Source organism: Triticum aestivum, chromosome 6D (genome assembly GCF_018294505.1).
Source record: "Triticum aestivum cultivar Chinese Spring chromosome 6D, IWGSC CS RefSeq v2.1, whole genome shotgun sequence".
In the NCBI taxonomy this organism is placed as follows: domain Eukaryota; kingdom Viridiplantae; phylum Streptophyta; class Magnoliopsida; order Poales; family Poaceae; genus Triticum; species Triticum aestivum.
In genome coordinates, this window is record NC_057811.1 from 238,791,988 (window position 1) to 238,864,076 (window position 72,089).

Consider the following 72,089-nt stretch of genomic DNA (forward strand, 5'->3'; position numbering starts at 1 on the left):
AGCTCTATGAATATCATCTTTCAAAATGGAATCCGGAGTCATAGGAAGCAAAGTAATATTTGTATCCTTATGAACAAGAGTATACTGATTGTTTCTACCATGGCGTACCGAATTTTTATCAAATTGCCATGGTCTACCAAGTATTAAGGAACATGCTTGCATAGGTACCACATCACAATCAACATATTCAGCATATGTAGAGATACTAAAATGCACCCGAACAGTTTACCTTAACCTTGCCACTGTTGTTGAACCATTGGATGTAGTAAGGATGTGGATGTGGTCTTGTGGTGAGAGATAGCTTCTCCACCATCTCCATGCTAGCCAAGTTGTTGCAACTCCCTCCATCTATGATGACGCGAATAGAACGTTCCTTCACAACTCCCTTTGTATGGAACAAATTATGCCTCTGATTTTGCTCAGCTTGTGTAACCTGCACACTCAAAACACGTTGAGCAACTAAACATTCATACATGTCAGCATCTTCAGCAGCCATGTATTGCGTCTCATGATCAGAATCATCTCCACCGTGTTCTTCATGTGTAATAAGAGCCAAAGTCTCCTCATCATAGTCACTAGCGGACTCATACCCACCATCCTCAGTAGCAATCATCACACGCTGAGATTTGCATTCTCTCGCAAAATGTCCTCTTCCCTTACAACGACGACAAATAATATCACTTGTGTGCCCTGTTGATGCCATGGAAGAAGAAGAGCTCTGTGCAGGCCCGGCAGGTGTGCTCTTGGCAGATAGTGGTGGTTGTGCCTGCTTTCTTGTATCACGGTTGGAGGTGGCACCTGAAGGAGGTGATGGTGCAGTGGAAGTAGATGATGCACGTGGTGTCCATGATGAAGGTTGACCTGCAGAAAAGTTAGTTCGCGCCAATGCCTGTCGATCCTGCACTTCACGTTCAGCTTTACAAGCAAGATGGAATAAACGAGTGATATTATTATAATCCTTATACTCTAGAATGGTCTGAATCTCTCTATTTAATCCACCCATAAAACATGCAAGCATAGCTTCATTCTCCTCAACAATACCACATCTAATCAAGCTAGTCTGTAATTCCTGATAATATTCTTCTACAAAATTCTTTCCTTGTCTTAAGCGTTGCAATTTTTGAAGTAATTCACGTTGATATTATGGTGGAACCCAACGAGTACGCATAGCAGTTTTCAAAGCAGCCCAAGTAGCTGGAACAGGATATAATCTAGAATGTTCAGACCACCAAACACATGCAAAACTAGTGAAAGCACAAACAGCAGCAGGAACACGTCTCTCCTCAGGATATTGTAAACATGTAAATCATTGTTCAGTTTCTAACTCCAAAGTAAGATATATATCAGGAACATATCTACACTCAAATGGTGGAATATTCAATTTCAGTTTAGGGAGATGGTCATGATCTCGTACCTGAGGGGGAGCCCTAACATTGCCATTATTTGCATGTGGACGACCTGGTGGTTGTGGTGCTGGTGGTTGCACGTAGTTCTGATTTTGATCAACCTCATCCTCCTAATCTCCCGCATAATCATCCTCCTCCAAATCAGCAGCAGGAGCCACAGAAGTATCGACAGCAGCACCAGCAGTTTGGCCAAGCTGAAGAGGGACACGGCTCGCTCGGCGGAGGGCTGTTTCCCGACGTGGAGGTAGTCGTCGTCGTTGTTGTTGTTGTTGTTGTTGTTGTTGTTGTTGTTGTTGTTGTTGTTGTTGTTGTTGTTGTTGTTGTTGTTGTTGTTGTTGCAGAGGTGCAGCTGGTGGTGGAAGACGCGCAAGCAGTTCCTTAAATCTGTTATCAAGCTTTGTTTCGAACGTCCTCTCAAGGCCAGTGATCTTCTCCATGCCCTCTTCAAAATTGTTCAGCACATCTTGCACCTGTTCAGTCATCATTTGCTGAAACTTATCATGAAGCTCCTTGTTCGTTAAGTTCTCCCAATCAGTCTCATCGGCTTGTGATCCTGACATGGTTAGCAGCAATAGAAACACACGAGAATATGATCCTATAGACTACTAGGAAGTGGTGGTGATGGTGGTGTGTCACAAATCCTTCAAGCGAATCTCAAATTTCTTACCAGTTCTTACCCAACAGCAGGCGGTGATCAGCAACCGTTGTAGTCAAAACTCTCAAAGCTTGGATAGAGCGATTACCAGGGAGAGTCAAACGCATGACGTAGATGTATGTGGAGCTGGGAAGGCTTATAATATGGTAGCAAAAAGGGTCAGCAATAATCAATTCAGAGATGCAAAGTTGAATAAACGCTCAACGACGGTACTGCGCTGGTCCTAGGCTAGACCGTGCTAGAGACGCGAGCCTAGAACACTAACAAAATCACGGCGCTGCACGTAAACAAGGGAGGAGCACGCTCTGTTTTTTTTTCTCTTTTTTCAGATTTTTTTGCACTTTTTTTTGCTCCGCAACAAATTTTTTTCGAAAAAGCCTACAAATGGCCTAAAAACTGCCTAGCCAGAATTTTCCAGACTTAATTTTTTTTGAAACTGGAACTATTTTTCTACTGCGGGTAACACGGAAGTTTGGGAGTCCTTCTCTGTCACGACTCGGAGTATGGCGTGATCTGGAAATCCAAAACAGAGTAACAAAATACTGGACTCGGACTAGGACTGGTGGCGGAGATAAATCTGGTGGAACTCAGACTGGTGGCGGAGATGAATCTGGTGGAACTCGGACTGGTGGCGGATATATGTTGCAGGTGGACTCGGATTGGTGGGATGGCGGCGGAAATGTGGTGGCGTAGATGGACTCGGATTGGCGGTGAATATGTGGTGGTGGTATATGGCAGCGGCGATGAAGTTGGTGCGGTGGTGGTATATGGTAGCAGCTATGATGATGACGCGGTGGTGATATATGGCAGCGGCGACGTGACAACCTGTGAACAGAACTCGAAACTCTAAAGGACTAGACGCTAAGACCAGCAACTTGACACGACGATGCAACCGCAAAGTGAACAAAGCAAATACAGAAAAGATTATGCAAAGGCTCAGATTGGTTCGGATAGGATGAACTAACCCTAATTTTTTTGGCTTTTTAGTGGACTATAGGTATGAAGAACAGACTCGATCTAAACTACGAAAAACTGTAAAATCTCACCGAGCAACCTGGAAATCTGATACCACTTGATAGAGGCAAAGGTGTCCCGTCTTTCGATGAGATGGTGGCTATCGTTTTGGAGGAAGTCGACTTTGACGATCCGACTACGAACGTGCGAGGACGTCGCGCCTTAGCAATCGCTAAACCAACTCCGAGAGGTTATTGACCACGCCGGAGCACGATCAACCTGACCACGAAGGTCTGTTTCCTGCAGGAAAACAAAGAACAAGCAAGAAACTAAGATTGCAATCTGGATATTGCGAATATAAGAGGAAAGCTTTATTGATCAAGGTGGGGTTCTGTGACGCCTTTGTCTGGTCGTTGAACACAAACGAAGTACGCGAAGTTGCAGCTATGGCGAACTTTTAATCTAAACAAAACCCAAAGTCTAAACGGTGCCCCAAGGGCTGTATATATGGAGGAAGAGGGGGGGAATTTCGTGGCGCTTGGGGAAGGGGTCCGAAGCCAACCCTATCTCTTATTTCCCCACACATACGGACTCTAAAAACAGCCTATACTTATGTATTTCGAAATTACATGGGCCTGGCCCAATAATAAGTTGACGCAGCACCTAGAATAGCCTCTGGACGAAATTTATGTAGTGGCATCTTGTATATTTCGTCCAAGGCTTCATTCACTCCTTATGGTGGCTTCAAAGTCCTGAAATCATCACTTGTAACTCCGTTCTTGTTCCCCTTGCGCATGCCATCAACTCCATGCTTGTTCTTGCTCCAATGTTCATCCTTCTCCAAGCTAGGTCCTTCATTTGTAAGCAAAACAAAAGTATCCAATTTAGGCAGCATCATATTCTCATGAACATTAGAATCATTACCAAGAAACGAAAGTACCTGGTAATTTAATTGGCGTGCGCGAGCTCTAGTAATTGGTCCATTATATGTAACAGTAGGGGCTGTGGGTGTAACAATGGTATTGATGTCCTCATCACATCCTCTTTACACAGTCATCATATTTTGAAGTATGTCATTCTATCATGTTTAGTTAGCCATCATACATGTGAAATTGTGTCGTGCTATCCTGTTTAATTAGCCATCATATATGTGAAATTATGTCATGCTATTCTATTTGGTTAGACAACATAAATGTGAATTATTTCATGCCATGTTTTCTTCCCTACTATCCATTGCACATGTCTATCTTACAATGTCTATACATTCAATTACTTTTCTTGTTTACCAGCCATTTGAATTGGAGGGGGTGATGGCAGTACCTATGGGAGTAAAAACACGGTCTTTAGAAAAGATCGTGCTACGTGTCGATGCAGATAGAACCACGGTTGTACTTGCCCAAGAACCAGCCCCACCACGCATAACCCAGACACATGCAGATTGTACCCCTACCCAGTTGGACAGAGAACCACCTACACACCTTCTAACCCCAACCCCAGCAGATAGTAACCCAGTTCCAGTTGACACAACACCGTCTCGACCACAGAGCACCCAAACATGAGCGTTTAGTAAGGCAACTGCAGTGCCCAAAGCACGAGGACCACCACTCTAAACCCCAAGTCAACGCTTAAAGCAGAAGAAGAATTGTTCTCAGGTCAGGTTCCGTAGCTATGGTTCATACTCCTTTGCTCTTGCATCACTATATTTACTCATACCAACTAATTTCAAATTTGAAGGATGCAACTGAAACTCCAATGGGGCAACAGGTATGTTTTAAACCTGTTTCTTTAACGTGTTTGTTGTTGTAACTTGCTCCATATTGATTTTAGTTTCAATTGAATAAACAGTTATGTTCTCATGCCATGCACATTACAAGTGTTGTTATTGTTGTATAGTTTCCCACACTTATATTATGTCTATGCTTCTTTGTCTTAAATAGATATGATTTGAACTGTCTCTATCTTGATTTGGCAACATAAACTAGAATGATATAGACCATACAGTGACCATACTACATAGATATATGTTTTTTTCATGCTGTTATCCTGTCCACCTTACTACTGAACTGGTTTACCAAAATGAGTTTCATATACAACATGGTAAACCTGTGATGTGTCTGTTTGTTTCTCTTTTAGAATGCGGATAAAATGTTGGAGAAGAGTACCCCATTATGCAATGGTAAAGGAAGTAATGCAGATAAGGTTCAAGATAGTGAGACATCCCTGTTGGTCTCGAAGAAACCTGATAAAAACTATATTGAAGACACTGAGACAACCCCAAATTCCCGTCTTGATGTAGTGTTCGAGTTACTGGCCACTACTGCTGGCACCAGCTCTTCGAACTCGCTGCCTGAATCAGTTCGGCTTCTTGAGTCTCAACTTCAAGTTGAAAGACATCGATCAGATGTTCTGCGATAGGAAGCCAAAGGACTGAGGAAGTCTCTGCAGAATTCAGATGCATACTTTCTAGTGCAACAGCAAGCGCTAGAGGATTTAAGCGCCAAACAAGAGAAAGTTAATAAGCTTGCTAAGCATCTTGCCAGCATTATGGGGACCTAGGATATTGTTTCTTGAGCTCTTCTGAAGTGGTTTCAGTTCTAGACTTGTTTGGTGCGGCTTTTATTTGCACTGGTTTCCAACTTTGACAACCAGTGTATGTGATATGTTGCTTTGTAAACTATATTTGCACTGGTGGCGAACTTTGATGCCTAGTGGCTGTAATATGTGTAATAGCCGTGATAGCCTAGCGTAAGTTGCTTGCTTATTTATTTCCTTGTTGTCTTGTTTATTTGTTTGCTTGTAGTCAGTGTAGCTCTTTTTCCGCGGTTTGCTAGTGGCCGCAATAACCTATTTTTTAAAACTAGGCCACAATAACCATGGGCCACATATTTACTGTAGTGACCCTGGGACTCTTACAGGCCGTAGAAACAATGGGCCTTCTACGGGGCGTAGCATCAATGGGCCTTCTACGGGCCGTATGATTGATTGGCCAAACATGGGTCAATAATGGACCGCATTATGGGCCGTAAACAGGGTAGAGTTGGAATCGTCCGTTCATGGGCAGACCATAACGGGTCGTCGTTAATGGCCGTATTTGATGATGCTATGAAAATGGCCCAACGGATTAACGGGCCGACTGTAACCACGGGCTGAATTTGGCCCACAAGCAGAAAAGGCCAGTAACGGGTCGTATGTAACCGAATGCTGGAAATGAGCCCAAGAATAAATGGGCCCTGAGAAGGTCGAAAGATAACATGGGCTGGAAACGGCCCAACGGAATAATGGGTTGTTAATGGGTATAAAGCGATACACTGTTCATTACGAGCCAGTTTCACCACGGGCTGTTAATGGGCCAAGAGTTACAAAGGGCCTCATATGGGCCGAAAGACGTCATGGGCCATACATGGGCCGGAAGTTACAATGGGCTGGAATCATATTGGACGGCCCAGATGACGCTACTGGGCCTAATTCGGGTAGGCCGTAACAGGCCCTGGGTTACCGGGCTGTAAATGGGCTATATGCGAATAGGCCGTAAACAGGCTTTCTGTGGGCCGGCCCGCTACCTTTTGACCAAGTCAAACAGGCCGGCCTTTTCACAGGAATGGGCCTCTGTTGGGCCGTGCCACTTGTCGACATATCATACGCGCCTTCGGTCCAATGAGTGGATGACATTTGTCCCAACGGTGAGCCGACACATGTTTAATCCAGCCAATGATGATTTTACAGGTGGAAAATCCCCATTGGTCCGGGCTGTTAACGGGTTATCGGATCCAAACCGGAAACCGATAGCTTAAAGGTGACCCGTTACGGTGGATGCCATGTGTCGGTTACCCTTGACGAAAGCACTTCCATGACGTCCCATTTATCGTCATGGAAGTGGACACTTCCATGATGGTAATTCTGGTATTTTCATGGAACACTTCTACGACAACACATGTATGACTATCTTGATTCTATCATAAAATTGTCATGGATGTACATGCATGACAAAAAACGTGACCTACTGTGACAAACACGTATCATCACGGAAGTGTATGTTTTTTGTAGTGCATGTCACGCGGTGCCGTCTATAAATATCGTGTACACGTACGTACAGCCACGTTGCAAGAAAAAAATGCTGCTACTTACATACATAAGGGCGGTGATACGACTCAAATATCTTTGAGACGATTTTATGGGTTGTCCCTGATCTTTCACTGGCGCAAAGAGCTACCAGATTAGAATTGATCGGAAGCAGATGAATTAAAACGGACCAGATAAGATGTGTACGTGTGGAAGTACTGGACTAGATGAATGGAAGTAGTAGACGTGCTAGACGGATGGATTATGCTAATGTTTATCAGCGGCGGCAGCGGCAGAGTAATTAGCAGATGGAGATTAGGAACCAGTACAAATATATGGAAAAGAAAAAGAGACGGGATCGATCCTTGAAGATCAAGAACCGAACTAAACTCGTGCCCTAGCAATCAAGTCGCCGGAGCACAAGCAATTACGAACCTCAGGGAACGCAGGGACACAAATATGCGTCAATCATCAGATGACTTTTTTGAGTATTTTTCTTGAACAAAACGTAAAACCTCCCCACAATGGCCAAAGCCTCCCCGTTATATAGGGCGACCAGGGTTACCGACTAAAAGAAAATGTATATAAACTTGACTACTATGATCACAATGATCCCATTATTTTGTTCCTATATCTTCTACCAAAAAGTCTCCCACTAAAATAGGATATCTACGTGTTTATTGGTACACGTGATTTCCTTTACAAAAACTCATGTTTCCTTAATTAAGCTCTCCAGCCATATGACACCATAGACAGAGAATACTTTGATGCTGCCCTAGACGGTATAAGCCTCGTATTACATGGAGTTCTAAAGCAAGGCTCCACTTCATCTGAAGGAATTAGCTTAATAGGCATCTCACTAATACTTGGATCCCTTAATAAAATGTCTGGCTTTTGACTTTCTTGGATATTACGTGAGCAAGGCATGGATCCTAATATGCATCTTTGATGTGTTGAATGCGACATCTTCCTTTGACGTAAAGCAGGCACAATATATTTTGATGTACTTTCCTCACTATTAGTGACTCGTTTCGAAGGTATCTTATTTGGCACCAATGGTGGAGCAACAATATTACCTAGGGTGGTCGCATCATCCACTCCCCCTTCAAGCGAAACCGTCCTCGGTTTCGGGACAGTCTTCAAAGGCTCCTTGTGTACACCAAGCACATGATCAATCTTGATAGCATTGTTACCCATAGGTTGCAGCACATGTTTCATGCCAACATCTCGAACACATAAGTGTTAGACCTTCCCTCATGTATAGCATTGGGATCATATTGCCACGGACGACCCAATAGCAACTGACACACATCCATTGGCACAACATCACAAATTACCTCATCATAATATGTGCCAATATTGAACTTTACGCGTACCTTGTGAGTCACCTTTAGACGTCCAGAGTTGTATTGCCACTCAATGCAATGTGGTTGCGGATGTGGCCATGCCTTTAGTCCTAAAGTATCCACCACATGCTTCCTTATGATGTTGGTGTAGCTCCCTCCTTCAATAATCAACTTGCAACACTTGTTTTTGATTCGGCATTGTGACTGAAAAATTTTCCACCGCTGTCCTGCGCTTGGAATTTGATCCTCTTTAGCTCGCTGCACCATGATGCATGGCAGATCATAATCCAAAGAATAGCACTTGATAGGATTAGCTTCACTTTCCCCTTCCTTGGGCTCATCAGACTCTGAGTCAGTTTTGTCTTCAGAAACATATCCATCATTAACAAGGAGCACTCTCTTCTTGTTCGGACAATCAATGCGTTTGTGTCCCCTACCTCCACATGTGTAACACACAATCTCACTAGTATGCATAACAGACTGCGCACTTGAATAAGCCCTTGAAGCCACTTTGCTCGTGGCCATAGGTTCTTTGCTCAACTCCTTGTGATCGGTGGCAGCTAACCTATATGATGAAACTAGCTTGACATTATCATCGTTATGCGAATAGGAACACCGGCCCATGCTGAAATTAGTGTGGCCTTTGCAAACTTGCTTTGCTTTGACCCATTGTTCGGCATGCTCTGCTTGATCAAGAAGCTCTTGCATATTATTATACTGCATCAAATCAACAAGGTTGCGTATGTCTTCATTCAGCCCCTCAAATAAACGTGTCATCGTTGCATCATCAGTCTCATGCACATTAGTTCTGGTCATCAAAACTGGCATCTGTTGGTAATACTCATCCACCGCCATGGCTCCTTGAACAAGACGCTGAAGCTTTGTGTGTTGCTCCTTCTAAAAATAAGCTGGCACAAAGCGAGCACACATTGTACGCTTCATCTCATGCCATGACTCTAGTCGTGCGTCATTGCGGTTGAGCTGATCCCACCAAATTAATGCATAACCTGAAAATTCAAGGGAAGCAAAACGAATCTTCCACTCCTCGGAGTAACGGTTGTTATCAAAAATCTGCTCCACACGCATCTCCCACTCAAGATACTCCTCAGGACCGGCCTTGCCTGTGAACGAAGGTATAGTATTTTTTTTATTCTACCAATACCTCCATCCTCGTCCTCATCGCGGCGCCGCCTTGGTCCATCATCACAAGGACGAGCATCATGTCGTGGTCGGTGAGGCAAGTCACCGCGAGCATCAAACCATCCTCGGCCTCAGCATCATTGTCGTCGTTGGCAACGTCCGCGTCATGGACATGTAGAGGTGCTCGCTGCTGCAGGGCATGTTGTGCCCTTGCTGGAGCAGCTGCGCCGGTTGCCCTTGCGTCTAGGCAACGGAGGGCTGCCTGCATGGCCTGGAACCTGTCGCTCACCATCTCGTCAAGGGCCTTCATGCGGTTGTCGAAGTGCTGGTATATAGCCTTGAACATAGCACAGACACCTGGATCCAGATCGGGACCATATTGCAGCGGCCCGTCATCCTCCCGCACCTCATCCTCGTCACACTTGCTTGCGGTTGACATCACGCGCAGTGATAAACCTGGCGCTCTCTGATACCAGCTGATACGGCTCAAATAGCTTTGAGTCAATTTAATGGGGTGTCCCTGATCTTTCACCGGCGCAAAGAGCTATCAAATTAGAATTGATCAGAAGTAGATGAATTAAAGCAGACCAGATAAGATGTGTACATGCGGAAGTACTGGACTAGATGGATGGAAGTAGTAGACGTGGTAGATGGATGGATTATGCTAATGTTGATCAGCGGCAGCGGCGGCGGCGGAGTAATTAGCACATGGAGATTAGGAACCAATACAAATATATGGAAAAGAAAAGGAGACGGTATCGATCCTTGAAGATCAAGAACCAAACTAAACTCATGCCCTAGCAATCAAGTCGCCAGAGCACATACAATTACGAACCTCAGGGAATCCAAGGACACAGATATGCGTCAATCATCAGATGACTTTTCTGAGTATTTTTCTTGACCAAAACATAAAACCTCCTCACAATGGCCCAAGACTCCTTGCTATATAGGGTGACCTGGCTTACCGACTAAAAGAAAACGTATATAAACTTGACTACTATGATCACAACGATCCCATTATTTTATTCTGATATCTTCTACCAAAAAAACTCCCACTAAATTGGATATCTACGTGTTTATTGGTACACGTGATTTCCTTTACAAAAACTCATATTTCCTTAATTAAGCTCTCTAGCCATATGACACCGTAGATAGAGAATACTTTGATGTTGCCCTAGACGGTATAAGCCTCGTATTACATGGAGTTCTAAAGCAAGGCTCCACTTCACCTGAAAGAATTAGCTCAATAGGCATCTCACCAATACTTGGATCCCTAAATAAAATGTATGGTTTTTGACTTCCTTGGGTATTACGTGGGCAAGGCATGGAGCCTAATATGCCTCTTTGATGTGTTGAATGCGACACCTTCCTTTGATGTAAATCGGGCACATTATATTTTGATGTACTTTCCTCACTATTAGTGACTCGTTTCGAAGGTATCTTATTTGGCACTAATGGTGGAGCAACAATATTACCTGGAGTGACCTCATCAGGCGGGGTCTCGAATGCAAACTCACGCATATGTACGGCCAGGGCTCGTGTACATGGAGAGCCAACGGACAGCAGTGACGTTGTCCTGTTCACCAGCAGCTAAACGGGATAGTCTGAATGGAGGAAACAACATCGTGTTCACCGGGAGCTAAGTGGTTGGGTCAGAACGCGTCCTCTTCATCGGGAGCCAACCGGCTTGGACGGAACAGCCAGAACGGGGTCTGTCTTACTCGAAAACGGCCTTCTCTTCGACCGCATACGGTCGAAACAGGGTCCTGTTCATCAGGAAGGGTCTGGCATACCGCTAAACGGAGGAAACGACCATCTGTTCGAATTCCTACGATCAAAACGGGGTGCTGTTGATCGGGAGGGTTGTGGTGTACCGTAAAACGGAGGAACCCGACTTGTGTTGGAGCACCTACGGTCGAAACGGGGTCCTGTTCGTCGGGAGGGGTGTGGCGTACTGCAAAACGGGACACCATGCGCTACTTTTCATCGACCGGCTACTGCTTCTCTTCAGTCTCCATGGGCTACTGTTCATCCACCGTCGACTTCCTCCAGCCTCCACCTGCTATTGTTCATCCACCGTCGACTTCCTCCAGCCTCTACCAGCTACTGTTCATCCACGGGCTATTGTTCATCCAACCTCCATCGGCTACTGTTCATTGAGCCTCCACGGGGTCATGTTCATCCACCCCCAGGTGTCGGTGCAACAAACCCTGGGTCCGTTGCCCAGACTGTGCACAGGCACGAGAACAAGATCACAGCACCAAGGTCAGATTGGATCACAAGGGACCAGTCCTTTAAAGGATCCAAGTATAGATCAGGAAGACCAAGAAGAGCCAGAGAAGCAAGATATCGCTAAGGGAGAAACCACCCTTGCCGGGCAGGCAAGCCTCGCAAGGATGGGGTTACCCCCCGGAAGTAAGCCTTTGGGTCGTCCCAGCAGGCCTGCCGGGGCTTACGGAGGCAGAACCACTCCACCACACCACCTCATCATGACGCACGTCGTCGATCAGTGCGGTGTCAAGCTCCAAAGTGACTAAGTGGCTGCTATTCACCACATGGCAGCCACTTCCTATAGAAAATACCTCCAAGTGACACCCGTCCTGAGACGTGTCAAGTAAGCAGGCGTGAAGCTGGCAAAACAACCCGGCAGGGCCTGCCGGGTGAGCTGTGATGTGACGTTGAGCGGCGCATTTAATGCGCTCTGTCAGCCTGCAAAGTTAGGTATGATAGCACTGTTTGCTATCACAACAGTGCATAATGACTGATTTGCCACTATGGTGACCCCTTGATCTATAAAAGGAGGCCCAAGGCAATCGTAGAAAGGGTTGGTCAGTTGGTTGGCTAAGCCACACCTTCACACACTCATACACGTGTAGCCGTTCTCGCCCCGAGGCAAACCCTGCCATGCAAGCATGCTGCGCTCACCACCATTTTTCCACCGTAAATCCACCAAAGCAGGAGTAGGGTTTTACGCCTCACGGCGGCCCGAACCTGTGTAAAGACTGCTCGCGTGATCTCTGTCGTGCTGTTCCATGCTCCTCTACTCTTTGTGCAATGTGCCATCCCCCCACTGAACCAGAAAGGGACTCTTGGTCCCATAGGTGGTTGTGGTTTCTCGCGACATCTTTGGCGCGCGAGGTAGGGGGATCACTTGCGCGAACCTGAAAGCGTGAGAAGCGTGTCATCTTCATCGTCATTTTCATCATCGACGGCTCCATCGACTATGGCGCCCAAGAAGAAACCTGGTGCTGCAGCTCACCCGTCCACCTCGAAGGTTCCGCCACTCGCGGCCGCCAACGCCGCGGGGAATGCGGAGGCACACGAGGATGTGGGCGCTGCGGGGGACACGGTCGGCGCAGGCAGCATTGTCACCACCTCCCCCGTGGCCTAAGCAGGAGGAGGAGGCACCGAGGGAGAGTAGCATCAGCAACATCCCAGTGGTCATGCTCCACGAGGTACGAACGAAGGGGTTATTCCATTTGTACCTCTTCCCCTCGCCGAAGGGCACAACCACAGTCGTGGCACATGGTTTGGGGCGAATAGCCACCCTCCGGCTGCCCCCGCCATGGGCGCGACCGCAGGGCGCGCGCCTGCCGCGGAGCGGTTGACCCAGCCACTGTGCCCAATGGAGCCACTGGCCCTCAAGCGCCTTCACCGTGTCACCGTGCCATCCATGTGGCTGGTTCGCAACAGCGAGGGTGCGCCGCAGTCACCGTCGGCACTGTCAGAAGTCGGGCGATGGTATGATCTACACCATCATCACCAATGCCAAGAACCTCTACCGAGGCCATGGTGCTGGCCCAGCTGCTGTTGAGGTTCCCGCGGCGGCCGGTCAGATGGATGAATGGAGAGCCACCATTCAGAGTCTGATTAGCTTCGCCGAGGCTGGGGGCTCACAGGGAACTGGCCCGCCGCGGCCTACCCAGGTGACGATGATGGCTCTCGCTGCTGGCCGTACGGAAGGGGCCACCACTGTGTAGTCCCCACCACAGCAACCAGCGCGGGAGCTGCGGAATCAAGAAGCTAATCATTCGAGGAGATTCACAACTTGTCGTGAGACAAGTCAACAAGGATTACCAAAGTCCATTGATGGAGGCATACATTGAGGAAGTGAGAAGATTAGAGGAGCGCTTTGATGGATTGCAAACAGAGAACGTACCCCGTGCGGAAAACAGCATAACTGATCATCTGTCAAAGTGTGCTGCGCAAAAACTTCCTGTGGAAGCAGGAACTTTTGTTCTCCATCTTACTCAGCCCTCCGTATCCCCGGCAACAATGGCCCGAAAGAGGAGGAAGTTGGACTCCGATAAGCCTCTCCCGATAGAGCCTCCCGGGGCTCCTGGTAGGGACCCTACCGGAAATAACTCCCCATCGATTGCTGGGCTGCGCCCTCCTACCAAGCTACTAGTCCCCGCGGTCGAGGAATGCGCTCCCGCAGATGAGGAGGCACTGCTAGTCCTTGTTGCCGAGCCCCAGGCTTCAACTTGGGCAAGGCACATAGTCCATTTCCTCCAAACTAGAGAACTTCCCGATGAGCAAGAGGAAGCTGAACAAGTAGCCCGAAGGGCCAGTATGTATCAGTTTGTCGATGGCACTCTATACAGAAGGAGGCCCAATGGTGTGAAATTGAAGTGCATCCACAGGGAAGAAGGAAAGGAACTGCTGGCGGAAATACACAAAGGCATGTGTGGCTCCCACATTGGATCAAGGGCATTAGTTGGGAAAGCATTTCGGCTAGGATTCTATTGGCCCACAGCCCTCCATGATGCGGTCGAGCTAGTCACCAAGTGTGAAGCCTGCCAGTTCCATTCCAAGAACATACATCTGCCTGCACAAGCTTTTCAAACAATCCCTTTGTCATGGTCGTTTTCGGTCTGGGGGCTCGATACCCTCGGCCCTTTCACCCGGGCCGCCGGGGGCTTTGAATTCTTGTTCGTTGCCATCAACAAGTTTACAAAGTGGCTGAAAGTAGATGCCGTGAGAAAGGTAACTCGTCAGTCAGCTATCAAGTTCATTAAAGGATTGGTGTGCTGATAACCCACAAGTATAGGGGATCAATTGTAGCCTCTTTCGATAAGTAAGAGTGTCGAACCCAACGAGGATCTAAAGGTAGAACAAATATTCCCTCAAGTTCTATCGACCACCGATACAACTCTACGCACGCTTAACGTTCGCTTTACCTAGAACAAGAAACTAGAAGTACTTTGTAGGTGTTGTTGGATAGGTTTGCAAGGTAATAAAGAGCGCGTAAATAAAAAGTAGGGGCTGTTTAGATGAAGACACAATAAAGTAAATATAGCGAGTGTGGAAAAGTGGTGATAGGAGTTGCAAAATTGTCCCTAAGCAATTGACTACTTTACTAGACCGATAGCAAGTTTTATGTGGGAGAGGCCACTGCTAGCATGTCGTCCCTGACTTGGAATTCTATGCACTTATGATTGGAACTATTAGCAAGCATCCGCAACTACTAACGTTCATTAAGGTAAAACCCAACCATAGCATTAAGATATATTGGTCCCCCTTCAATCCCGTATGCATCAATTTCTATGCTAGGTTGAAGCTTCTGTCACTCTTGCCCTCCAATACATAGTCCTATCAACATACAACTAACCCTATGGTGTGATCCACGCGCGCGCTCATATGATGGGCACCAAAGGACAGCAACATAACCACAAGCAAATTAAATCAATCATAGCAATTCATCAACCACCAATAGGACAACGAAAATCTACTCAGACATCATAGGATGGCAACACATCATTGGATAAAAATATGAAGCATAAAGCACCACGTTCAAGTAGAGGGTACAGCGGGTTGCGGGAGAGTGGACCGCTATAGATAGAGGGGGGAAGGTGATGGAGATGTTGGTGAAGATGGCGTAGGTCTTGGTGAAGATCGCGGTGATGATGATGGCCCCCGGCGGCGTTCCGGCGCCACCGGAAGCGAGGGGAAGAGAGCCCCCCTCCTTCTTCTTCTTTCTTAACCTTCTCCCTAGATGGGAGAAGGCTTACCCCTCTGGTCCATGGTCTCCATGGTGTGGGAGGGGCGAGAGCCCCTCCGAGATTGGATCTGTCTCTCTGTCTCTCTCTATTTCTACGTTCTCGTCTGCTGGCCTTTCATCGTTTCGTATATATATGGAGATCCATAACTCCGATTGGACTGAAATCTTCGCTATGATTTTTTCCTAAAAATTAGCTTTCTTGCGGCCGAAGAAGGGCATCAACCGCCTTACGGGGGGCCCACGAGGGTCAGGGGCGCGCCCCCTGCCTCGTGCCTCCCTTGGGCACCGTCTCGCGTGGATTTTTCTTCCGGAATTCTCCAAATATTCCAAAAATATTCTCCGTCTGTTTTTATCCCGTTTGGATTCCGTTTGATATGGATATTCTGCGAAACCAAAAACATGCAACAAACAGGAACTGGCACTGGGCGCTGGATCAATATGTTAGTCCCAAAAATAGAAAGTTGCCAAAAGTATATGGAAGTTGTATAATATTGGCATGGAACAATCAAATATTATAGATACGACGGAGACGTATCAGCATCCTCAAGCTTAATTCCTGCTCGTCCTCGAGTAGGTAAATGATAAAAAAGATAATTTTTGATGTGGAATGCTACCTAGCATAATCTTGATCATGTATCTAATCATGGCATGAATATTAAGACACGAGTGATTCAAAGCAATAGTCTATCATTTGACATAAAAACAATAATACTTCAAGCCTACTAATAAAGCAATCATGTCTTTTCAAAATAACGAGGCCAAAAGAAGTTATCCCTACGAAATCATATAGTCTGGCTATGCTCCATCTTCACCACACAAAATATTCACATCATGCACAACCCCGATGACAAGCCGAGCAATTGGTTCATACTTTTTAACGCGCTTAGCATTTTCAACCCTCACGCAATACATGAGCGCAAGCCATGGATATAGCACTATGGGTGGAATAGAATATGATGATGGGGGTTATGTGGAGAAGACAAAAAAGGGAGAAAGTCTCACATCGACGCGGCTAATCAACGGGCTATGGAGATGCCCATCAATTGATGTCAATGTGAGGAGTAGGTATTGCCATGCAACGGATGCACTAGAGCTATAAGTATATGAAAGCTGAAACTGATTCTAAGTGGGTGTGCATCCAACTTGCTTGCTCATGAAGACCTAGGGCATTTGAGGAAGCCCATCGTTGGAATATACAAGCCAAGTTCTATAATGAAAATTCCCACTAGTATATGAAAGTGATAACTCAAGAGACTCTCTATCATGAAGAACATGGTGCTACTTTGAAGCACAAGTGTGGTAAAAGGATAGTAACATTGCCCCTTTTTCTCTTTTTTTGCGGGCTTCTTTGGCCCCTTTTTTTATTTAGGCTTCTTTGGCCTCTCTTTTTTTTGGGGCAATGCTCTAATAATGATGATCATCACACTTTTATTTACTTACAACTCAATATTACAACTCGATACTAGAATAAAGATATGACTCTATATGAATGCCTCCGGCGGTGTACCGGGATGTGCAATGATCTAGCGTAGCAATGACATCAAAAAACAGACAAGCCATGAAAATGTCATGCTAGCTATCTTACGATCATGCAAAGCTATATGACAATAAATGCTCAAGTCATGTATATGATGATGATGGAAGTTGCATGGCAATATATCTCGGAATGGCTATGGAAATGCCATGATAGGTAGGTATGGTGGCTGTTTTGAGGAAGATATAATGAGGCTTATGTGTGATAGAGCGTATCGTATCACGGGGTTTGGATGCACCGGCGAAGTTTGCACCAACTCTCGAGGTGAGAAAGGGCAATGCACGGTACCGAAGAGGCTAGCAATGATGGAAGGGTAAGAGTGTGTATAATCCATGGACTCACATTAGTCATAAAGAACTCATATACTTATTGCAAAAGTTTATTAGCCCTCGAAGCAAAGTACTACTACGCATGCCCCTAGGGGGATAGATTGGTAGGAAAAGACCATCGCTCGTCCCCGACCGCCACTCATAAGGAAGACAACCAATAAATACCTCATGCTCCGACTTCGTTACATAACGGTTCACCATACGTGCATGCTACGGGAATCACAAACCTGAACACAAGTATTTCTACAATCCACAACTACCCACTCGCATGACTCTAATATCACCATCTTTATATCGCAAAACTATTGCAAGGAATCAAACATATCATATTCAGTGATCTACAAGTTTTATGTGGGATTTTATGACTAACCATGTGAATGACCAGTTCCTGTCATCTCTCTAAATAGATATAAGTGAAGTAAGAGAGTTTAATTCTTTCTACAAAAGATATGCCCATGCTCTAACAAATATAAGTGAAGCAAAAGAGCATTCTACAATGGCGGTTGTCTAAGTGAAGAGAAACAGGCAATCCAAACTTCAAATGATATAAGTGAAGCACATGAAGCATTCTACAAAGCCATACTCAAAAGATATAAGTGAAGTGCAAAGAGCATTCTATAAATCAACCAATGACTATCTCATACCAGCATGGCGCATAAAAGAAAAATGAAAACTAAATGCAAAAGACGCTCCAAGATTTGCACATATCGCATGAACGAAACGAATCCGAAAACATACCGATATTTGTTGAAGAAAGAGGGGATGCCTTCTGGGGCATCCCCAAGCTTAGACGCTTGAGTCTCCTTGAATATTTACTTGGGGTGCCTCGGGCATCCCCAAGCTTGAGCTCTTGCCTCTCTTCCTTCTTCTCACATCGAGACCTTCTCGATCATCGAACTCTTCATCCACACAAAACTTCAACAGAAAACTCGGTAAGATCCGTTAGTATAATAAAGCAAATCACTACTCTAAGTATTGTTGCAAACCAATTCATATTTTGTTTTTGCATTGTAGCTACTGTAATATAACTTTTCCATGGCTTAATCCACTGATAGGAATTGATAGTTTCATCAAAAAAGCAAACTATGCATCAAAAACAGAATCTGTCTAAAACAGAACAGTCTGTAACAATCTGAACATTCACCATACCTATGGTACTCCAAAAATTCTACAAAAATTAGGAAAAATAAACAATTTGTATAGAAGACAGTGCAAAAAGAATCAGAACCATTTGACGATCCAGTAAAAATGTAAAATCGCGCACTACAGCCAAAGTTTCTGTCCTGCACCGCACAAACCAACAAGCATTGTAAACATCCTAAAGGCAAACCTTGGCACATTATTTTTATTTCTAAACTTTATAAAAGCACACAACAGAAATAAATGACTCTCTACAGCTAGGCATCTAGTGCTCAAGTAATAGATCCACCCGGATCCCAAGGTATATCAAAGCCAACATTAATTAACGATGATTTGTAATTTAGTAGTGAGCACAAAATAACATATATCATGGAACAACAAAGCCTAACTCTCTTCCTATGCATCGGCATGTCATAAAAGAACAATTCATGCACCCAAAGTAAAGGCCAATGCATAGTATAAACAGTTTCTTGCAATTTTTTCATGTGGGAAACATAGAGAGGTGGAGATATAGTTCCTCTCTCATAATAATTGCAAGTAGGAGCAGCAAGCACATGCATATTATATTCATCAAAATTATCATGTGCAGCGGTAAAAGGCAACCCATCAATATAATCCTTAATAAGTGCAAACTTCTCCGATATACGAAGATACAATGTGTTTCTTAGGGTTTTCAGAACAACAAGTCGCATCATAAATTTCACATAAATTCCAAGCATAGCATTGCAAACGATGAATTTGACCCAGTAAAAGTTTCCCTTTTTCAGATATGCGGTGTCGAACATAACAAGCATGCTCATCCAAAGATCTTCCCTCAACTAAGCTAGTTGGGGTTTCAGCACGAGCACATAGGGATCGAAGATGATCCAAGTAATAAGCTTCAGGAGTGTGATAGATTTTGAGTGGTTCTTCAACCATTGGTTCAGTAGGTACAACTAATTTTTTTGGTATTTTGCGTTTCCTACCCATAACTAAAGATAGAAACAACTAAGAAAAACAAATAAAAATTACTTAGTGATAAAGCAAACAAGCACACACGAGAATATTCACCCCATGCTATTGCTCCCTGGCAACGGCGCCAGAAAAAGGTCTTGATAACCCACAAGTATAGGGGATCAATTGTAGCCTCTTTCGATAAGTAAGAGTCTCGAACCCAACGAGAAGCTAAAGGTAGAACAAATATTCCCTCAAGTTCTATCGACCACCAATACAACTCTACGCACGCTTAACGTTCGCTTACGTAGAACAAGTATGAAACTAGAAGTACTTTGTAGGTGTTGTTGGATAGGTTTGCAAGAAAATAAAGAGCGCGTACATAAAAAGTAGGGGCTGTTTAGATGAAGGCACAATAAAGTAAATATAGCGAGTGTGGAAAAGTGGTGGTATGAGTTGCGAAATTGTCCCTAAGCAATTGACTACTTTACTAGACCGATAGCAAGTTTTATGTGGGAGAGGCCACTGCTAGCATGTCATCCCTGACTTGGAATTCTATGCACTTATGATTGGAACTATTAGCAAGCATCCGCAACTACTAACGTTCATTAAGGTAAAACCCAACCATAGCATTAAGATATATTGGCCCCCCTTCAATCTCGTATGCATCAATTTCTATGCTAGGTTGAAGCTTCTGTCACTCTTGCCCTCCAATACATAGTCCTATCAACATACAACTAACCCTATGGTGTGATCCACGCGCGCGCTCATATGATGGGCACCAATGGACAGCAACATAACCACAAGAAAATTAAATCAATCATAGCAATTCATCAACCACCGATAGGACAACGAAAATCTACTCAGACATCATAGGATGGCAACACATCATTGGATAATAATATGAAGCATAAAGCACCATGTTCAAGTAGAGGGTACAGCGGGTTGCGGGAGAGTGGACCGCTATAGATAGAGGAGGGAAGCCGATGGAGATGTTGGTGAAGATGGCGTAGGTGTTGGTGAAGATCGCGGTGATGATGATGGCCCCCGGCGGCGTTCCGGCGCCACCGGAAGCGAGGGGGAGAGAGCCCCCCTCCTTCTTCTTCTTTCTTGACCTTCTCCCTAGATGGGAGAAGGGTTTCCCCTCTGGTTCATGGTCTCCATGGCGTGGGAGGGGCGAGAGCCCCTTCGAGATTGGATATGTCTCTCTGTCTCTCTGTTTCTGCGTTCTCGTCTGCTGCCCTTTTACCGTTTCGTATATATATGGAGATCTGTAACTCCGATTGGACTGAAATCTTCGCCGTGATTTTTTCCTAAAAATTAGCTTTCTTGCGGGCGAAGAAGGGCATCAACTGCCTTACGGGGTGGGCCACGAGGGTCAAGGGCGCGCCCAGGGGGGTGGGGCGCGCCCCCTGCCCCGTGCCTCCCTCGGGCACCGTCTCGCGTGGATTTTTCTTCCGGAATTCTCCAAATATTCCAAAAATATTCTCCGTCCGTTTCTATCCCGTTTGGATTCCGTTTGATATGGATATTCTGCGAAACCAAAAACATGCAACAAACAGGCACTGGCACCGGGCACTGGATCAATATGTTAGTCCCAAAAATAGTATAAAAAGTTGCCAAAAGTATATGGAAGTTGTATAATATTGGCATGGAACAATCAAAAATTGTAGATACGACGGAGACGTATCATGTGCCGCTTCGGGGTCCCTGCCCGGATCATCATCGACAACGGCACCCAGTTCACGAGCCACGCCTTCATGCAATACATTCATGCCCTCAGAAGCAAGATCTCATTTGCCTCTATTGCACATCCCAAAAGCAATGGACAAGCTGAAAGCACAAGTGCTCCCTGGGTGATTTTGGTAATTAATGTAAACATATCTCTTGTTGGACTAATGCTTTTGTTTAGTATATTTCAGAAAGTTCAACAAAGGCGTGTCATGGACAAGAGGATGTGGAACCCCTTCAAGATGCTAAGGACAAAGATTGGCAAAAGCTCGAGACTCTTCATTTCTATTTTAGTGATCCAAGATCACATTGAGTCCATAGGAAAAGCCAATACTATTAAAAGGGGATGAGGTGTTGCTTAATGGCTTGCTTGCTCAAAGTGCTTAGTGATATGCTCCAAATCCCTCAACCACTTTCTCATTTCCACATATGTCCTAAACCTAAAGTCAAACTCGGCCCCACTAATTTGATCTATCCGGCGCCACTGAGTTCACTTGACATAGCCACTGCCAGAAACCCTAATCAGTTCGGCCTCACCGATGGGATCTCGGTCTCACCGAGATGGGCTTGCAAACTCTCTGTTGCCTGTTGCAATCATTTCGGTCTCACCGAGATACGCAATCGGTCCCATCGGGTTTGCTTGACCAACTCTCTGTTTTGCTTATTAGCAAAACCGTTCTCACTAAGTTTGCGTAATCGGTCAAACAGAGTTGAGGTTTTACCCTAACCCTAGCACATCGGTCCCACCGAGTTGATCATATCGGTCCCACCGAAAAGTCTAACGTTCAAATTTTGAACTAAATCGGTTTGACCTAGTTTCTCGATTAGGTCCCACCGAGTTTGGTGAATTGTGTGTAATGGCTAGATTTTATGTGGAGGCTATATATACCCCTCCACCCATCCTCCATTCGTGAGGAGAGCCATCAGAACGTGCCTACACTTCCAGCATTCATTTTTGAGAGAGAACCACCTACTCATGTGTTGAGACCAAGATATTCCAATCCAACCACAATAATCTTGATCTCTAGCCTTCCCCAAGTTGCTTTCCACTCAAATCATCTTTCCACCATAAACAAATCTATGAGAGAGAGTTGAGTGTTCGGGATACTATAATTCGAAGCACAAGAGCAAGGAGTTCATCATCAACACACCATATTTTACCTTTTGGAGAGTGATGTCTCCTAGATTGGTTAGGTATCGCTTGGGAGCCTCCGTCAAGATTGTGGAGTTGAACCAAGGAGTTTGAAAGGGCAAGGAGATCGCCTACTTTGTGAAATTCTACCTAAGTGAGGAAGTCCGTCGTGGGCGATGGCCATGGTGGGATAGACAAGGTTGCTTCTTCGTGGACCCTTCGTGGGTGGAGCCCTCCGTGGACTCGCGCAGTCATTACCCTTCGTGGGTTGAAGTCTCCATCAATGTGGACGTACGATAGCACCACCTATCGAAACCACGCCAAAAATCTCCGTTTCTCCAATTGCGTTTGCACACTCCAATCCCATCCCTTTACTTTCTTGCAACTTGCATGCTTTACTTTCCGCTGCTCATATACTCTTGCCATGCTTGCTTGAAATGTATTGTGAATGTTTAAACTTGTGCTAAAACTCCACCTTAACTTAAAGGAATTAAAAACTGCTACTTTTCTTTGTTGAGGGTCTAATCACCCCCCTCTAGACACCTCTTCTCGATCCTTTCAATTGGTACATAAGTGAGGCAAGTTAGTACTATATAACCCTTGTAGCTACTTGGATGAATCTTGACTTGTGTTGGATATATACTTGCACCCTTGCATGCTATATAACCCTTTAGGTACTTGGATGAATCTAAATCTATGGGATTGCAACTCACTCACATCTTGAGCAATCACTACATCACCAAGTCTCCACAAATTTGGTGGTTGAAGTCAAGGAAGCATGAAACCCTTCAAACATATCCTTTGACAATCTCTATATATCAAATTTTATTTGATATCAAACTTCATGCTTGTCATTTTGGATACACAAGTGCTCTTCCTTGCTAGACTAACCCATGTAGGTAGATGAACTCAAACTACAAGTGGTGCTCCCAACGCTTGATGAGCTACATCAACCTTGAGCATCCTACACAAGTTCAACTACATGATAAAGTTCAACACCACCACCCAAGGTATGTCATTCCATCTTAGAGAAGCTTTACCCCAAGTCATGGGTCGAAGCAGCTCAACAAGACGTGAATACATCAAAATTCTTAAACGAAAAATGGTAACCCCATTTTGAGCTTAAACGATGAGTATGACCTACGATCAAGTGTTCTCGCTTGACTCCTCAGTCAATATACTCTAACATAGGTGATTTTGTTGCCGACCATTTCTAGATGAAGATCTCTCGTGTTTTTCCGAGTTCTTGAATCTGTCTCTTGCATGTTTGTTTCCCCTTTCATAAATTAAAAAAACTTCATCTAGATTTCTTTTCTTTTCTTTGTTATGTTCTGCATTCCCTGCATCCAATTCATTGCAAATCTTTCAGTTAATTCCTTGCAAATCTTTGTGAGATCTTATTTGCCTAGTGAGCTGAGATGACAATTGTTTTCTCTCCGTGTTGAATTCGGCCTCACTGATTTGTTCTTCTCGGCTAAACCGAAACAACTCGGTGCCACCGAAGCAAATAACTCGGAGTAACCGAATTCACTAATGAGAACACACTTTGTCATTTGCATCCTGCATATTTGTTCCAGCTCCACTCAATGATTCTTGTCCTCTGCCAGCATCTTATATTACATGTTGCTTTGTACTATGACTCAAGGACCAAACCTACTTGACTCATGCTCCAGAAGATCCCTTCTTGGAAATTGATGTCAAAGGGGGAGAGAGAGCACATCAAAGCTTATCACATAAGAGAGAATGCACACTGTAAGCTTCTCCAGATGCTTACTATCCATAGAGGAGAGAAGTCACATGTCTTCAAGAGGGGAAATACATGTTAGTATGTGTTATGATTGTTTATGAATATTTCTGCTCTGATTTTCTTTTCCTATCTTCTCCCATTATCCAATATAAAATTCAGGGGGAGAAAGACATCTAAGGGAAGGAAATCTTCCAATTCATTGCATATCTTTACTATTTGGGGACATGTCTATACTCAAATAGAGTACCTAGTACTCACTCTCTACATGTCATCCCAATCTTGGTACTCTTGTGGTTTGCTGTTCTTGCTCTATTTAGTAGATGTTTCTATGTTATCTAACCTTGTTTACTCAGGTTCATCTCTTCCAAAGACAGCTCAAGACCACAAGGTAAGTATATGCATCACACACATGTGCATGATGATCTCTTGCTAATGTACATATTGTTTGCAAGAAGCACTCATGAACATGAAGGTATATTTCGAGTATCTACACCATTTGCTCTGATGCATATAGCCAAGATACATGTAACTCATTGCTTTCTTTGGCATGCTTATGCATTCACATGATCTTATATTCTATATTTACATGATTGCATACATGTAGGGGGAGCCTATGCATGTTACATGTCTTTCCAAAGCTTTACTTATTATTCTTCATATCTTTATCTGAAGCTTTGATGTCTGTTGTCATCAATTACCAAAAATGGGGAGATTGAAAGCACAAGTGCTCCCTGGGTGATCTCGGTAATTAATTTCAACATATCTCTTGTTGGACTAATGCTTTTATCTAGTATATTTCAGAAAGTTCAACAAAGGCGTGGCATGGACAAGAGGATGTGGAACCCCTTCAAGATGCTAAGGACAAAGATTGGCAAAAGCTCAAGACTCTTCATTTCTATTTTAGTGATCCAAGATCACATTGAGTCCATAGGAAAAGCCAATACTATTAGAAGGGGATGAGGTGTTGCTTAATGGCTTGCTTGCTCAAAGTGCTTAGTGATATGCTCCAAATCCCTCAACCACTTTCTCATTTCCACATACATGTAGGGGAAGTTAGCATTCATTTTCTGAGAGAGAATCACCTACTCATGTGTTGAGACCAAGATATTCCAATCCAACCACAAGAATCTTGATCTCTAGCCTTCCCCAAGTTGCTTTCCACTCAAATCATCTTTCCATGATATCCAAATTTGTGAGAGAGAGTTGAGTGTTGAGGAGACTATCATTTGAAGCATAAGAGCAATGAGTTCATCATCAACACACCATCTATTACCTTTTGGAGAATGGTGTCTCCTAGATTGGTTAGGTGTCACTTGGGAGCCTCCGTCAAGATTGTGGAGTTGAACCAAGGAATTTGTAAGGGCAAGGAGATCGCCTACTTCTTGAAGATCTACCCAAGTGAGGCATGTCCTTCGTGGGCGATGGCCATGGTGGGATAGACAAGGTTGCTTCTTCGTGGACCCTTCGTGGGTTGAAGTCTCCATCAACGTGGACGTACGATAGCACCACCTATCGAAACCACGCCAAAAATCTCCGTGTCTCCAGTTGCGTTTGCACACTCCAATCCCATCCCTTTACTTTCTTGCAACTTGCATGCTTTACTTTCCGCTACTCATATACTCTTGCCATGCTTGCTTGAAATGTATTATGAATGTTTAAACTTGTGCTAAAACTCCACCTTAACTTAAAGGAATTAAAAACTGCTACTTTTCTTTGTTGAGGGTCTAATCACCCCACCCCTCTAGACACCTCTTCTCAATCCTTTCACAAGCTCAGAGAGCGAACACTGAAGTGTTGCAAGGACTCAACATGAGAACGTTTGATATGCTGCAGAAGTGCGGCAGGCGATGGATCGATGAGCTTCCGGTAGTTCTCTTGTCCCTCAGAACGACACCAAATCGAGCTACTGGGCAGACTCCCTTCTCCCTAGTTTATGGGGTAGAAGAAGTTATCCTCACGGAACTCATTTACGGATCTCCTCGAGTGCTGGCCTACGATGAAGTTGTGTAGGATCAGCACCGGCGTGACGACGCTGTGCTTCTTGAGGAGAACCGTCTCCGGGCTGCTACGCATGCTACACACTATCAGCATGCCCTACGTCACTATCACAGCCGCAGGGTTCATGCCCGGTGTTTTGAGGAAGGCGACCTTGTCCTTAGGCGCGTTCAGTCCGCCAAGGGTACAAACAAGTTGACGCCAAAGTGGGAAGGCCCTTACCGGGTAGTTCGAGTCACCAGACCTGGAGCGGTCCGTCTGGAGACCGGAGATGGCACTCAATTGCAAAACTCATGGAATATTAAGCATCTCCGCAAGTTCTACCTACCTTGCCTCAGTTGCATGTAACCCCTTGTACAAAGCCAGGCACAGTCCCTGAGCAACAGAGAAATAAATGAAGCGTTGGGGGGCCCCGACAAGTTGCATGCATGCATAAGCATTTCATGAGCATCGCATGTTCATGTAGATAAGATCGCATCTGGCATCATTTCCATCCGCATACAACTGCAGGTTCCTGCCGAGAACTTGGCCTCTAAGGGAAGCTGGAATGATGAACCAACACCGGTCTCCGGCAAGCCAAACAGATAAGTTCTATCTCTTCTCCATACGTGTTCTATAAACAAGAACTTTTGGATAAGAGAACCTCGCCGCTTTTTTGAAACTTAGGTGCTCCCATCCCTTGACTCGAACGCTGCTTCGGTCAGGATGGTCGCAGTGGCCTTTGATGAAAAAAGATTGGCGGGGGGCTGGTCCCTCACCACAATTTGTGCCCAGTAGACTTAACTTCACGGTAACAAAATAGAGGGTACCGGTAGGATAGCCTGTCGGGGGAAATTCATTTATTTAAAAATAAAGAGGCACTCCACCTCTGCATGGACATATGCATGCATGAGTCCCCGACAAGGTTCATCTTTTTCATTAATATGCAAATCAAACAAGTACAAAACTTACAGGATACAGACATGGATTCAAGAGATTACATTATTTGAACTAAAATTTGGCAAGTGCCTACAGATTTAATATTGAAAAAAGATAAGTGCCCCGTAATACCTTTTCTTATCCCTCTCCTCCTAGGCACTGCGGTGGGAGGTGAAGAGGGAAAATGGGGTGCCTGGGCAGAAGCCCAGCCTAACCCTGTCGGGCTCCAAGAGAGATAGCCTGGCGGGGGCGGGAAGGCACCGGCGAAGGTGTCGATGGAGAGCATGCCAAAGACGACCCATCAACTATCACCACCAGGGCCAGCAGGACGCGACAGGGCTAACAGAACTGCAACCCGCGAGGAAGCCTGCCGGGGTTTAGCTGGAAGGCTGCTGGAGGAACCGGAGGCACTACCCCCACCTCTGCTCCCAACTCCCCGGCAAATCACCTTGCCGGAGAGGAGGTGCAGGTGCAGATGGTGTTGTCACCGCCTAATGGTGATGGTCCGGCTGATGCTACGCCGGAGTCAGAGGCGTCGCCCTCCCGATCAGTGTCGTCATCATCTCCATAACTGTCTTCCTCGTCGCTATCACTCGAGGAGGAGCTTTCGTCTTCGTCGAGCTCTCCATGCAGCACCCTAAGCGAGCACCCGAGCTCCCAAAAACTTTGACGGAAAGGAAATTGTCCTTCATTAACTTAAAATGGAGGACGTGTCGTTCCAACAAGCTATGGGCACGAGCAAAGGTCTTCCAACCTCGGCGGAAGTACATGATGTGAGTGGTGGGGAAATCTACATCCACTCGTATGCTGCCATTCCCGCAACCCCTCATGTGCAATCTCAGTATGCGCGGCTGTTCGAGCTCCATCACCATGGCGAATGGAGTAGGGAGGCGGAGACAACTGCGAACAGGCTTGTACAGCCTGATGAAGAACTCCACTGGCTGATCTCCGACATGGCCTATCGGATTCAGGGTTCCACAGACCCTTGAGAGGTTCAAATTATGGGGTGCGTGGGAAGAACTCGTCCTCCCTAGTTTGCCTACGCACCGATTCCACGGCCTAGCTCGACGAACCAAATGGACTAGAGACACAGCAGTTTTACCCTAGTTCAGGCCACCTTGCGGTGTAAAACCCTACTCATGCTTTGTGGTGGATTGGCCTCGAGGGGCTGTGGATGAACCTGTACAATGGACAAACGGCCTCGGAGGTGAGGTGTTCTTGAGCCTAATGAGCTGGTGCGTGTGAGGATGATCTGAATGATCCGTCCTTCTATGGTGGTGGCTTGGTCCTATTTATAGTGGCCTTGGTACTCTTCCCAAATGTACGTGTAAGGGACCCTACAACGGCCAAATTCAAAGGGAGACAACTAGTACAAGTTATCCTGACAAAAGTAGTATTCGCGTGCTAAAGCCTCTGGCGGTGACGCCGTGGTGGGATCCGCGATGACTGTCGGTGTCAAAGTCGGCGGATCTCGGGTAGGGGGTCCCGGACTGTGCGTCTAAGGTCGATGGTAACAGGAGACGGGGGACACAATGTTTACCCAGGTTCGGGCCCTCTCTATGGAGGTAATACCCTACTTCCTGCTTGATTGATCTTGATGAATATGAGTATTACAAGAGTTGATCTACCACGAGATCGTAATGGCTAAAACCCTAGAAGTCTAGCCTATATGACTATGTCCCTTTCCGGACTAAGCCCTCCGGTTTATATAGACACCGGAGGGGACTAGGGTTGTACAAAGTCGGTTACAGAGAAAGGAATCTTCATATGCGGTCGCCAAGCTTGTCTTCCACGCCAAGGAGAGTCCTATCCGGACATGGGAGAAAGTCTTCGGTCTTGTATCTTCACAGCCCATTAGTCCAGCCCATGTCTAACAGACCAGACACCCGAGGACCCCTTAGTCCAGGACTCCCTCAGTAGCCCCTGAACCAGGCTTCAATGACGAGGTGTCCGGCGCGCAGATTGTCTTCGGCATTGCAAGGCGGGTTCTCCTTCCCGAATACTCCAAGATAGTCTTCGGACGCAACGAACGTGTCTGGATCTGCAACATAAGTACCACACACACAGCCGCAGAGAATATAATATTTCACGAGTCCAATCTGCAGACAACTTTTCATAACGTGACATTACGCTTGCCCGGTCTTTATTTTGAACCGCTTCTGTCCTGCCGTTCCCCGTTTCGAGGCGAGGTTTTTATTGGCACATCTTGTCGAGGCAGATATTGTGTTCCTTTATTGTGGGATTCTCATTAATACGGGCGTGGGTAACCCAACCGTTCCATGGGAAAAATCCCTTAGGAATAGGCAGGTTTTCAGGCTTAGGAGGAGGCGCGCGATACCCGTTGCCTTTATAAAGGAGCCAAGGGCCGTCTTTATTTACGCCAAACTTCTCCTCAGCCTCCCCAACCTCGAGTTCTAGCACCCAAGGTTCGACTCCATTGCTTTAAGCTTCCCAGTCATGTCCGGACCCAGCCCGCAGGGCCGATGGGTGGCTTCCTCTATTACAGAGGAGGACATTGCGAAGCTTCGAGCAGCCAGATACCGGACCGCAGAGATCCCCCACAGGCTTCCTGCTCAAGGACAGGTTATCCCGACTCCCAGATCTGATGAGAGGGTCGTATTCATCTCTCACTTCCTCCATGGGTTAGGGTTTGCTCTCAACCCCTTCGTCTAGGGGCTCATGTTTTATTACAGACTAGACTTTCACGATCTAGCCCCAGATTCTTTCCTTCACGTTTCGGTGTTCATCATTACGTGTGAGGCCTTTCTCCGAATTCCCCCACACTTAGGATTATGGCTCAAGGCCTTTAGTGTGAGGCCGAAGGTGGTCGACGGGAAAAGGCGGAGTGCGGCGGCACCGTAGTGAGCAAGCTGACCAATGCTCTTTGGCTAAAAGGTTCTTTCATCGAAACTTCCAACCAGTGGTAGCGGGAGTGGTTCTACATCACAGAACCCCGTGGTACCAAGTGGGCAGCTATACTTGTGTTCCATTCAGGCCCTCCATTACAGCTGGCATCATGGGTTAATAAGGGGCTGGACTGGGGATCAGTTGATGAAGTGCAGACTTTACAGAGCTGCATCCGAACCCTCCTTGAGAAGGACCTCGATCTTGTCAACGTGATTCAAGTAATGCTAGTCCGCTGAACCCTGCCATGCCAACGTAGGCCTCTTCGCACGTGGGAGTTTAATCCGGAAGGACCACGAACCCTCCAACACTTCTTCGGCACTACGCACAAAGGGATGTGGAAGTTGTTTTTCGGGAAACGAAAACAGTGGCCGGACACCACCGAGGACATCGGCCTCGACTGCAATCATCCGGATACCTCGGTAAGCGCTCAACTCCCGAACACCTTGTAGTTATGTATGCCGTAATGCAATACTGAGTAAAACTTATCGTTTTCCAGGGCTGGATAAAGAAAGCGGAGCGAATCAGGTGTTCGGCCCCCCTCCCCGAAGACTTGGCGGAGCCTGTATTAACAAGGATGCTGGCCCCGGCACCATATCAGACGCCTATGAAGGAGGACAAGGCGGAGAGGGGGAGGGCCAGAGGTGGCCTCCACTAAGAAGGTATATCAGACACTATGTCCGGGGGGATCAATATTCCATCGTCCGAAGACAAGGGAGAAGTCAAATCTCTTCTCCCCATGGTAAGAAAAGGGCCGCCTTGGAAGATTTGGAGGAAAAGGCTCCTAAGCAAGGCAAGAGGCCCCTGTCGGGCGGCTCAGGCTCGGAGGACGACGTCATCACGCAGTCCCTCGGTGAGGCCAAGCCTTTAGCCAAATCGTAAGTGAACAAGGGTATTTTAAACATATCCCGTTCCCTTCCTGTGACCGAGGTAACATCTAGAATATATTTTTTTTGGCAGCACAACACACAATCTTAAACAATCCTTTTCCTCGGGGGACCTTCTCCCAGAGATGATGGAGAGCGAGACGCCTCCACCGATCTCCTCGCCCAATAGGGCGGACGACTTTGAGGTGTCGTCGCGGAGGGTCTCTCCTGATCAACAAATGGTGCGAGGGGTGGTGAAGACACAACCCGAAGGTAATACTTCGGTGGCCCTGAGCCTGGGGGTCAATGATAAAGGCCCTGGACTGTCCGTTTTACAGCCGGGGACGACTCTAGGGGCGGATAAACGGATCCCTTCGAAGGGAGGCCGTACTCCTACCGCAGCTTCCGGAGGTCCAGAAGCGCCGGATATATTGACGAACATGCTGCGACAAGCGTCTGTCTCAGGGGAGCATCGTACTTTGATGGGTACGGTGGTTGAAAAGGTTCTGTCCACGAAAAGCGGACTGAACGAAGCCTGCGCGAGCCTGCTAAGAGGCTTCGAGGTTTGTGCTGAAAAAAAATCTTTGAGTGTGTTTTATTCACAAGTTGTGCCTGTGTATAGGTAGTAGCCCCCGAGACTCTGATTGGCCTCCCAAGGGGGCGATCAAAGGATCAATAAGATAAGCCCAGGAAATAATATGATAAATTGAAGCGCAGGCTGTCACTTCCCTGGCGTCCGCCCGGACTTCAGAAGTTGCCGATCTCGAGCGGAAGCTTGATGTGGCGGAAGATGACCTTACGCTTATCAACAGGCATCTTGACGAGTCGCAAGGTATGTGTTTGGGGCAGTCCTTACAAGAACATGCCTGGTAATATAAGCATAACGCGAAATATTGTATACTGAAATATGCATGACTGCAGATGGTGCCGCTGCGGTTGAGATCCTTCGGGCTGAGCTTCCCCGGGCCAAGGAGCAGGTCCGGATTGGTAATGCAGCTGCCGAGAGGGCAGCTGCCGAGCTAAAGGTCGAACAGACTGCGCGGCGCCAATGCGAGGAGAGAATATCCATGATGGCACGTGAGTTAAAAGATGCCGCTGGGCACTGTGAGATCCTCGAGAAGGATAGTAAAGCGAAAACGGCTGATCTTGGAAAGGCCTTGCGAGAGGCCAAAGAAGCGCGGTCTGAGTCTAGAGCGGCCCGGGAGGAGATCCGACAAGCTGGGGAGATCGCGACTGGGAAGCCCTTTTTATTGCAAACTAAGTTCGGCGATCCGAATTATGCTCCACTTAATAAAGTGTGGAGTTCTCCAGACGAATTGTTGGAGTTGCCGAAGAGTGCTTCCGAAGCGGCGCAGTTTTACCAAGCGCAAGAAGGGTATGCGATGGAGAATCTTTTCTGGTCGTAGTTCGGTGCGTCAAAACGCCCACTGTTGCTGAACAAACAGATGACCCAATGGGCCAAACTCCATAGACTATCTGGTTCTGCCATGAAGGACGCTATGGCCGGGCTATGGCCGAACGAGCCAATTCCGGATAGTTATTTTGGTTTGGTGCGGCGACTTGCTGATGCGGTGCCGCGTATCGACGTCGTTAAGCGGTCGGCGTGCATTGAAGGTGCACGGATGGGCTTTGCCCGTGTCAAGACATACTGGGCGAAGATGAAGGCCACAGATGTTGCCGCGAAGGGTCCACCCAAAGGCAAGGACCATCACGCACCAGAGCATTATTTCGAGGATGTCCTGGAGGGTGCCCGCTTGATAGAGGGTCAATGCTCGAAAAACATGATATTCGAGTGAAATGTATGAGTAGTTGTAAAAGACAATATTATAATAAGGCTATATATGTTAATTTCGCCTAAAAACTTGTGTTCCTCCTGTGCGGCCGTTTTTGTATTAATCTGAAGGTTTTCCAGTCGTTGGCTTCAGCCCCCTCGTATAAAGTACGGGGGTGTTCCGAAAAGCATTTGATCACTCTTAACCCAACGTCTTGGTCCATTAAGGAGGTGCCAATGCGGTGAACTAGGCAATCAGACTATAAGGCGTTAACACTTTCACTTAGCCATAGGAGTTTTATGGGGGGACTACGATATAGCCCCTGGTATGTATACGGCTTATTCCAAAATGGTGCGTTACATGTATGACCTGAAGAAAAAGGTCCTTCGTATAACACGGAGGGAATCGCGAAAGATTTCGATAAGTCATCGAGTGGTTGACCAGCTCTCGCCGCATCATGACAGTCAGTTTTCTGCTCTCTCTACTGAGGTGCTTGACCAGATGAACCGGAAGCACAATCGCAGTAGTTCTCCCTTTACTACCCTACCTGATAGAGCGGAACGTAAGGTAGCAAGACAGGAGCCGGGCAACCCAACTATTGACCCAAGACATGATTCAGAGCTAATGCATATAAGGCCAAAGTCGTGACGCCGAAGTATGCTATAAAGCTGTTTGGACTTGTCGGCAACTCATTTGTTCCCATACCGAGCCCCTGGCAAGTTATGCCGAGGTATATGTGTGACACAGGAGCCGGATTTCATTTTTTTGAAAAAAACGAATGTTGGATGCGGGTTATGTTTACTGGGACCTGAGTAATATGCCAATATTTATATTATAGATAACAAAACCGCTACCCCAGCTATTTGACATGCCCGGGGTCGAAGGCGGAGGAAAAAGGCACATTATAGGCTCGAAATAAAGAGTGCGGTTTGCAAAAAGTTATTTTGGACCTCCTGTCGCACGTCTGCGCCGCCTGTCCTTGGTGAGGGGATTCCTTGACGGAAATAGCCCTTAGGTGAGTGTATGAATCCGAACTCCTATGGAGTCCATTGAGATGATTAGCCTTTGCGTCACCTGTGGTAAAGGATAATGAAAAGGAAAGAGTAATTAGAAAAGAAACAAAGGTTATGGGAGTGCTTGCAGGCCCGTCCGTATTGTGCTTCCACCGATGCCTAGGGTATTTTGAGTGCATGGTTATGTATGCACGGTACGGATTTCGTAGGTATAAGAGGTGGGCGGCGGATGCCAAACTGCTAGTTCCGCTCCGGAATTGGTCGATCCTGTTGATTGGAGAGCGGTGGCTTAAGGGGCGACAAGGTATGTGGTTTGATAAGACCGCGTTGTACTTCTGCTGAGGTCGCCGTAGTATGATTTTCAGTCCGGAGGGAGTGCTTCTCCTGCTCCCTTGTAGCATTGTGTGTCACGTATACCATGTTCACTGTTTTTACCTCAGGGGGAAATTGCTTCGACCCCCCGTATTTGGTTGGCGAGTCTCCTCGTCATTGCTATCACCGGGCGGCCTCCTCCCTTTGTGTTCGGCGTTGAGCTTGCCGGCCTGCTTGAAGACCCAACAGCTTCTGTTGGTATGATTGGCTGGCTTATCGGGGTGGCCATGAATCTGGCAGGGCCGGTCCAATATCTTGTCTAAATTGGATGATCTTTCTCTGTTTGCCTTGAATGGCTTTTTCCGTTGACCGGATTTGGGACCGCTGAATCCGGTGTTGACCGATGTGTCGTGCGCTCTGTAGTTATCATTGCAACATTGGTGCCTGCTGCGCCGTGGCTTGCCGTTGCCGTCTCGGACTTCGGAAGTGCCCGGATCGCTAGTGCTATTGCTTCTACGAGCGAGCAAGCTGTCTTCTCCCGCACAAAAGCGGGTCATCAGGGCGGTAAGGGCTGACATGGATTTTTCTTTTTCTTGACCGAGGTGGCGGGCAAGTCACTCGTCCCGGACACTGTGTTTGAAGGCCGCTAGGGCTTTCGCGTTCGGACAGTCGACGATTTGGTTCTTTTTAACTAAGAACCTAGTCCAGAGCTCCCTGGCCGACTCACCGTGCTGCTGGACAATGTGACTTAAGTCATCGGCATCTGGTGGCCGGACATACGTACCTTGGAAGTTATCGCGGAAGGCGTCTTCCAAGTCCTCCCAGCTACCAATAGTGTTTTCCGGCAGACTGTTTAACTAGTACCGAGCTGGACCTTTGAGTTTTAATGGCAGGTATTTGATGGCGTGAAGGTCATCTCCGCGGGCCATGTCGATATGGAGGAGCAAATCCTCGATCCATACTGCGGGATCAGTTGTTCCATCGTATGATTCAATATTCATGGGTTTAAACCCATCTGGGAATTTGTGCTCCATTACCTCGTCTGTGAAGCAAAGAGGATGTGTGGCGCCTCTATATTGGGCCACACTGCGACGTAGCTCCGATGGAGTCCGTCTGCGGTTTTCGGCCCGGGCGTGTCTAGGCTTGTCGCGACCGAGTAGATAATCATCGACGTGCGTCGGGGCACGTCCTCGTGATCTGTAGATCGATCTACTATGTCTTGCTCTGCTGTCCAGGCCCTGCCGGAGGTCATATGTATAACCCTGAGATGTTTTACCTCTGCCTTTATGGTGAGGTGAGGCGGGCTGGTGTTCGGCTTGAGTTGCCGTTCTGTCATGACCGTGTTGTGGTCGACTAGCCGCAGTGTGTGATGATGGTATGGGCACCGACACCTTACACCGAACTGAGGTAGCAATTTGCACTTCGGATAGTTATTAGCTGGGCCACTAAGGCCGTATTCCTCGGCGGCTAGGACTTCGGTCCATCTATCATTGAGCTAATCTTGGTTAGCTTGAAGTTGCTGCTGCTTCTTTTTCAGGCTCCTTGCAGTGGCTATTAGCCTGCATTTAAAGAGCTCCTGTTCGAGGGGTTCCTCAGGCACGATGAAATCCTCATTGCCGAGGCTCTCCTCATCCTCGGAGAGCGGAAGATAGTTACTGTCATCTGAGTCTTCGTGTATGGCCTGTTCCTCAGGGCTAACGTGCCCGTCTTCCCGGCCGTCATGTTCGTCGGGATCTTCTCTGTCTTCGGCACCGTCCGGAGTGTGATCGTCTCCTGTGCTGGTGTTGCTGTCCTTGCTGCGGCGGGATTTAGAGGGGCGCCGCTGATGCCGGTGCTTTGGTTGTGTCTTGGGAGGGTCGTCCTCGACTGGCTTTTCCTTGTCCTCGCCGCTATTCTCTTTGGGTGTATCCACCATGTATATGTCGTACGACGAAGTGGCCGTCCAGCGTCTGGTAAACGGTGTGTTTTGGCCATGCTCCTCATCTACATCGTCGTCCATACCGTCGATGTCTTCGGAGCCGTAATCGAGCATGTCGGTTAAATCCTCGACGGTGGCTATGTAGTGGGTGGCGGGTGGGAAGCGAAATTCCCCGTCTTTAGCCTCCAGTTCAAACTGGATATAGTTCGGCTGTGAGTCCCCCGCTAAGGACAGATTTCTTAGTGAGTTTAACACATTGCTTAAAGGCGAGTGCCGGAAGACATCTGTGGCGCTGAATTCGAAGATTAGTAACCGATCTAGCTCAACATCCGCGGACGCACATGGTTCGGAACTTATAGCCAGAGACGAGTCCAGAGTTCCGGTGACACAGATATCACATGAAGTTAAGTCTGTGTGCGGCTCCAACGCCGCAGAATCTGTGGCCTCCATGGCGGGGTTGAGCTTCCCGTCCTCGGGTGGCGCGGTCCGCTCTGGATCTAAGGCCGGAGCGGTTACAGGTGCAATTTCTTGAGTATGGTTTGATGACAGATTTAAATCATGTCCATCGTAGGGATAGGGAGCGTCTGCCGTGGTCTCGAATCCGTCGAAGATCAAGTCTCCGCGAATGTCCGCGGCATAGTTCAAGCTCCCAAATCTGACCTGATGGCCAGGGGCGTAGCTGTCGATCTGCTCCAGATGGCCAAGCGAGTTGGCCCGCAGTGCGAAGCCGCCTACCACGAAGATCTGTCCGGGGGGAAGGTTTCCCCTTGGACAGTATTGTTGTGGATGATTGAAGGAGCCATCAAACCTTTTGGGGACGGCACGGTGGAACTCTCAATGAAAGCACCAATGTCGGTGTCAAAACCGGCGGATCTCGGGTAGGGCGTCCCGGACTGTGCGTCTAAGGTCGATGGTAACAAGAGACGGGGGACACAATGTTTACCCAGGTTCGGGCCCTCTATATGGAGGTAATACCCTACTTCCTGCTTGATTGATCTTGATGAATATGAGTATTACCGGAGTTGATCTACCACGAGATCGTAATGGCTAAAACCCTAGAAGTCTAGCCTGTATGACTATGTCCCTGTCCGGACTAAGGCCTCCGGTTTATATAGACATCGGAGGGGACTAGGGTTGTACAAAGTCGGTTACACAGAAAGGAATCTTTGTATGCGGTCACCAAGCTTGTCTTCCACGCCAAGGAGAGTCCTATCCGGACACGGGAGAAAGTCTTCAGTCTTGTATCTTCACAGCCCATTAGTCTGGCCCATGTCCAACAGACCGGACGCCCGAGGACCCCTTAGTCCAGGACTCCCTCAATGACCTCCGTCCTGCCGTCCTGGCAGTCTTGGTCTTGTCGCACTGGAATGGAAACCTTTGCTTGATTCCTCAGGACTCCGCGCCTGCACTTGCCTCCTTAGCACCAAAGAGGAAACTGGTACACTACGCCCGCTGGCGCCCGTCTGGCCTTGGTCGTCATGGCTCATGTCATATGAACCTCGCAAGGTGCAGCTTGCATAGATATCTCTGCTCCTCGGGAGCCAGCCTGGGGAGGCAGCCGCAGGGGAGGTCTTGGTGTCGCCCGCCTCGCGAGGCTTGGCCCCTCGCGAGGGTCTTGGGTTGTTGTTGCTGAAGCTTGGCCGTACTAGGCATTGACGGAGCCACGCCATGGGCCGCCGGTGGGCAAGTCTGGGTACCCATTGACGGTGTCCTGGACTACGGGGGTACTCACCACGTCGTCTCCCGATCAGTTGGATTGGGCCGAGGACCCCCATGGCTGTTTGCTCATGGGCCAGTTCGGACAGCCGATGTATACACGACGAAGATTCCACAAGACTTGGTGATCAAGACAAGGACTCCTCTCCACCGGCGTATTCGACTAGGACTCTTGTTATCCTAGGCCTCCGGTATGTTATATAAGCCGAGGCTAGGCTAGTCGATAGATCATTATGACATTACTCATCATACCTTTAGGTCTTAGACCACAACATATGATCTCAAGGTAGATCAACTCTTGTAACCCTAGATTCATCAAGATCAATCAAGTAGGAAGTAGGGTATTACCTCGATATAGAGGGCCCGAACCTGGGTAAAACATCGTGTCCCCTGTCTCATGTTACCCATCGATCCATGACACACAACTTGGGACCCCCTACCCAAGATCCGCCGGTTTTGACACCGGCATTGGTGCTTTCATTGAGAGTTCCGCTGTGTGATCGGCAAAAGGATCAATGGCTCGCCTGTAGATCAACTGCGACGTTGGCGTCTTTGTCGCCGCCTCAACTGGTCACCTTGGCTTGACCGAGGACTGTGCCCTACCTCCAATCATCATGTTCAGACGAGGGCCTTCATCAACATCAACTCCGATCTCTATCAAGATCATGGAGGAATCATCCATGGAGCTCGGGGGCTCAACGTCAACACTGCCCTCGGGCGACCGTGCTGTTTTTCTGGACAGCGAACTTGTATCCGCCGCCACCGCCTTCTCGAGTGTCGTTTTGACAATTGTTTCGGTGGAATTGTGCGGAATTAAGTCTACAGCAACCATGCAAAATTTCGTCGAGTTCCGATGGAGGAATCTCCCGCAATCTACGATGTACCGGAGCCCTGTCAAATCTTGACGGGAATCTGAACGAGTTTGGAGCATGGTGTCCAGCACCTAGCTCAAACGTCCTTTGGAAGATCCAACCGTTGATCGGCTTCGGAATTCCTATATCTACCACCCCTCAAAATTTCAGCTCGATCCGACCGTCCAAAGTCCGGGAACCTTCCGATTAGTGCATCACTTTTCAGATCTGTTTTCCGCGCGAGAACGAATCCGACCCTAGTTCATCTTTTTTATGAACGGGATTTCGGACATCCTTTTTGAAGGAAGTTTTAAAGTCTTTTATTGTGTTTTGTTCCCAAACACATCCCACTAATTTTAAAGTCTTTTCCAATATGATCTTCACCATCGCGCCGGTGTCAAACCAGCCCGACAACGTTGCTCCACGGCTGCCGACCTACGCTAGACGCGTCGTCGCTTTGTTAAGCCGAGCTCATCTTCTTCGGATCATCATCTCGGCGAGCTGAAAAAGAGTTCGACATCGTGAAGGATAAATCATCACCAACAATGCCGCCCCACAGGATTACACGGGATGGGCACACCGGCATCGCCGTACGGTCACTTCATCAATCCGGCTTTGACCGCATCACGAGTTATGACCAGCGTCGGCATGACTGCACTATTGCTTCTTCAAGCCGATGTCCATCACGCCGAACTACTTCAACACCTTGGCTGACATGGCAGCTGCAATGTCTCCTTACCTACCCGCTCCATTACCTCGGCTAGACTGGGGGCTTCACCATCTCTTCATCAACCTACTCCGGAGACTTCGACGTCACCCGCCGACCAGCTTTGTTAGCTAGACCGGGGGCTTTGCCTCGGCAAGCCAACCTTTAACAGCATCGCCATGCCGCTGCTCCATCGCTCATCAGGCAATGGGTGTGCAGATCAAGTCCCAATTTGGGGAGTAACCTTTTTTCAAATTGCTACAACAGATAAACTAGATGCTATTAATCCTAGTAATTTTTTCTTGGTTGGGTTTATTTTTCCGAAAAATTATTACTCTAGTTTGTTCCATCATCTGTACACAGGTCTGTCAAATGATGGCTGCATTAACGATGGTTGCGCGATGGTTCGGTCCGTTTCCCGTCCGCAGTTCGGCGAACGCTGCATCTAGAGCCCGGACCACCCTGCAAATTCAGGCTTTGTCACGCCTTCACTGCGTCACGCCGACGCCCTGCATTGACATTGGCTTCGGTGCCAGGCCACATCTTGTTAAATAAATTATTTTTGCGTAAAGCAATTATGCAAGGATTATATATATATATTATTATTTTTTGGACCGCACTATTTTATGTGTGCAGGTAATCGATTTTGACGGCGTTACGCGGTCACTTCGGCATCACCAGCCGACCTGCATTAGACTTCGGCATCCGCCGATCACAGCCTCGCCATGTTAACAGGACCGAGAACTTCATCTCGCCACATCGGCCGCGCAGCATCGTCGCTTCGTCAAACTGACGTCGACCATGCTGAACAGGTCGAATGGCGTGTGGGCTTTATTTTCACCTTGCTGACCAACTCCGCCAGCTCGGCTAGACTGGGGGCTTCGCCTTACCACATCGGCCGAGCCGTGTCACTACTCCGGAGTGCTGAACTCCTTGCTCGGACACCTCGGGCTTGGGGGCTGGGACCTCGACCATGCCGAGGACTGTGAACCTTGTCGGATCTGATCAATGGGCGTCTTCGTCCCCCCACAAGCCCGAATCGCGTCATCAACACCGAGCATATTAACCAGCTAAGTCGCTTTCATGCTCAAAGACTTTCAATTTTAAATTTTGTTCGGTCCGACCAAGCATTATACTTTTTTGGCAAAAAGTTGTTTTTGAAAAAATTTCCTTGTCAAAACTTTGTCTGTGACACAAAAATTCAAATACCCTGTTTACTTGGGGGCTTCCTTTATGAAGCATTTCCTCTTGCATATGATTATACTTGTATGGTTTCGTTCCTTGTTTGTGTATTACGCCATAATATGCACCATGTTGACTTCAGTGTTCCGCAAGCTGGGTTGCCTTGCTCCTGTGTTTACCCCTACGTTCCCGATTGTTCGGCTAGGGAGTAAAGGGAGCACCTCTGCGATTGTCACGATCGGGTCATCCGAGCTCGGACCTCAGACTGGGTGAAGCCGAAAGCTAGCGCTCTTATTGTTTTCAATCATGGTCAGCACACAACGGAACTCATGACTACAAAAAATCTATTGCACAAGTCTCATAGTAACAATGAGCAACCGAAGAAAGGTATTGGTGGGGGTACTATTTTCTTCGAAGATGCTTCTTACACTTCATCAGTAATATAGCATAAGTTCCCTGAGCGCGCTTTGTCTATTACAGCCTTATGGCCTGATTGCCTGGTTATCGGAAACACCGTCGATATTCTCGACAGGTGGAGTACATAACACTTTTCGGCCCTTAACCGAAGAGGGAGAAGCCGACGGTCGGTTAAGACACGTTTATAGTTCGGGTGAACACAGATATGATATAAGTACTTCGGTACATACAATCATCATACATAAAATTCTTTTACCCAAGTCACTTGGGGGCTCTTAAATTAGTATGAGCCGTTCTACAATAATGTGTTTTCTTATTGGTCGTTGCAAAGTCTTTTTCTACCGCTCCTTTTTCGACTCGAGTGTATGGTAAATAGCCGGATAGCCTAGCTTCTCTCTAAAGCCGCTCGAGAGTAGTTTGCTAAACTAGCCTTGGAGAAGCACTCCGCCTTCGGGATAAGGAGCTTGAAGCCGTAGGCTGGCCCGCTTGAAGTCTTGAGATCAGATGTCTCATGTTAAAGCATGACAGAAACACAATTTTTTTGAAAAGACCAATTTCTGGATTGGCACCAAAATCTCGGTTTAGTCCGGACGTCAAGCTTTTACATAAGTTTTTGTCTTTCCAAGCCTATGGCACTTTTAAACTATTTTTGTGTTTCACATAAGTCTCGCAGTGCAACGCCGGGCACCTTTAGACATTCAGCAAAAACATTCTCAAATATTGCTATATATGCATTGGTTTCGAATTGTGTCTTCGGTCAATAGTTGGGTTGCCCGGCTCCTGTGCTTGCCTCCTACGTTCCGCTTTGTTCGGCTAGGTGCGCAAAGGGAGAACCACCGCACTTGTGCTTCCAGCTAGCATGGTTAAGCGCCTCAGTGGAGAAAGCCGAAAACTGACTGTCACAATAAGTGTAAACTGGTCAGCGATCCGATGACTGTATTAAACTATAAGATTGATAGAGGTCACCTCGTGTTAAATGACGGGTTGCTCATAACATTGGCAGAAGTGTTTACTGCTTGACCTTGGTTGTCACCGAACACTAACCAGGGGCTAGCAGCTGGCCTCCCAACTTTAAGCTCCTATGACTAAGTGAAAGTTATAAAGCCTACATATCCGATTGCCTTGTTTCCGCTAACACAACCACCTTCGGGCACCGAGACGTCGGCTAAGGGTTGTCTTGTTAGTGCGGAAGCACCCTATGTAGCGTCTACAAAGGGGTAGAAGCCGACGATGGGCCACTTTCAAATGATAAACGGTCGCAATGGAGTCACAATAAACATATATCATCAGCGTTTGTATTCATTATACGAGCGCATCCTTCCGTAATTATCGTTATAAAGCCATACATATGCATCAATTTGACTTAAGATTTTGGCCAAGCTGGATTGCCTGGCTCTTGTGCTTACCCCTACGTTCCTGATTGTTCGGCTAGGCGGTAAAGGGAGCACCTCTGTGATTGTTACTACCGGGTCATCCGGGTTAGCACCTCAGACTGGGTGAGGCCGAAAGCTAGCCAGCTTAAAGGATATAATTGGTCGGCAATGTCGGAAGTGAAAATTTAGGTTCGCTAAAGACCACATAGTTCGGAAACTTTCCCCAAACTAAATCCTCAATATTTTGCTCCCACATTGATCGGAGCTGGGGTTTCATGATCATGCTCAGCATGACAACCCAAAGAAAGGAACCGATAGCGGGACTATTTTCTTTGGAAGACATTTCTTATGTTAAACAGTAATATAACATATCTCTCTGCGTACCTTTGTTTATAAAACCGTATGGCCGGATTGCCTTGTTTATCGTAAATCTTTGCCTCATAAAGGCTTTATAAAGTAGGACAAACACTCCTCGGCTACTGGCCGAGGAGGTGGAAGCCGATGGTCGGTCAACAAAGTTTTGTACAATGCGGATCCGAGCATTAATGATGTAAAGTACTAGGGTACATAGAATCATTACACATAAAAATTGCGAGTAAAATCCATTTACAGCAATCCATCTTTTAAACCCCTTGGGGCCTACCTTGGCGAGCTCGGATTTCGACCAGCTCAAAGCTCCTTTAAGAGATCATTATTCTCTTTCCGAGAAGTTTGTGTTAAACACAACAAAATTTTCTATCAAATGTATATCGATCCTTAATTCGGCCACGCGTGCCCACATTAAGGCTCGGGGGCTACTGGGCTTCGTGGTCATTATTTATAAATATTAAAGGGGCACATCGATCCCCTGATCTAGTGTTGCTGCCCGACCAGTGTCTCGAGGGCTACTGCATTGCCTATTCAATGCAGAAAATTCAAAGTGCTCCGTGTTCGGCATGACCGAACTACAGACAAGCGCGTCTTCGGACAACAATAAGAACCATCTGGGACTTATCCGGCATCAAGCTAATATATCACAGCGACTTCTCAGGACCCTCTCTCAAGGGCCCGTCCGCCGATCATTATTACCTCTAATATATTACACTGCGTTTCTATTCCTACGTATGTTGTCGATCAAGGAGTTAATCCTCAGGACGATTTTGCAAATCGACCTGAGTCTGAGGGGCTACCAGGATCAACAGTTTTATGTTTTCCTTCAGGTGCATCTCGGGTTTAGACTGACACACACCTTGAGGCTACTGGACATACATATACTGGCTACATATCTCGGCAGAGAGTAAATTGCACCAATCAAAAATATTCACAAAAATCAGCCCGCGATCGGGGTGGTGCACCACCTCAGAAGCAGTCCGACATAAAGCTCAGGCGCCAATGGCTGGCACCATAGAGGGCATTTCCGGCATTAAGCTCGGCTGAATTCGATCAATCTTTTAAAAGACTGAGGTAGTTTACGACACCTCGGACACTGACCATCGTTGGAGCTCGGAAGTGGTCCGGCATAAAGACCGGATTCGAATGGCTCGTTCCATAGAGAACTTTTCAGTGTTAAAATCGGATAACCTCCTTCAAACTTTTTCAAGCCAAGGTGATCTATGACACCTCGGATATAGTCTGGCGTTGGAGCTCGGATATAGTCCGGTGTTGGAGCTCGGATATAGTCCGGCGTTGGTGCTCGGCTACAAAAGATGTCTTGAAGGTAGTCCGGCGTTGGAGCTCGGATGCAAGAGGACACCGCCGCACGGGAACAACTTCAAACCCGAGGTGTGGCATAAAAAATAATCTTAAGGCATTGATTGGGGCCGAGAACTTAAAGGGGCTCCTCGGATACCCGACGTGTAAACACTTCGGATTCACTTCGGCGGTCCTCAAGATCTAAGATGAGATGATTTGTTGAACCAGTTTTCAAGACGAACGACCAAAGATGAAGAATAATTCGGAAGAATCAAGGAGCGTCCCCAGCTTGAAGACCGGTTCACGGGGCTACTGACGGTGTCGTGGACTAGGGGGTACTCACCACGTCGTCTCCCGATCAGTTGGATTGGGCCGAGGACCCCCATGGCCGTTCGCTCATGGGCCACTTCGGACAGCCGATGTATACACGAGGAAGATTCCACAAGACTTGGTGATCAAGACAAGGACTCCTCTCCACCAGCGTATTCGACTAGGACTCTTGTTATCCTAGGCCTCCGGTATGTTATATAAGCCGAGGCTAGGCTAGTCGATAGATCAATATGACATTACTCATCATACCCTTAGGTCTTACATCACAACATATGATCTCGAGGTAGATCAACTCTTGTAACCCTATATTCATCAAGATCAATCAAGCAGGAAGTAGGGTATTACCTCGATAGAGACGGCCTAAACCTGGGTAAAACATCGTGTCCCCTGTCTCCTGTTACCCATCGATCCATGACACACAGCTTGGGACCCCCTACCCGAGATCCGCCGGTTTTGACACCGACACCCATGTTCCCAGAACGCTGACAGTAGCCCCCGGGCCCAAGGCGCGCTCGAACTTGGCTTCGAGGCAAAGCCAAAGGGAAAGTGCGGAGCACCGCGGGCCCAACCGCCTGCGGCCTTGGATGACGCATGGTGATTGATGGGACGTGGGTGCCTCCGCTTCCCCATGCTACCTCGACAACCGCCCTTGCCTGACAAAAAGGCTAGTGCCTGCTGCGGAACTTTCATTGCCCTTCCTTCATCTTGCTCCAGATCCCCTTCTCCTTCTGCCTGGAAAACCTCCAGATCCGCTGAAACTCATCCCAAATCCACGAGCGATGGCCGTCGATAAGACGAAATCTTCCACTGCGGCCGGGCGTCAAGCCTCCTCGTTCGAGCCTGCCCTGAGCGCGTCCACCATCGCTGAGGAAACACACCTCGCCAGCGTGCTCCAACTGGCGGACGACAGCAGCAACGAAGGGGGGAGACGGCGCTCCAGGTCAGCTCTAACGAGCCGGAAACCTTGGGCGGCACCTTCTACCCCTTCTTCCAGCACAACGTCTTCACGGGGCTGGTTCCCCCTTTCTCTGACTTCTTCTACGCCGTTCTTCGCCACTACCAGCTCCACGCCCTCCATCTTCACCCCAACTCCATCCCCCTCCTCTTGATCTTTGCTTTTACTGCGAGGCGTTTCTGGGGGTGATGCCTTCCGTGGCGCTGCTCCGCCATTTCTTCTACCTTTGGGTAAATGGCGTGCATTGCTTGGGGTGCGCCAACTTCATCGCGGCCAACGGCAGCAACGCGATATCGCGGGCGGGAAGAAGGTGGAGGTCTTCAGGAACAAGTGGATCTTCAGGGACGCCAAGCGCTCCCACCCTCGGCTGGGGTTGCCGACCTCATAGCCGACGCCCCTAGAAGGATGGGCTCACAAGAAGCTCACCGATCCCAGGGCGCAGCTGTTGCTGGAGAAGATGGCGGCAGACCTAAAGACTGATGACCCGAAGGCGGAGAAGCTGACGGAGGCCATGATCATCAAGGAATTCCTGACGCAGCGTCTGGCTCCACTCAAGGCGCACTTGCGCCCCTTGTGGAAGTTCAAGGGCGCAGGAGATGACCTCCGGCTGCGCCCGGATGACTTTTCCAAGGAGGAGCTAGGCAAGATCATGTGCACCCTCCTCAGGAAAGATCAGGGCTGCCCCCTGGACTCCCATCTTTCGCTGTACCGCCGTCCCGACGGGGAGAAGATTGCCGACGCCATGCTTGTCTTCGACGAGTGCGGGCTTGTGCCTCTGGGGCCTTCCCTCCCCTTGGGCTCCCCGGTGACGGTGTCCTCCGGCGAGTCCGATCAGGAGGAGAGGGCAGACTCGGAGGAGACCCGGGAGGGGCGGGGGAGACCTCTCCCCCGCGCCAGACCGATCACCTCCGCACCCTTTCTGACGATGATGATGCCGGCGAGCACCCGATCAGGGAGTCACCACTCTCCATCGGGGTCACCACGAGGTCCAAGGGCACCCCTCCGAAGAAGTTGAAGCTAGGGGTCCCGAAGAAGAGCAGGTCGGCGCTTCTGCAAACCCAGGTGTCGCGCCCTTGTCGGGCCCTGGGGCTCGCGTGCGAGTGCCCCAGCCTACGAAGCATGCGGGCATGGTGCTTCAGAAAAGGGCGAGGGATTACGCCGCTGTGGACCAGTAAGTGCGTCGTCTTGGTCTTTGTTCCCTGTTCTTGTCGTAGTGTCTTGATGCTTCCCTCTTGTACGGCTAGGCCAATGCCGGTGGTGAAGAAGAAGAAGGAGACGGCCGGGACCACCGAGGCCCAGCAGCTTGCCGCGGTCGCGCCACCTTTGGCACGGAAGGACGGGGCCGGCCTGCACGCTCCTACGACTGGGTCATCCTCCCGAGGCTCGGAGGCCCGGCCTCAGGAGGAGGCGATCTCTGCGGCCAAGCCGACTCCAGAGGCGCCCGCCCTCAGCTCGACTGCTGAAGTCCCGAAGGCTTCGGAGCCCGCAGCCCCTTCTGCTGCTGCTACTTCATCGATCCTAGTGCCGGCGCCGCTTCCTCCCTCGTCCATCACGCCGCCGAACCACGGCCCTTCTACCGGGCCTGGTGCTCTGGAGGAGGCTCTTTCCGTGCTGAACCAGCTTCGTGACGACCTTCAAGGCGCCGATCGGCGCCTGGCGTCGGCGTGCCTAGAGTCGATCTCGGGACGGCTTTGAGCCGACGCATCCGTCAGGGCAGCATGGAGCTAGGCCATGGCAGCCTCAGAGGAGGGCAAACAGGCTGCCGGCCTGGCCGCGGCCGCCCGCGACATGGCGGTGATGGATGCTGAGGCTGCCGAGGGGCGCTACCGAGTGGCGGAGGCCGAGCTGAAGACCCTCCGCGACAGGCAGGCCGCCGAGGCTTGTCAGCGCGCTGCGCGGCAGGAGAAGCTAAAGGCCTGGGAAGCCGGAGTCGCCGACCGTGACACCAAGCTAGAGCAAGCGGCACGGAAGCAGGCCACAGAGCGCGGACCCCTAGAGAAGCTGAAGGAGGTGGTGGAGGCGGAGAAGGCCCAGCTGGAGGCCAAGGCAAAAGTTCTTTCCAAAGAGCGTGCCGCCTTCAATTCTCTTGAGCACAGGTCCCACAAGGCGCTGCGGGATCTCTATGGGAGGGGGTTGAAGGAGGCCTTGGTGACTGCTGAGGAAGGCCCCGCCAAGCTGCTCCCCCAGCTTGTCACGGTGCTCGAGGGTGATGTCATTGGGGTCAGCCCCATGGTGGAAGGAGAAGCCCGCACGCTCTCCGCCTCGGCTGCGATGCGCGTCTTCAGCCACCTCCATCTTCGCGACCCCAGCTTCGACTTTGGAGCCTTGCTTGAACTTGTGGACCTGGAGCATTGCACCGCTGCTGCCAAAGCCATGAAGGACCAAGTGGAGGCCCTGCTGTGGAAGTTCCTCGCCGTCGACCCCGCAACCATGGTTGACGGCGCCATCGAACCTACGGCCACGGCTGACGGCACGGGCGATGGCGATGTTGTCGACGACGGGGCACTCCTTGCGGGCGATGGCAACGGCCAAGGCTGAAGAAGAAGCTAGATGGTGGCGCTCCCCTCCATTTTATTTCCTTCAACATGCATCGTGCCTCGTGGAGGCGTAAAAACTTATATGCTTGGCACCTTTAAGAGACAGTATGTATTGTAATAATTTGCTAGGATTTTGCGGCTTCCTTCCTGATTGCTTAATGTTCTACGTTGGCAGGGCCCGGCCCCGCGCGTACCTCAGACGCCGTTGGGTCCTCCGGATCGCCAGGACGAGACCAAGGGGTGAGGGGCTACATGACCAGTTAGGCTCCTGATTCACGATGCTTAGGAGTCCCCCTTGACGTGCGAACAACCCTGGGGAAGGAGATGCAAGAGTAGGCCTTAGAGTTCTCCGTCGGCAGGGCCCGGCCCTGCGCATACCTCAGCCGCCGTTGGGTCGTCCGGATCGCCAGGACGAGGCCAAGGGGTGAGGGGCTACGTGACCAGTTAGGCTCCTGAGTCGCGATGCTCAAGAGTCCCCTTGACATGCAAACAGACCTTCATACCTTTCCTCGCCGAGGTCCCACTCGGGAGGGCGCGTGCGAAGACCAAGTCCGAGGGACCTGGTAGGGCGGCATACGCTAGGCGTGACCCGAGCGTAGCCCCCGTGCCCAGCCCCCTCGCGCGACTCTCCCAAAGGGGAAGCGTTGCGGTGAGGCTGAACAGTGAGGCTGGTGGCTCCCTAAGGTTATTGCAGCACTGGTGCCGCCATCAGTTGTTTATCACCGGCGCGGAGCCTGGCGCTTCCGCACTTGCATGGGCATAGCCTCTCCTCGACCGTGTCGACTGCCAGCGCGGAGCATGGTGCTTCCTCTGGTGCGTGGGAGGGGGCTCCCTCTGAGTGGAGCCCCCGGGGCGTGTACAGCCCCGCCCTGACACGTGTATGGGCACTCGTGAGCCAGCGTGGGACTCACGAGGCCCTACCTCAAGGCGGGTTGCGCTTGAATTTGATTCGGAATACCTGTGATAATCTTGCAAGGTGCTTAGGCAACCTGCGCCGAGTGAATTTCCTGAGGTTATCACATGAGAAGGCCAAACACCAACGACCACAGGAGGTGATGTGAACGGGGACGGCCCGCCAGACAGAGCTCAGTCGTTGGGTTTATCAACGCTGCAGGGACGGACCCGAGCACAGAACGCCGTGCCCAGTCTTCTCATGCGAAGGTCCTGAAGAAAGAGAGCCGGCGCGCGGCTCCCGTGGTGACGAGGCACCGGTTCGCGCGCCCTAACTCATCCGCCCGCGGTTAGCTCATGCGAGGGCAAGATACCAAGGACCATGGGAGGTGACGAACACGCGAGCTGGCTCATTAGCCAGAGCTCAGCCTCTTGGGCTTAGCGACGCTGCAGGGACGGACCCGAGCACAGACGCTGTGTCCGCCCTTAATCATGAGGCGGTTGTGGGTGGGCTTCCAAGGGCGTATGATGCTTGTGGCAACAAAGTGCCGGACAGGCAGATGATAATAATGAAACCAGCTCTAGAAGATGCGAGAAACGATACATGCCACAAGGACGGACCCACGCGGCCTGGGGATGACGCAGCCCGAAGGGCGCCCCCAATAGAGTGAATTAAGGATGCGAAAGGATACACGTCGTAGGGACAGGCCCACGCGGTCTGGGGATAATGCAACCCGAGGGGCGCCCCCAACTGAGTAAACCAGAAAATGTCACCTGGCACCATTGCTGAAGATATGTTGAAGTAGCTGAAGACGTGTGCTGAAGAAGTTGCTCCTCACGAGCCTCCTGGGTCCTGAGCCTCGGGGGGCTCTGGAGGCTCAGGGGGCTCGCGAAGAACCATCGTCATCTCTGCCAGGACCGCCTGGTGCCTGGCTTCCTGAGCTGCCATGACGCCCCACATGTGGCGCTAGGATGCAAATCCGCGTTCGGCAAGCCGAAGGGCATGCAAACGTAGCTGTGAGGGGGGCTCTCGCACCGGCCGACACGTGACGACCAGTAGAGCCGCTGAGAGGCGACCCTGTTGAGTCCTGGAATGTTGACGCAGATGCGCAGCTTGCTGTCCTCGCCAGGACAAGGAGCCGCGCCAGGTGGTGGGCGGCGGTCGCCGCGCATGGCTGTCGCCTCTTGAAGCTCCTCGGTTGCCTTGGTGATGAACTCCTGAGCACCTGGCGTCCCGCGCCTTGTGCCCTCATGGTGGAAACATGCACTGAAGCACGCCTCTGTGTGGTGCCCGAGCGCCTCCCTCATGACATTGGCTAAGTCATAGGCCCTCCAGAAGAGATCCCCCGATCCTAGCCTGAGGGGGGTGCCGGGTGCGCCTTCCTATGCGAGGGAGGGAGGTGCCCCATTCGTGGGCCCAGGTCCTGAGGTCGTGTCGCTGGACGCCCCGCTCCCCTGAGGTTCCTGGTGGAGCAGCTACTTCTTCTTCTTGGGGACAGTCTCAGGAGGGTAGAAGGCGCTTCGTCGTCGGGGTTCTCGACTGCCGCAGTTTGCTAGGCGCGCTCGAGGGAGCACACTGCGTCCTTTTCCTCGCAGGCGATTGTGATGATGTCGCGGTTCCCTGGCATCTTGAGGAAATTGTAACCATGATGAGTCACTGCAATGAATTTGGCCAGGGCTGGATACCCAAGGATGGCGTTGTGCGGAAGGCGGATGTGGGTGACGTCGAAGTCGATGAGCTCAGTGCGGTAGTTGTCGCACTGGCCGAAGGTGACAGGGAGGCAGATCTGGCCTATCGAGGTGGTGGAGCCGTCGACCACTCTTGAGAAAGGCTTGCCGAGCTGCAGCTAGTCATAGGGCACCTGGAGGTAGTCGAACGTCTCGATGGAAAGAACGTTGAGCCCCGCACCACCATCGATGAGAGTCTTGGTGACGAGGACGTTGCTGATGACGGGCGAGCAAAGCATCGGAAGGGCACCTGCAGTAGTCGCGCACTTGAGCAGGTCGGTCGAGCTGAAGGTGATGGTGCACTTGGAACACCTGAGCGGTCGCGTGGCCTCGAGCCTAGGGAGGTCCCCGTTCACTTCGCGGGAAAACTACTTGAAGATGCGATGAGAGGCTGGGGCCTGAGCACCGCCCAGGATGCAGGCGATGGCGCGAGGCTCCTGGAAGCCCCCCGCCCCCTCGTCCTGGTGGTGGTCGTTATTCCTTCTCGGTGCTGGTATCACCGAAGGGAGGCCAGCGTTGCCCTGACGATGGTCCACACGAGGCTGGTCCCTCCAGGGGCCCTCGCGACGCTGGCCCTGCCAGCGCTCCTCATGAGGCTGATCACGCCACTCCTGGCAGGGGCCATGGTCGTCCCAGCGTCCTCCACTTTGGCCTCCTCCGCGGCCGTAACCTCGACCGCTGCGCTCAGGACGAAGACCGAGGCATCCGTCGCGGATGGCCCTGAGCTCCTGACAGTCATTGGTGAGCTCCTGACAGTCATTGGTGTTGTGGTTATGTATGTTGTGGAAGACGTAGAACAGACGGCTGCTCTTGGATGACTCTGGGTGGTCGCAGCCGTGCTACATCTCTGGTTCAGCCGCGAGCACGACCGCCCCCTTGCGCTTCACGTCCTTGGCCTTGGCCTTCTTGTCCTCTTGGTCGGTCTCTGGGAGCTCGAGGAGGGAGAGGCATCCTTCCTCAGCTCTCGCGCACTTCATCGCCATTTTGAACATCTCCAGAGCCGTGCACAGGTCCTCGTGTATGGCGAGCTCTTCCTTCATCTTGACATCGCGGACACCATCACTGAATGCGGAAATGATGGCCTCGTCCAACACCTTGGGGATCTTGAGACGAACGTTGTTGAAGCACTAGATGTACTTCTACAGTGTCTCCCCTGGCTACTGCTTGATGCGCCGTAGGTCACCCGTAGCAGGCGGGCGGTCGCGAGTTCCCTGGAAGTTGGCGACGAAGTGCTCGCACATCTCGCTCTAGGAGGAGATCAACCCCACAGGCAGGTTCAGGAGCCACGAGTGCGCGCCATCCTCGAGGACCATGGGAAACCAGTTTGCCATGACCTTCTCGTCGCCGTTGGCCGCCTCAATGCTCAGCTCATAGAGCTGCAAGAACTCAGCAGGGTCGGGGGTGCCGTCGTAGCATGGAGGCAGGTCGGGCTTGAACTTCCCTGGCCAGACGACACTGCGTACCTCGGGAGTGAAGGCATGGCAGCCCGCTGTAGTCACGGGAGCCGGTCGTGGAAGTGGAGCCTGATCTTGGCGCTCACGCGCCACCACCGCAAGCAGCACTCGGTCTTTATGTGGTGGTGCTGGGAGCGTAGGAGCATGTTCTTGTGGCCGTCGGACCTCTTGGCAGCTTTCTTGCTCCATGGGCTACGTCGCCCGCGGCAGGCGGCCGGCGAGGCAACGAGAGAGACGGTGCAGGAGAGGCCCTAGTGGCGCTGACAAGCTCAGCGATGCGGTCCGGCCAGTCTTCGTAGAACTCGTCGACAGGACGGTAGCGCAGGAGCTCGCGTGTCATGAGAACCGCAGCCTGCGCGTCCGCCAGCCCGCGACGAGCATGAGATGACGAACCAGCCGGAGTCAACGATGGGGTGGCCATGCGTCCATCACGCTGCATGGAGGGGTGCAGCGATGAAGCTTGCTGCTCGTGCCCCGCCGGGCCAGTGGCGGCATTGGCGGCAGGCGATGGAGAATGACGGAGAGGCCCGCCGGCAGGCGCCGTCTGGGCGATGCGAGCGGCGAGGGCGGCCCGATGCTGAGCACGGGCTCGACGGGCGTCAGCCATGGAAGCGATGGAGCAGCGGCGAATCGATCGGCGGAAAAGAGGCTCCGACGCACCCTACCTGGCGCGCCAAATGTCGGATTCAGGGTTCTGCAGACCCTTGAGAGGTTCGAACTCTTGGTGCGTGCGAAGAACTCGTCCTCCCCAGTCTGCCTATGCATCGATTCCATGGCCTAGCTCGACGAACCAAACGGACTAGAGACACAGCAGTTTTACCCAAGTTCGGGCCACGGTGTAAAACCCTACTCCTGCTTTGTGGTAGATTGGCCATGAGGGGCTGTGGAAGAACTAGTACAATGGACGAATAGCCTTGAGAGGTGAGGTGTTCCTGAGCTCGATGAGCTGGTGGGTGTGAGGATGATCTGAATGATCCATCCTTCTATGGCAGTGGCTTGGTTCTATTTATAGTGGCCTTGGTCCTCTTCCAAAATGTAGGCGGGAAGGGATCCCACAACGGCCAAATTCAAAGGGAGACAACTAGTACAAGTTATCCTGACAAAAGTAGTCTTCTCCTGCAAAAGCCTCTCGCGGTGACGCCGCGATGGGCTCCGCGATGACCTCCGTCCTGGCGGTCTTGGTCTTGTTGCACCGGAATGGAAACCTTTGCTTGATTCGTCGGGACTCTGCGCCTGCGCTTGCCTCCTTAGCACCAAAGAGGAAACTGGTACACTGCGCCCGCTGGCGCCCTTCTGGCCTTGGTCATCATGGCTCACGTCATATGAACCTCGCGAGGTGCAGCTTGCATAGATATCTTTGCTCCTCGGGAGCCAGCCTGGGGAGGCCGCCCCCCAGGGAGGTCTTGGTGTCGCTCGCCTCGCGAGGGTCTTGGGTTGTTGTTGCTGAAGCTGGGCTGTACCGGGCCGTTGATGGAGCCACGTCGTGGGCTGCAGGCAGGCAAGTCTGGGTACCCCCGTTCCTAGAACGCCGACATGGCCTTCCAACGGAGGAGGAGCATTCGGCGGGGGTGCAATCATAGCACCGCCCCATCCTCCTCCTTCGTGAGCGCCTCAACAACCACGACCTCACCCCCTCCCTTCTCCTCTCCGGAGGAGGGGGATGCGCTATCGAGCAGAAGCTCTCGTCGCCGCCGCTGGAGCGCCGCCATGTCCACGCCCTCTCGCCATGGCAAGCAGGGAAAGTTGGAAAGGGGAGAAGGGAAATGTGTGAGCAAACACAACGTTCCCGCCCCCTTTTATAGAGGGACGATGCAGGGGGCTGGCCTCTCACCCAGGAGGCAACTGCCCTGCTCCTCTAATAGAGCCTCCCTGCGCCTTCAATGGCTGGGGGAATCAGAGCTCACCCTCTATGTCAACCAACGATGCCTGGTTTTCTACCATGACGCCCATCCCCACGCACTCCGCATCCACCGCCTACCATACCCAATGCATGAGGCACACATGGCGGGTGTGATAACCCACAAGTATAGGGGATCACAACAGTTTTCGAGTATAGAGTATTCAACCCAAATTTATAGATTCGACACAAGGGGAGCCAAAGATTATTTGAAGGTATTAGCAGTTGAGTTGTCAATTCAACCACACCTAGAGATTAATTATCTGCAGCAAAGTGATCAGTAGCAAAGTAATATGATAGTTTTGATAATACTAGCAGCTGTAACGGTAACGATAACAGTGATAGCAGTAATTTTGTAGCAAGTGTAACAGTGATGAAAGCAGTAGTAACTTAGCAAGAACAATATAGGATAAATTCGTAGGCATTGGATCGGTGACTTGTTGGATGATATTCATCATGAGACAGTTATCACCTAGGGCGATACGGCACTAGCTCCAATTCATCAATATAATTTCGGCATGTATTCCATAAATACTCATACCACTACAAAAAAAGACACATCCGTGACATTTTGGGCCAAACGAAATTTTTTTCTGTCATGCTTATGACACTTCTATGACGATAATTGTGACAAAAACCGGTATCATCATCCATGTGGTGGGCTCCTACTTCTATGACAAAAAATCATGACAGAAAATGGGTTTTTCGTCCTCGGCGGGCCGGAGACGCAGCTGCATGACATTCTTTGGGCCGTCCATGATGGAAAAAACCGTGGTAGAAGCGAGGGCGCGGACAATATCGGGGAGTTCCCGGTTACGGTGGGTGGTCGGGGGCCGAGCGATGCGCGTTTCTCTCGTACATACGCGCATGTGTGCGAGGCGTTGGGCTCTAACTGAACCCGAGTGAGGCGTTGGGCTCAAACTGAACTCGAGTGATTGCACTGCAGGCTACGCGTTACTGAACCCGAGCAATCGATTGATCCCTTGCTGTTAGCTGAACCTGAGTGATTCCTTTGCTACTATTGCTAACTGAAGCCGATCGATGCTGCCTCTGGATGAACAGTGAGCATTGTTGGGGGGGGGGGGTTGGATGAACAGTTCCCAGTGGGGGGTTGGATGAACAGGACCCCGTGGTAGTAGCGGCCGTTGCCGCTGGATGAACAGGACCCCGACCGATCGAGCCGGTGGATGAACAGGACCCCGTGGAGGGCTGGATGAACAGGACCCCATGGAGGGTTGGTTGAACAGTAGCCGGTGGAGGGCTGGTTGAACAGTAGCCGGTGGAGGGCTGGATGAACAATAGCCCGTGGAGGTGTCGGTGTACAAAAGAAGGGGCGCGCCTTTGTACCCCTTTACCTGTGCACGAACAGTCGGCGCCGCGCCCACGGCCACACCAAGCAGAACAGGGGAGGTCAACCGAGGTGAAACCGAAGCCCAAGGCAGCCAGAGCAACACCAAGGCCGAGACCACAAAAGAGCAGAGGGACGAAGCAGGTTCCCCCGGCAAGACCCTGCCGGGGCAGCCTCCGCGGCCCCGCCAAGGCCCTTGCCAGGGCGGCTCGTCCAACACCAGCGGAGCGCACCACCCTTGAGCCCACGGTCTCCAACACCATCAACCATGTTGGGCCAGGGCTCGGGAGGCACCTCCATGGTGGCATGCAGATCTTTGTGAAGACAACGAATATTCAAGATCAAATGAGGATTAAAAGACAACCATCCTCGGCAAGATCCTTGCCGAGGGGAGCCACAAGACCCCCGACAAGACCCTTGCCGGGGACGACAGCACGCCACGGCGAGGCCCTTGCCGGGCCACCCGGCAAGGCCCTCACCAAGGGCGCCAGCATGGCCACTTCCAGGCCTGCACCAGCCAAGTCTTCGCTGCCGTTCGCATGCAGCTGCCAGCCCAACCAGCTGGGCAGGCACCTGCGTGGCAACATGCAGCTTCCAGGCCAACTCAGCAAGCGCCTGCGTGGCGGCATGCAGAACTTCGTGAAGACTTTACCACCGCGCCACCTCAGCTGCCTACCTGCCTACATGGCGCCGCATGCATCGCTGGCCAGGGCGCGTGTCAAAGCAAGGAGGAGCGCCGACGGACGGGACGGGCCTCGTTCCCATCCTCAATAAAGCAAGGGGACACCTAAGCGATGCATTAAATGCGTCTTGTCCTGTAATACGAGCGATAAGCTCGTAGCACTGTATGCCTTTCCACCTCCTGTGTGCCACTGTGGCAGCCCCTTTCGACTATAAAAGGAGGCCCATGGCGTACTGGAGAAGGATTCGGCTCTCTGGAACGATCGAGCCACCGTAGCTAGTTGGAAGGCTCATGAACACTCAATACATCCACCAAAGCAGGACTAGGGTTTTATGCATCCTCGCGGCCCGAACCTTGGTAAACGATCCTTGTGCTGATTACTAATCCTGCTCTTCTTGCAACCCTGCACCTCGGCAACCGTAGTAGGGATTCTTGTGATCCCATAGGTGTCGTTTCCCATCGACATCTTTGGCACGCCAGGTAGGGGGCGCAATTGTGAGAATCTGGTCTAGTAGTTAGCCTAGCGTTTCTTCATCGCCATGGCTCCCAAGAAGAAGACGGCCACGGCGATCGGCTCTTCAGGGGCCGAACTGAAGGAAATATGCCCTAGAGGCAATAATAAAGTTATTATTTATTTCCTTATATCATGATAAATGTTTATTATTCATAGAATTGTATTAACCGGAAACTTGATACATGTGTGAATACATAGACAAACAGAGTGTCACTAGTATGCCTCTACTTGACTAGCTCGTTGATCAAAGATGGTTATGTTTCCTAGCCAAAGACATGAGTTGTCATTTGATTAACGGGATCACATCATTAGGAGAATGATTTGATTGACTTGACCCATTCCGTTAGCTTAGCACTCGATCGTTTAGTATGTTGCTATTGCTTTCTTCATGACTTATACATGTTCCTATGACTATGAGATTATGCAACTCCCGTTTACTGGAGGAACACTTTGTGTGCTACCAAACGTCACAATGTAACTGGGTGATTATAAAGGTGCTCCAGGTGTCTCCGAAGGTACTTGTTGGGTTGGCGTATTTCGAGATTAGGATTTGTCACTCCGATTGTCGGAGAGGTATCTCTGGGCCCTCTCGGTAATGCACATCACTATAAGCCTTGCAAGCATTGTGACTAATGAGTTAGTTGCGGGATGATGTATTACGGAACGAGTAAAGAGACTTGCCAGTAACAAGATTGAACTAGGTATCGAGATACCAACGATCGAATCTCGGGCAAGTAACATACCGATGACAAAAGGAACAACTTATGTTGTTATGCGGTCTGACCGATAAAGATCTTCGTAGAATATGTGGGAGCCAATATGAGCATCCAGGTTCCGGTATTGGTTATTGACCGGAGAGGTATCTCGGTCATGTCTACATAGTTCTCGAACCTGTAGGGTCCGCACGCTTAACGTTACGATGACGGTTATATTATGAGTTTATGTGTTTTGATGTACCGAAGGAGTTCGGAGTCCCGGATGAGATCGGGGACATGACGAGGAGTCTCGAAATGGCCGAGACGTAAAGATCGATATATTGGACGACTATATTCGGACTTCGGAAAGGTTCCGAGTGATTCGGGTATTTTTCGGAGTACCGGAGAGTTACGGGAATTCGTATTGGGCCTTAATGGGCCATACAGTAAAAGGAGAGAAGGGCCCCAAAGGGTGGCCGCACCCCTCCCCATGGACTAGTCCGAATTGGACTAGGGAGGGGGGCGCCCCCTTCCTTCTTTCTCCTTCTCCCTTCCCTTCTCCTATTCCAACAAGGAAAGGAGGAGTCCTACTCCCGGTGGGAGTAGGACTCCCCCCTTGGCGCGCCCTCCTCCTTGGCCGGCGGCCTTCCCCTTGCTCCTTTATATACGGGGGCAGGGGGCACCCCAGAGACACAACAATTGATCTATTGATCTCTTAGCAGTGTGCGGTGCCCCCCTCCACCATATTACACCTCGATAATATCGTAGCAGTGCTTAGGCGAAGCCCTACGTCGGTAGAACATCATCGTCGTCACCACGCCGTCGTGCTGACGAAACTCTCCCTCAACACTCGGCTGGATCGGAGTTCGAGGGACGTCATCGAGCTGAACGTGTGCTGAACTCGGAGGTGCCGTACGTTCGGTACTTGATCGATCGGATCGTGAAGACGTACGACTACATCAACCGCGTTGTGTTAACGCTTCCGCTATCGGTCTACGAGGGTACGTGGACAACACTCTCCCCTCTCGTTGCTATGCATCACCATGATATTGCGTGTGCGTAGGATTTTTTTTTGAAATTACTACGTTCCCCAACGGTGGCATCCGAGCCTGGTTTTATGCATTGACGTTATGCACGAGTAGAACACAAGTGAGTTGTGGGCGATATAAGTCATACTGCTTACCAGCATGTCATACTTTGGTTTAGCGGTATTGTGAGATGAAGCGGCCCGGACCGACATTACGCGTACGCTTACGCGAGACTGGTTTCACCGTTGCGAGCACTCGTTGCTTAAAGGTGACTGGCGGGTATCTGTCTCTCTCACTTTAGTTGAACCGAGTGTGGCTACGCCCGGTCCTTGCGAAGGCTAAAACAGCACCAACTTGACAAACTATCGTTGTGGTTTTCATGCGAAGGTAAGAACGGTTCTTGCTATTCCCATAGTAGCCACGTAAAACTTGCAACAACAAAGTAGAGGACGTCTAACTTGTTTTTGCAAGGCATGTTGTGATGTGATATGGTCAAGACATGATGCTATATTTTATTGTATGAGATGATCATGTTTTGTAACCGAGTTATTGGCAACTGGCAGGAGCCATATGGTTGTCGCTTTATTGTATGAAATGCAATCTCCATGTAATTGTTTTACTTTATCACTAAGCGGTAGCGATAGTCGTAAAAGCAATAGTTGGCGAGACGATAACGATGCTACGATGGAGATCAAGGTATCGCGCCGGTGACGATTGTGATCATGACGGTGCTTCGGAGATGGAGATCACAAGCACAAGATGATGATGGCCATATCATATCACTTATATTGATTGCATGTGATGTTTATCTTTTATGCATCTTATCTTGCTTTGATTGATGGTAGCATTATAAGATGATCTCTCACTAAAATTTCAAGATAAAAGTGTTCTTCCTGAGTATGCACCGTTGCGAAAGTTCTTCGTGCTGAGACACCACGTGATGATCGGGTGTGATAGGCTCTACGTTCAAATACAACGGGTGCAAAATAGTTGCAGACGCGGAATACTTAGGTTAAACTTGACGAGCCTAGCATATGCAGATATGGCCTCGGAACACGGAGACCGAAAGGTCGAGCGTGAATCATATAGTAGATATGATCAACATACTGATGTTCACCATTGAAACTACTCCATCTCACGTGATGATCGGACATGGTTTAGTTGATATGGATCACGTAATCACTTAGAGGATTAGAGGGATGTCTATCTAAGTGGGAGTTCTTAAGTAATATGATTAATTGAACTTGAATTTATCATGAACTTAGTCCTGATAGTATTTTTGCAAATTATGTTGTAGATCAATAGCTCGCGTTGTTGCTTCCCTGTGTTTATTTTTGATATGTTCCTAGAGAAAATTATGTTGAAAGATGTTAGTAGCAATGATGCGAATTGGATCCGTGATCTGAGGATTATCCTCATTGCTGCACAGAAGAATTATGTCCTTGATGCACCGCTAGGTGACAGACCTATTGCAGGAGTAGATGCAGATGTTATGAACGTTTGGCTAGCTCAATATGATGACTACTTGATAGTTTAGTGCACCATGCTTAATGGCTTAGAATCGGGACTTCAAAGACGTTTTGAACGTCATGGACCATATGAGATGTTCCAGGAGTTGAAGTTAATATTTCAAGCAAATACCCGAGTTGAGAGATATGAAGTCTCCAACAAGTTCTATAGCTAAAAGATGGAGGAGAATAGCTCAACCAGTGAGCATGTGCTCAGATTGTCTGGGTACTACAATCGCTTGAATCAAGTGGGAGTTAATCTTCCAAATAAAATAGTGATTGACAGAATTCTCTAGTCACCATCACCAAGTTAGTAGAACTTCGTGATGAACTATAGTATGCAAGGGATGACAAAAGTAATTCCCGAGCTCTTCGTGATGCTGAAATCGACGAAGGTAGAAATCAAGAAAAACATCAAGTGTTGATGGTTGACGAGACAACTAGTTTCAAGAAAAGGGCAAAGGGAAGAAGGGGAACCTCAAGAAGAACGGCAAGCAAGTTGCTGCTCAAGTGAAGAAGCCTAAGTCTGGTCCTAAGCCTGAGACTAAGTGCTTCTACTGCAAAGGGACTGGTCACTGGAAGCGGAACTACCCCAACTATTTGGTGGATAAGAAGGATGGCAAAGTGAACAAAGGTATATTGGATATACATGTTATTGATGTGTACTTTACTAGTGTTTATAGCAACCCCTCGGTATTTGATATTGGTTCAGTTGCTAAGAGTAGTAACTCAAAACGGGAGTTGCAGAATAAACAGAGACTAGTAAAAGGCGAGGTGACGATGTGTGTTGGAAGTAGTTCCAAGGTTGATATGATCATCATCGCACATTCCCTATACTTTCGGGATTAGTGTTGAAACTAAATAAGTGTTATTTGGTGTTTGCGTTGAGCATGAATATGATTTGATCATGTTTGTTGCAATACGGTTATTCATTTAAATTAGAGAATAATTGTTGTTCTGTTTACATGAATAAAAACTTCTATGGTCATACACCCAATAAAATGGTTTGTTGGATCTCGATCGTAGTGATACACATATTCATAATAATGAAGCCAAAAGATGCAAAGTTAATAATGATAGTGCAACTTATTTGTGGCACTGCCGTTTAGGTCATATTGGTGTAAAGCGCATGAAGAAACTCCATACTGATGGGATTTTGGAATCACTTGATTATGAATCACTTGATACTTGCGAACCATGCCTTATGGGCAAAATGACTAAAACTTCGTTCTCCGGAACAATGGAGCGAGCAACTGACTTATTGGAAATAATACATACTGATGTATGCGATCCGATGAGTGTTAAGGCTCGCGGCGGGTATCGTTATTTTCTGACCTTCACAGATGATTTGAGCAGATATGGGTATATCTACTTGATGAAACATAAGTCTGAAACATTTGAAAAGTTCAAAGAATTTCAGAGTGAAGTGGAAAATCATCGTGACAAGAAAATAAGGTTTCTACGATCTGATCGCGGAGACAAGTATTTGAGTTACGAGTTTGGTCTTCAATTAAAACAAAGTGGAATAGTTTCACAAATTCGTGCCACCTGGAACACCACAGCACAATGGTGTGTCCGAACGTCATAACCGTACTTTATTGGATATATGCAATCTATGATGTTTCTTACCGATCTACCACTATCGTTTTGGGGTTATGCATTAGAGACAGCTGCATTCACGTTAAATAGGGTACCATCTAAATCCGTTGAGATGACATCTTATGAACTGTGGTTTGGCAAGAAACCAAAGTTGTCGTTTCTTAAAGTTTGGGGTTGCGATGCTTATGTGAAAAAGTTTCATCCTGATAAGCTCAAACCCAAATCGGAGAAATGTGTCTTCATAGGATACCCAAAGGAGATAGTTGGGTACACCTTCTATCACAGATCCGAAGGCAAGACATTCGTTGCTAAGAATGGATCCTTTCTAGAGAAGGAGTTTCTCTCGAAAGAAGTGAGTGGGAGGAAAGTAGAACTTGATGAGGTAATTGTACCTGCTCCCTTATTGGAAAGTAAGTTCGTCGCAGAAACCAGTTTCTGTGACGCCTATACCAATTAGTGAGGAAGTTAATGATGATGATCATGGAACTTCAGATCAAGTTATTACTGAACCTCGTAGGTCAACCAGAGTAAGATCCGCACCAGAGTGGTACGGTAATCCTGTTCTGGAGGTTATGTTACTAGACCACGACGAACCTACGAACTATGAAGAAGCGATGGTGAGCCCAGATTCCGCAAAATGGCTTGAGGCCATGAAATCTGAGATGAGATCCATGTATGAGAACAAAGTATGGACTTTGATTGACTTGCCCAATGATCGGCGAGCCATTGAGATTAAATGGATCTTCAAGAGGAAGACGGACGCTGATAGTAGTGTTACTATCTACAAAGCTGGAATTGTCGCAAAAGGTTTTGGACAAGTTTAAGGTGTTGACTACGATGAGAGTTTCTCACTCGTATCTATGCTTAAGTCTGTCCGAATCATGTTAGCAATTGCCGCATTTTATGAAATCTGGCAAATGGATAAACAAAACTGCATTCCTTAATGGATTTATTAAAGAAGAGTTGTATATGATGCAACCAGAAGGTTTTGTCAATCCTAAAGGTGCTAACAAAATATGCAAGCTCCTGCGATCCATCTATGGACTGGTGCAAGCATCTCGGAGTAGGAATATACGCTTTGATAAGTTGATCAAAGGATATAGTTTTATACAGACTTGCGGTGAACCCTGTATTTACAAGAAAGTGAGTGGGAGCACTACAGCATTTCTGATAAGTATATGTGAATGACATATTATTGATCGGAAATAATGTAGAATTATTCTGCAAAGCATAAAGGAGTGTTTGAAAGGAGTTTTTCAAAGAAAGACCTCGGTGAAGCTGCTTACATATTGAGCATCAAGATCTATAGAGATAGATCAAGACGCTTGATAAGTTTTTTCAATGAGTACATACCTTAACAAGATTTTGAAGTAGTTCAAAATGGAACAGTCCAAGAAAGAGTTCTTGCCTGTGTTACAAGGTGTGAAATTGAGTAAGACTCAAAGCCCGACCACGGCAGAAGATAGAAAGAGAATGAAAGTCATTCCCTATGCCTCGGCCATAGGTTCTATAAAGTATGCCATGCTGTGTACCAGATCTATTGTATACCCTACACTGATTTTGGCAAGGGAGTACAATAGTGATCTAGGAGTAGATCACTGGACAGCGGTCAAAATTATCCTTACTGGAATAAGGATATGTTTCTCGATTACGGAAGTAACAAAAGGTTCGTCGTAAAGGGTTACGTCGATGCAAGTTTTGACACTAATCTAGATGACTCTAAGTCTCGGTCTTGATACATATTGAAAGTGGGAGCAATTAGCTAGAGTAACTCCGTGCAGAGCATTGTAGACATAGAAATTTGCAAAATACTTACGGATCTGAATGTGACAGGCCCGTTGACTAAAATTATCTCACAAGCAAAACATGATCACACCTTAGTACTCTTTGGGTGTTAATCACATAGCGATGTGAACTAGATTACTGACTCTAGTAAACCCTTTGGGTGTTGGTCACATGACGATGTGAACTATGGGTGTTAATCACATGGTGATGTGAACTATTGATGTTAAATCACATGGCGATGTGAACTAGATTATTGACTCTAGTGCAAGTGGGAGACTGAAGGAAATATGCCCTAGAGGCAATAATAAAGTTATTATTTATTTCCTTATATCATGATAAATGTTTATTATTCATGCTAGAATTGTATTAACCGGAAACTTGATACATGTGTGAATACATAGACAAACAGTGTCACTAGTATGCCTCTACTTGACTAGCTCGTTGATCAAAGATGGTTATGTTTCCTAGCCATAGACATGAGTTGTCATTTGATTAACGGGATCACATCATCAGGAGAATGATTTGATTGAGTTGACCCATTCCGTTAGCTTAGCACTCGATCGTTTAGTATGTTGCTATTGCTTTCTTCATGACTTATACATGTTCCTATGACTATGAGATTATGCAACTCCCGTTTACCGGAGGAACACTTTGTGTGCTACCAAACGTCACAACGTAACTGGGTGATTATAAAGGTGCTCTACAAGTGTCTCCGAAGGCACTTGTTGGGTTGGCGTATTTCGAGATTAGGATTTGTCACTCCGATTGTCGGAGAGGTATCTCTGGGCGCTCTCGGTAATGCACATCACTATAAGCCTTGCAAGCATTGTGACTAATGAGTTAGTTGCGGGATGATGTATTACGGAACGAGTAAAGAGACTTCCCGGTAACGAGATTGAACTAGGTATCGAGATACCGACGATCGAATCTCGGGCAAGTAACATACAGATGACAAAGGGAACAACGTATGTTGTTATGCGGTCTGACCGATAAAGATTTTCGTAGAATATGTGGGAGCCAATATGAGCATCCAGGTTCCGGTATTGGTTATTGACCGGAGAGGTGTCTCGGTCATGTCTACATAGTTCTCGAACCCGTAGGGTCCGCACGCTTAACGTTACGATGACGGTTATATTATGAGTTTATGTGTTTTGATGTACCGAAGGAGTTCGGAGTCCCGGATGAGATCGGGGACATGACGAGGAGTCTCGAAATGGCTGAGACGTAAAGATCGATATATAGGACGACTATATTCGGACTTCGGAAAGGTTCCGAGTGATTCGGGTATTTTTCGGAGTACCGGAGAGTTACGGGAATTCGTATTGGGCCTTAATGGGCCATACGGGAAAGGAGAGAAAGGCCCCAAAGGGTGGCCGCACCCCTCCCCATGGACTAGTCCGAATTGGACTAGGGAGGGGGGCGCCCCCTTCCTTCTTTCTCCTTCTCCCTTCCCTTCTCCTATTCCAACAAGGAAAGGAGGAGTCCTACTCCCGGTGGGAGTAGGACTCCCCCCTTGGCGCGCCCTCCTCCTTGGCCGGCGGCCTTCCCCTTGCTCCTTTATATACGGGGGCAGGGGGCACCCCAGAGACACAACAATTGATCTATTGATCTCTTAGCCGTGTGCGGTGCCCCCCTCCACCATATTACACCTCGATAATATCGTAGCAGTGCTTAGGCGAAGCCCTGCGTCGGTAGAACATCATCATCGTCACCACGCCGTCGTGCTGACGAAACTGTCCCTCAACACTCGGCTGGATCGGAGTTCGAGGGACGTCATCGAGCTGAACGTGTGCTGAACTCGGAGGTGCCCTACGTTCGGTACTTGATCGGTCGGATCGTGAAGACGTACGACTACATCAACCGCGTTGTGTTAACGCTTCCGCTATCGGTCTACGAGGGTACGTGGACAACACTCTCCCCTCTCGTTGCTATGCATCACCATGATCTTGCGTGTGCGTAGGAATTTTTTTTGAAATTACTACGTTCCCCAACACGAACGGCCCATGCCAGTACGGGTGAGCAGCGGCCCTGTCGCGGATAGAACCCGAGCCGCGGTCCGCGAGCACCAACATCGCCTTGGCAGTCAGAGCCCGGCGAGCGGCGCCGTTCGCGCGCCAGGCGACGGGCCGCACACCACCAAGTCTAAAGATGGGGCTGGCCCCGCAGGCGGCGCAGGGCCCTCCAAGACGCCCACGCCGACGACCACTGCGCGCTCTTCCCATGGTGTGCACGACGAGCAGCGTCACCACGCCGGTGACCCTGGGCACCGCCGTGGGAAGAGACCTGTGCGTCGTTCGCGGGATGAAGGAGTTCAGCATGCCCGCCGAAGTGCTGGCGAAAATGGCACGCAGCCGCTTGGTCAAGACGGAGCTCCTTCTAACGTGGTTAGAAGTCAAAGTGCGCCACGGTCCATGCAGCTGTCGCTGCCACCCAGGCCAGCAGAAGCTTCGGCGCGCGCGCAGCTGCTCCTCAACTTCCCTCCTGCTGCGGAGAAGCTCGACGAGTGGAGGGCCACCATCCGGAGCCTCGTCGCCATCGCCAACAAAGACGATCTGCGACCAGCGGGACCCTCGGGTCGGCGCTCCACCGAGCCACCACGTGCTAGCGCTGAGAGGACCGGGGGAGCTGCGGTCACGGTGCACTCTCCTCCTCCTCGCCAACCGCCGCGGGCATCGGCCCGTCGTGACGACGCTTGTGATAACATCTCTATAGCGTCATCCGCGACCAGCGCCAAGTTCTTCGAGAACGAGCTCACGAAGATGCTCGAACCACTATTGAGCGCCGGCATGATACACGCCACCAGTCGGACAAGCGGGCGGGACCCACTATGGACCACCCAGCACCGGGGGCTCCGACGGCCTACCTTACGAGGTGGGCTGTCCGGCCTTTACCCGCGAGCTGCGGCAGTTCCAGTGGCCATCCCACCGCACGTTCAAGCCCAACGTCGGCGAGAAGTACACTGGCAAGACCCATCCGTCTGAGTTCCTCAGCATCTACACCCTCGCGATGCAGGCTGCCGGAGCTCGCGACGACAAGGTGCTTGCCAATTATTTCCCGCTGGCACTGAAGCCCAATATTATGTCTTGGTTGATGCACTTGCCGGCGGATTCCAGTTCTTCTTGGTCGGATCTGTGCCATGAGTTCATTGGCGCCTTCACAGGAGGCCACCAAGCTCATGGCCAGGCCAGCAACCTGCACATCATCCCCCAGAAGGAAGGGGAAAGCCTACGCAAGTACATCCGGAGGTTCAGCCGGGTGCAGTACAACATCCCCGACGTTCATCCTGCCACTGTGATCAGCGTGTTCCATCAGAACATGCGCAACCGCAAGATGCGCGAAGAGCTGGCGATGACCAAGGTTAAGGATGTGGCCGAACTCTACGTTCTGGCCGATAGATGCGCAAGGGCTGAAGAGGGAAGGAAGTACCCCGGCGAAGACGCCGGCGCGAAAACCGACTCTACCGACGAAGATGCCGCCGCCCCGACGAAGAAGGGCCGGCGTCGCAACAGGAAACGCAAGGGCAAGGCCGTACTTGCCGTTGAAGGATCTGACGACACCGGCGCTGCCAAGAAGGTCAAGGCAGACGGCCCCGACGAGGAGATTGCCGGGTGCGCCGCCTGCCGGGCCTTAGCAGCTGCCGACAAGCCAGGGGCTCCGGCAAACAGTACTGCAAGATCCACCGCACCAAGGGCCACGACCTCCAGAACCACCGGCAAGTCGAGCTGCTTGGTGAAAAGCAAAAGGCCGAGTATGAGAGGCGGGACAAGGAGAAAGGTCAGGACGGTGCCGAGGGATCCGGCAAGAAGGGTGGCGGCCAAGAAAGCCGCCCCGGCAAGGACAACCAGCAAGAGAGGCCCGCCCGGGGCCGTGGCAAGAAGCAAGAAGACGATGATCACGACGAGGACAACAAGTCCGGTGAGCAAGAGTTCCAGAAGGCTACGGAGGCCATGTGCGTCGACGGTGGCGCCTCGCTGCATACTTCTCACGGCCAGCTCAAGCAGTGGGCACATGAGATTACAGCAGCGGAGCCGTCGTTCGACGCTCAGAAGCCGCTGAAGTGGTCCAGCAGGCCCCTCATCTTTGACGCCGAGGACCACCCTGACCGCACAACCGTGGTCGGGTGTTTGCCATTGTTGGTCTCACCAACGATACGCAACCTCAAGGTGAACAAGATGTTGGTCGACGGCTGGGCTGGCCTGAACTTGATCTCGCCCGTCGTGATCAAAAGGCTACAAATTCCTGATGGAGACCTCGAGGAAACGGGCACGTTTCAAGGGGTCAATCCGGGGAGGAGCCAGCCGAAGGGGAAGGTCACACTGCCCGTGACGTTTGGAGGAGAGTTGAACTACAGGACGGAGAGGATCGTCTTCGACGTGGCCGAGATCCCTTTGCCCTACAACGGGATCCTCGGCCGCCCGGCACTAGCCAAGTTCATGGCGGCGTGACAGTACGCCTACAACATGCTAAAGATGCCCGGGCCATTGACCATCATCTCTGTCCCCTCCGACAAGAAGGACACGCTGATTTGCGCCGACCAACTCTACCGGGAAGCAGTTGCAGCAGCTGCCGTCAAGGCACTTGCTCCTACCGCTGAAAGCCCGGGAGGGAAGAAGAAGCTCGACAAGACCTCTCGCACCCACTCCGGCAAGCACACCTCCTCGGAGTGTTGCGCTACCGTCGAGGACGTGCCAGAGAGCTCTACCGGCAAGAGCAAGAAATCCAGAGCCGAGCCACCGCAGACCAAGAAGGTGTACGTTAGGGAGGATGGCACGGGAGGGGCCTTCACCATAGGCTCCACCCTCGACAGCAAATAGGAAGGCGCGCTCGTCACCTTCCTGCGGGCGAATGTCGATGTGTTTTGCATGGCAAGCATCCGACATCCCCGGTGTTCCCAGGGAGGTGATTGAGCACCACCTCGTTGTTTGCCCTCATGCGCGGCCCGTCAAGCAGAAGGTCAGAAAGCAGTCTCTGGAGAGGCAGGAATTCATCACATAGGAGATCAGGAAGTCGGAAGCAGCAGGTTTGGTGAGAGGAGTGCTCCACCCGACGTGGTTGGCCAATCCGGTAGTGGTGCGCAAGGCAAATGGGAAGTGGAGGCTGTGCATTGACTACACAGATATCAACAAGGCTTGTCCTAAGGACCCCTTCCCGTTGCCGCGCATCGACCAGATTGTTGACTCCATGGCCGGGTGTGATCTATTGTCATTCCTCGACGCCTACTCGGGCTACCACCAAATCTTCATGACAAGAGAGGATGAAGAGAAGACGACATTCATCACCCAATGTGGTACGTATTGCTTTTTACGGATGCCTTTCGGGTTGAAGAGTGCTGGCTCGACGTTTGCAAGAGCAATCCAAATTGGTTTTGAACCCCAGCTCCATAGAAATATGGAAGCATACATGGATGACATAGTGGTCAAAACCAAGGACGGGGCAACTCTTGTGCAAGATCTGGAAGAGACATTTGCCAACCTGCGCAAGATCAACCTTAAGCTGAACCCTGAGAAGTGTGTCTTCGGCGTTCGATCCGGCAAGCTTCTCGGATTCTTCATGTCACATCATGGGATCGAGGCAAACCCAGACAAAATCAAGGCTATTGAGCAGATTGAGGCACCCAAGCGGATCAAAGATGTGCGTCGGCTCACCGGCTGCGTCGCCGCCATGAGCCGATTCATCTCCAAGTCCACCGAGCGTGCCCTTCCCTTTTTCAAAATCTTGAAGAAGGCAGGCCCAATGGAGTGGACCCCAGAAGCCGAGGCAGCGTTGCAGGATCTGAAGAAATACCTTTCCTCCACGCCAATACTGGTTGCGCCTAAACCACAAGAGTCGTTGCTGCTGTATCTGGCGGCAGCGAATCAAGTGGTCAGCGCCGCACTGGTGGCGCAGAGGGAGGTCGACGAGGAGGCAGTGGCGACGACAGAACCAGCGGATGGCAAGCCAAAGATTCCCCCGGCAGGGCCTGGTGCTGGCAAGGCGAGGCCCCCGGCAGAGTCTGATGCCACCAAGGCAGTGCCCGCGCAGTCGAGTGAGGTGGTGCAGAAGAAGAAGATGATGCAGCACCCGGTTTACTTTGTCAGCTCCCTCTTGCAGAGGCCTAGGTCGAGGTACTCCGGTGTGCAGAAATTGCTCTTCGGCCTCCTTATGGCCTCGAGGAAGCTGCGTCATTACTTCCAAGCCCACGAGATCACTGTCGTCACCTGCCTCCCGTTGCAACGGATACTGCATAACCCAGATGCGACCGGAAGGATTGTGGAATGGGCCCTAGAGTTGTCGAGCTTTGGGTTGAAGTTTGAAAGTGCCTCGACAATCCAGAGCAGAGTCTTGGCGGAGTTCATTGCAGAATGGACCTCAACGGCCGACGAAGAAATCCATGAGACCGCTCTCCCCGGCAAGGAAGCAGACCGCGACTGGATGATGTACTTTGATGGGGCTTTCTCGCTGCAAGGCACCGGTGCCGGTGTGCTGCTTGTCGCGCCCACTGGAGAGCACCTCAAGTATGTGATCCAGATGCACTTCCCCAGGGAGATGTCCACAAACAACACTGCTGAGTACGAGGGGCTGCTTGCCGGTCTCAAGATCGCGCCAAACCTCGGGGTGAAGAAGCTCATCGTCAGGGGTGACTCGCAGCTTGTCGTCAGGCAAGTCAACAAGGATTACCAGAGCCCATTGATGGAGGCCTACGTAGATGAAGTGAGGAAGCTGGAGGAGCGCTTTGACGGTATCCAAGCAGGGCACGTTCCCCGAGCGGAGAACGACATCGCCGATTACCTGTCGAAGCGTGCTGCATTCAAGCTACCTGTGGAACCAGGTACCTTTTTTGCTTCGGTTAACTCAGCCATCCGTCGAACCGTCAACGGGGCAGAACAAGCGGAGGAAATCAAGTCCCGGCAAGTACTTTCCTGCCGAGCCCCCTGGGGCTGCCGACAAGGATGCTGCCGTGCACACTGAGCCTGCCAAAGAGCAACTGGCTCCGGCAGGGCGTCAAGCCCTGGCCGTGGAGACGGCCGCTCCCATGGCAGAAGAGATGCCTTTGGTCCTTGCTGTCGAGCCCCAGGCTCCGGCATGGGCGCAGCATACCGTCCGATTCCTCCAAACAGGGGAGCTTCCTGCGGAGCAGGAAGAAGCGGAAAAAGTAGCCCGTCGGTCTGCCTTGTACCAGTTCGTCGATGACGTCCTGTACAGGAGAAGGCTGAATGGTGTGAAATTGAAGTGCATCCCCTGGGAGGAAGGACTGGAGCTGTTGGCGGAGATACATGGAGGCATATGTGGCTCCCACATAGGGTCGAGGGCCCTTGCCGGCAAGGCGTTCCGGCAAGGTTTCTTCTGGCCCACCGCCCTCCAGGATGCGACGACACTAGTAACCAAGTGTGAAGCGTGTCAGTTCCATTCAAAGAGGCTTCATCAACTAGCTCAAGCCCTTCAAACAATCCCTCTCTCCTGGCCATTCTCGGTCTGGGGGCTCGATATACTGGGCCCCTTCCCCCGTGCTGTCGGGGGCTTTGAGTACTTGTACGTTGCAATCGACAAGTTCACGAAGTGGCCGGAAGTGGAAGCAGTGAGAAAGGTGACAGCACAGTCAGCCGTCAAGTTCTTCAAGGGACTGGTCTGCTGCTTCGGTGTGCCAAGCGGAATTATCACCGACAACGGCACGCAGTTCACAAGCCACACCTTCATGCAGTACGTTCAACACCTCGGCAGCAAGGTCTGTTTTGCTTCCGTGGCACACCCCCGGAGCAACGGCCAAGCGGAGAGGGCGAATGCTGAAGTGTTGCGAGGCCTGAGAACGAAGACCTTTGACAGGCTGCACAAGAGCGGAAGGTGCTGGATTGATGAGTTGCTGGCGGTTCTTTGGTCGATCAGGACGACGCCAAATCGAGCCACCGGTCAGACACCCTTTGCCCTAGTATATGGGGCAGAGGCATTGTTCCCCACGGAACTCATATACGGGTCACCTCGAGTGCTCGCTTATGATGAGCTTGAGCAAGAGCAGTTGCGGCAAGATGACGCAACGCTCCTTGAGGAAGATCATCTTCGGGTGGCTGTGAGAGCAGGACGCTACCAGCAAGCCTTGCGCCGCTACCATAGCCGCAAGGTTCATGCCCGAAGCTTTGAGGAAGGCGACCTTGTTCTTCGGCGCGTTCAGTCGGCCAAGAATACCAACAAGTTGACGCCAAAGTGGGAAGGCCCTTATCGGGTAATACGAGTCACCAGGCCCGACGTAGTCCGCCTGGAGACCGAAGATGCTGTCCCAGTGAGTAATTCCTAACATCGAGCATCTTCGCAAGTTTTACCCATAAGGCGCGGCTTGCCGGGCCCCCCCCGGCAAGCCACCTTTTGTACAAGCTTTGCCGGCAAGGCATGTAACCCTATGTACAAAGCCAAGCGCAGACCCTTAGCATAAATAAACGAAGCGCTGGCGCCCTAAGTTATAGAATGCATGCTAGGTCGAGTCCCTTCCTCGGTTAGGGTTGATAGTGCTTAGCGGCGACTAACCCCTAGCCTAGAGGTCAGGTGTGCGTCTTTTCTGTTTTCTTTGGTTCGTAGGGCACTTCTGCTGAGCCACTTGGGAAAGGGAGAACGAACTGACGCTCCGACCCCGGCAAGGCAAGGCTGCCGGGGGCTGAAGATGTAAGGATCCAACCACGGCGAGCCAAGGTTGCCGCGGGCTGCGGATTCAGATAAGTTTTCCATCCCCCTGTTGTACATTTCCGTATGGAACTGGGACATGTGAAGCCTCGTTTATGTCTAAAACCACCGTACTCCTTTTTTTTTCCTGTACCCGAGAGTTACTTCCTGGGTCGGAATTTGGTAGTAGTTGCGGTGGTGAAGAGATGAACGAGGAGCCTAACTCTACTTCGCCCTGCCTCCGCCAAAAGCACGAGAACAGTCGGCCGAAGAAGAGAAACGGCAAGGCCTGTTGCCGGGTGATAACGTTTATTATGAAAATAACAAGGATTCATCCTTGGCATGGGCCTCGCTCACGCACGAAGAACCCGGCAAGCACCCTTTTTCATTAAAAACGTCCCATACAGGTACAGTTCGTACGGAAAGAAAAACATGAACAAGGGGCATTACAAGCTTTAAATTTAACAAGGCCCGAAGGCTTACAGACTAAAAAAGAGATGAGATGCCCGTAATCGATTTCTTGTCCCTCTCCTCAGAAGATAGAACAGGACAGCGGGAGGGCAAAAAGAGCGCCTAGGCAAGGTGCGAAGAGCAGAAAGCTGGAAGATGAGGCAGCGGCTCACCAATACGCGACGAAGGCGTCGGTGCCCGCGTACTCCGAGTTAACGGCCGCCACCCACCTTCTTCGCCTTCTCCAGCCCTCCTACGCCAGCCGCCCAAGGAGACGACGGGGAACACCCCGAAGGAGAGCTTGGTGAGGATGGCCCTCGGCAGGGCGCGTGACCGATGGAG